A 72,089-nucleotide genomic window follows, 5' to 3' on the forward strand; every position below is an offset into this window, starting at 1 on the left:
TCTTGGAGTGCCGATAACCATGCATCTATATATATATATATATATATATATATATATATATATATACACACATATATACTACATGAAAAGCCTGTATTTGTCCCTCTGCACCTTACGCTGTAGGATACCTCACAGTCCCAGTGCTGCCTCTGATTAAAAACCCTCCCATGACTAGGCTGCTGCTGTTCTCCATGGGCCTGAGAAGCATGTAACGAGCTCCACCAATCAGAGCTCAGCACAAACGTCTCAGCCTCTGCCCTCTGGTGCAAAGTGTCATGGGACTTAGTCAACTCCCAGTAATGCATTGCACACTTGTGCAGTCAGTGTGTCTTGGATCCCAATGCTCAGCACCATTAATCATTGTCACATTGGCAGATAGGTGAAGCTGCAGCACTACCCCACTCCCATGCACAAAACCTTTTGCTAAAAAAAAAAACATGCCAACCACAGGGGGGCCCTAGCTAGAGGGGGGCCCAGGGGTACTGACCCCTTGTGCCCCCATTAAAATCCGGCCCTGCGTGGCCCGTGTTACGCCGCAATGGAGGCAAAGGCGGAAAAGGGGCAGGCCTCGAGTTGGGTGGATGGTGCTTCAGTATCAGGACGTGGCCTCACATCGCGCCCCCAGTTGATCATAATTTGTTTTCCCACGGTTAGATCTAAATTCAAGTGGGCTAAGGGACCTAGGGCCAGATGTATCAAGCTTCAAAAAGTAATACAATGGAGAGTGATAAGCAACCAGCCAATCAGCTCACATCTGTTATATTTCAAATCTAACCTGTAACATGACAGGTAGGAGCTGACTGGCTGGCTGTTTATCACTCTACACTTTATCACTTTTGAAGCTTGATACATCTGGCCCCTAGTGAAGAGACAGGGGAGGAAAGGGGGGGTGATAGAGGAGGAGCAAGGTCAGAACAAGGGATCCAAATGGACCCTTGCGGGCTCGCTTCACTAGTCACGCTTCGGGCTTACTATAGGCAACCAGTGGTGGCGTGTATAGTGAAGGAGCAAGCCCCCCGGCCTTGTTTCTCCCCCTGGGGGTGGAAGGTCCTTTAGCCAGGCTTGCCTACCCTCCCAGAATGGCCGGGAGGCTCCCGAAAATCGGGTCCACCCCCCCGGGAAGGTGGGCAAGTCTCCCACTTGATGGCCAGAGCCCCTGCACCCTCCTTTCCCGCTGATTCTATTACTGGCATTTGCCGCAAATTGCAGGTCCATGGAGAGGAGCGGGACTAAAATGACGCGATAGCGTAATTTCCTGTCATGTAAGCCCCACCCTCTCTGTGGGGTTTGCGGCATAGGGGTGGGGCCAAGTGATGTCACCTTTATCCCCGCCCCCTCTGCCGGGTTGCCGTAAGAAGAAAAGTAGGCAAGTATGCCTTTAGCCCACAAGAGTTTAGCAACTACCATCTCCCCACCCTGCACCAATAGATGCTGTGTGCATGCACAAAGCATCTATTCATCCTTAACCTGCCCCTGCCCCTGTGGCACTGCAACAGTCTCCAATGAGTGCATTCAGGACAGTTGAGAGGTATGGTATCAACAAAGACATATTAACAATGGGTTGAATAGAGCTCCAGTCCTCCACATATAAATAGGCCCATCATTATGACAGCATGGTAATGACCACCCACCAAGATGACCACATGGTCAGCCATAAATTATAGATATTAAAACTGTACTTCTATATTCCCTTACAATTTTTTTTAAATCTACTTTATTTATGTATGGATACATTGGAGCTGATAGTGTAAGGAGGACATGCCACATGACATTGGCCACACCCACACAGCTCTGGTCAGACCTCCTATTCCTACAATAGTCACTTGGTGCCCAAGTGTGTTTTTTTCCAGCACCCTGATGTTGCATGCCATATTGGGTGGTGGAAGAGTTCTGATGGCAGCGGGACTCAGTAGTGGCGGCAGAATAAAATAAAACACTGGGCAGCCCTCTGATTGGCTAAGACAGGCGGACGCAGATTGGCTGATGCCGCCCAGTGTATTAAATTGTTTTCAAATTCTGCCACTGAGCCCCACTGCCGCCAGCGCTCCTTCACAGAGCTGTACTCCACTGCCGCCAGCCCTCCTGCACAGTGCTGCGCTCTGGCCCCTGCTCCCCGAACCCACCGCAAAGCACCGGTCCCCACTACCCAAACCCGCCACCAAAGACTGGCCATCAATTTAGATCCAATTCCGACCGATTGTGTGTAGATTGTATGTTGGGCATGTTTTGTAGTTTTTTAGATCAGATCAGATTGAGATCGTTTCCCACAAAAACACATTTTTAACAAATCGTGAGCTGGGGACTTCCTGGGAGCTCCCTGGAAGTTAATTGTTTCACTATCATCTAACAATCATGGTCATTCTGGTGTGTACCCTAGATTAGTACATAGACCACTTTATTTATTTCCAATATTTTCTATTCTTATGGTGCCCACACACTAAAAAGAGATGTAAAAGATAAGATTTCCCTTAAACTCCCTATCGGTCCTGGACAGAAGATTTCCGGCAAAGAGTACATTTTGATAAAGATTTATGGTAAGACCTCAGAAAAATTGTAACCCCTTCTGTGGTATGCTTGGTAATTAGCTGTGCTGAGCTGCACTGCCAGCCCGGAAGATTTTTTATGTATTCCACTGACATGTAGGTGTGCGCCATCATCACTCCTCACACACACTCACACCCTGTCGACCGCACCCCCAGTCACTGCTCTCCCCACTGATCACCTGGGAGCTTGAACACCCGAGATCCCAAATTCACCAGAACATGCATGAGCATTACCATACAAACTGAGGAAGCCGCCAAGTCGAGCTACAGGCGGAGAAACGCGTTTTTGAGTAGGAGCCTCTATCTATCCGATCCCACATCATTGTTATTAGATGCACTGGTGGATTTACAAATAACATATGGTCTGAGGTGAAACACAACCTATGGTCTGAGGTGAAACACTTCCATCCTAACATCTCTGGAGTGCATTTCTGGTAATGGATTGGAGAGAATGACCCTAAATCTAACACCTAAAGGCGTAATGTTCTGCAGTGATTGGGACTATTAACCAAGTGGGACTGGTAACTATGCCACAGCCTCAGGAAAATTACTAATATGTTCAAAGCCTCACAAAATTGGTCTATGCTTTAAACAAGCCGGATTATAGCCTCTATATAGATATATTCTTAATATATTAGATACACTATTTTTTAACAGAATTAAATGTTTTGTGTTGTGAGTCCTGTTTGTCAATTCATTGTGCACTTTGAAAGTATCGATTCTTTATATGAATTTTTTTAATAAATACAACTATTGTTTTTCATCTAATGTGGCTAATGTGTAAATAATTTACTAAGCAAGACTGCACTTCTTAAAGTGACAGCTACATATTTGTAACTGTCACATTCTCCATTCCCATACATGACTGAGAGCCCCAACTGCAAAATACTAGACCACCTGAGCGCCCGAACACCGGAGCACCCGGAGTTGTCTAATTTGTCTTCCTAATTCTTAGTGGAGTTGTTTCTTTAGATTATTTCTTGCTGTTCCATAAATAATTGAATCCTTTCCCATGTTATACAGTTACATGACATGATATCTCCATTTTACTAGACCTTTTCCCTTTCCCAGGTTCCAGACGGATGACAATGTCTAGTTAGACCAGGGCTGGGCAATTGCGGCCCTCCAGATGTTAATGAACTACACATCCCAGGATGCTTTGCATTAGTTTTGCTATGTGGCCATTCTGAAACTGATGCAAGGCATGCTGGGATGTGTAGTTCATCAACATCTGGAGGGCCGCAATTGCCCAGCCCTGAGTTAGACAGTCAAAAGGTCAACACCAAAAGTTAGACATGCATCAGTTGCACATGCCAACTCATTCAATATCCTGACAACTGACTTTAAACCAACTTGTTCATACTTTACCATCCCAGTGGGCATAGAGTAGTGTGCTGAGCGCAGTGCGGCACAGTGCCCGAAGCATGGCGAGCACAGCAAGGCACCGTGCCTGAAGCATGGTTAGTGCAGTACATTTATACGTTATCCATGTCCACATATTGATTTTCCATGTCCAAGTTTTACTTGTGTTGTTACTTTTGGACTGTCTGACAAGACATTGTTTGTGAGCAATACCACACCCCTTCGCCTAACCATAAAATTATTTTCATTTTAGAACAAAAAACGATACTTGTGTATTATTATCACGGTGCCCACAATGTTGATCGTAGTGCATCGCATGCAATATAGCGGCATGCGATGCATGCAATGCGGTTTTCAATTGTACAAGCACCCTGATGGGTGCTTACAATGTTAAATGCACCCCCATTGTCAACGCCACCCCCACTATCAACGCCAACCCGAATCGTGGCGAGCGCAGCGGTACGCGTCCTCTGACCTTTTCATACCCCCACTATCCACTACAGCGTGGAGTATATTTTAGATAGTGTGGCGAGCCACCGAGCCCAAAGAGTGGCGAGCGCAGGGGACGCAGATTACTTTACATGTATTCCGCGTCCCCTCGCGGGGCTCGCTGCGCTCACCACGCTTCGGCCGCGGTGGCTCGCTGCGCTTGCCACACTATCTGAAAACAACTCCACGCCGACGTGGATAATGGGGCTATGAAAAGGTCGGAGGACGCGTACCGCCGCCCCTCGCGGGCTCGCTGCGCTCGCCACACTATCTAAAAACTGTCTCTCTATCAAATAACCACAGATCAAATGCTACCAGTTCAGGGATAAATGGAATAAACCTTCCAACTGGCCTGTGGACTACTCAGCTGAGTAGGGCGCCATAGTAACCAGGGCCTTCTTCATTGCTGACAGTGCCCTGATTACTAAGACACCTTAATGTGCACTGCCGATCATAGTAATGGGGCCAGCCGCCAGCCGGGCAGAAAGCAGTGACAGCCGGACAGAGAGCGGTAGGCAGGCTGTTTGTATTCAGAGGTGAGAGGGGTGAGATGACTGCACCACAAGCCAGTAATAGTGGTAGTTAGCTGCTGGGTGTGCGGGTACACTACAGATACCCAAAGTGGTGTACAGTAAGGCAAGTGGGGATGTACACCCTGGGCTTCACTTACAATATTCAAATGATATACATACACATTGGTTCAGGTGAAAAAATTATATTGAAATTTTATTTATTAAGGCGGGTTTAATAATAGAATAATGACAGTATTAAAAGTATAGCAATAATAAAACACTGTAAATACGTGTTAAATTACGCTAAGGTATATGCTGTATATATGAAAATAAAATTAGGATGACGGCTACTACCGGTATACACAGGGCCGGCGCCACCACTAGGCAGGGTTAGGCATTTGCCTAGGGTGCAGGCCACTGGAGGGCGGCAGTGAGCTGCAGGCCAGCAGCAGAAGGAAAGCTACCGCAGAGGAGAGCCGGAAGAAGGAGAAGCCGAAGCTGCAGCATTGATCTAACTGCCAAGCAAGCACTCACAGTCACAGCTATTTGGTGATTACCGTGAGTGATTTCCCCCCCTCCTCCACCCTGCCGGAGCCCGCCTGTCACCTGTGTTAAACTTGCTGGCTGGGCCTGGTCATCAGCAGCCAGGCCAGTGTCAGTCTTCGGCGGCAGGCAGGCAGCAGCTACCCCAGCCCCTGCCAGCTAGTCAGCACTCAGCCAGCTGCAATCCGCTGCCTGCCCCCCCCCCCCCGGTGCGCTGGACAGGACACACACCGCAGCAATCCTGTCAATCTCCAGCGGGACACGGAGCTCCCGCCCGCTCAAACCCCTCCCCCCCGCTCGCCCAGCTACTCAGCGGCAATCTTTGCTGCCTCCTGTACAGTAAGCCTGTACACAATTTATAATAAATAAATCATCACTGTTGGCACTGCTGGTGGGGACTAGCTGTGTGTGCCCCCTGCACATAGAAATGAATGGACAGCCAGTGATTGGCTGAGATCTCTCTGACTGAGAGAGCTCTCAGCCAATCACTGACTGTCTATACATTTCTATGTGCGCCCGCTGCTACCCAGCTTCCCCTACGCCAGTGGCGTAACTCCAGTGCGGCAGACCCCAAGGTGGCTTGGAGGCGCAAGCGCCGCGGGATCTACGGGGCGCTTCTGAATTATTTTTTTACGTCAATTGTGAGAACCTATGGGAGGGGGGGGGCAGTAGCCAGTAGATTTGCCTAGGGCACCTAGATGCCTTGCACCGGCCCTGGGTATACATACACAAATGGACAGGGGGTCACAGGACAAACATGAAAAAGTCCAGTGCACAGGCCATGTCGGTGTAGCTTAAGTAGCTGTTTGAAAGTCTTGCAGTGCTCCTGAGAGCGATTTGAAGTAAATACCTGTTCCCAGAGTACAGGGGGTCTGCCGACAGACTTACCCGTCAGGCGGGATCTCCACATACATCGACTAGTTTTGCCAATAAGGCTTCCTCAGGATGGTGCTTGTATTCAGAGCAGTGGCAATTTCAAATCTGCTGCTCCTGGTTGGCTGCTGGACCGTGAGCTCTGTTTGGCTGGAGATCTGGTGCGAGCTTTGAAATAGCCTTGGACCTGCTCTGAATACAGCCAGGCTGCCCACCTCTCCCACCTGGCTTTCCCCACTAACAGAATGAATTCCCTTTTGGCAACAAGCATTTAATATTCATGTGGCAATGAGCATGTAATCCCCCTTGGCAACAAGCATTTCATTCCCCCCTGGCAACAAGCATTTCAATCTCCCTTGGCAACAAGCATTTCAATCCCCTGTGGCAATGAGCATGTAATTCCTCATGGCATTGAGCATTAAACCCCCTTGACAAATAGTATGAAACCCCCTTGGCAACCTGCATGAAGCCCCTGGCATAGAGTATGTAACCCCTGGCATTGAGCAAGAAACCCCTTGCAATGTGTATGTAGGTAAGCAGCACTTATATGGCATAATATGTAATGGGCATCATGGGGTGTGGCATAATATGTTATGGGCATTACGGTGTGTGGTATAATATGTAATGGGAATCAAGGTGTGTGGCATAATGTGTAATGGGCATCACAGTGTGTGGCATAAATGTGCAGGGGCGGATTGGGTTAGAAAATCAGCCCGGGAAATTTTTGGAAGCAGCCCTAATAGGGGGCGGGGTCTGCTGAGAGGCGGGGTCTGCTGATGCTCCCTTCTCAAAAGCAAGAGCTTTATAAAAAACATTAACAAATGTTTTCCTGGAATCTTACGGTATATATATATGGATACCACCATGCAGGGTGCAAATGTGCAGCAAACTCTATCACATATATAATCGACAAACTTTGGCACTTTGGTCTCATTGATGACTCAAATCATGGTGCATCAAAACCATGGCCCTTATTCTGGTTGGTGCGGTCAGAGCCGCACACGGGGCTCCGACCGCACAAACCAAGGGCCGCCCACCAGACGGATCGCCACGGCCGTCCATACACGGACGGCTGGCGATCCGCTCAAAAATGGTGGAGGCTACGCCTCCACCATGGTGGGAGCTGCCCCCTGCCTTCGATGGTCGACGACCATCGAAGGCAGGCCCGCACGCCGCGGCAGCTCCCGCAAGCTAAGACCACACGGACAATCGTCCGTGTGGTAGCTTGTATGGGGGCTGAAAGCTGACATCCGGCGACGTCAGCTTTCCGCCCCCATGTCATGGTAATGAGGGCGTCATGCCCTCATTACCATGCATACGCCCCGCGTTTGCATGGGAACGCCCATGAAACGCGGGGCGTACACATAGGGAAATGAGGGCATGATGCCTCTCACGCCCCTATCCGCCCCCTTTGCGGCGGACGAAATCCGTCTGCGGCGAAGGGGGCTGCACATGCGCAGAATGACCTCTGCGCATGTGCAGACCACAAACATCGGCGGTACGGCCGCACGCGGGCCGTACCGTGCCGATAAGAATAAGGGCCCATGATTTGAGTCTACATTTACACACTTCTATGATAGACTGGTGTGCTGCAGTTGGTGGATAGATAAATAGATATATATATGAAGAAGAAAAGCGTCACTCCAGGACTTGTGAAAAAAGACAAAACTTTACTGTGGTTGGTCTACGCCATTTCAGACATTTTGTCTTTTTTGCACAAGTCCTGGAGTGACGCACTTCTTCTTCATATATGTAAAATGGGGGATTCGTCCTGACAAGCACCCGGGCGTTTACAGCCCACTGACCTGCAGTGGCGTATCTAGAAATGCAGCTCCCCCTGCCAAAAAAATTCTGGCGCCCCGTTCCCCTACAGTATGCAGGATTTGTGCCACTAAAAGTCTGACTCAGCCAGCCCTTGGAGACAGTGCATACTGGGACCTGTAGGGCATCAACTTGCGATCTTCATATTGACGCAGCCCAGGTGTACGATAATTCTGGATAACACATAATGGCATGATGGTGAGACACCCGGGCGTTGTGTCTGTCCTTGGTAACTGCAGCCAACATTATCCCCCGTGGCTCCGGCCGCAACAAAGCACCGCGCGGCGTCCTCCCCGCTCAGGCAGGTGAAAATGGCAGCAGCGAGGGTGAGTAGAGAGCCGTCACAGACAGAGGACCAACGCGCTGCCTGCTGGGGATCACCTCAGAAGGGCCGCGTGAGTTGCTGCGTGCGACCGCGCATGAGCACCAGCTCTCCCGCGGGCATTATCAAGGGATGAGGCTGCCGTGGCCATCTTTGTTTTGGGTAAAAGTGCTGTGGCCACAGCCGCTAACCGCGGAGAAGGCGGTTGGGGCGGTCCGCGGCCCAGCCAGGGGGGGACGAGCAGCCACTACATGGGTGAAATGGGCCGGCCCACTGGGAAATAGCCCGGTTTCCAGGTGGGCCAATCCGCCCCTGTAAATGTGTAATGGACATCATGGTGTGGCATAATATGTAATGGGCATCACGGTGTGTGGCACAATGTGTACTGGGCATCATGGTGTGTGGCACAATGTGTAATGGGTATTACAGTGTGTGGCACAATGTGTAATGGGCATTACGGTGTGTGGCACAACATGTAATGGGCATTATAGTGTGTGGCACAACATGTCATGGGCATTACGGCGTGCATAATCCGAGCACAGTGTGTCTAGGGGGCACTACCAGGCGCACTACTGTGTGGTGTAATGGGAATTGCTACTATTATGTGGCCACACCCTAATTTTTTGCTGTCCCTATTTTTAAGTATTAATTGATACTTCACCCACAATATTCCCAGTGAAGGTGCTAAAATCTATGTTTGCTTACCAAAAAAATTAGGCTCAGGTCGGCCCTGCTTTCCAGTCTCCTGGTCTAAAGCTAAGAAGAGACACATCCGGGCCCTTATTCTGGTTCACTCGCAAAGGAAAATTCTTTATCAAATGGATGAAACCATGTGCACTGCAAATGTAACATGTGCAGAGAGAATTAGATTTGTGTGGGGTTTTACTTCAAAGTGAGATCTATATGGCAGTTTAAAAATAAAGCCGTCAGTATTTTCCCTGCACAGAAACAAAATAACTCATCCAAATCTAATTATCTCTGCACATGTTACATCTGCCCCACCTGCAGTGCACATGGTTGTATTCATTTGAGAAGGAATTTGCCTTTGTGAGTGAACCAGAAGAAGAGCCCCCGTCCATGATTGTGAAAGGGAACTCGGGGGCCGCTCTGAGCAGTATGCCGATGAAGCACAGAGCAGGAAGCATTCAGGTAGTGCTGACTACAGGAGGTGAGCACCCGGGCACTTGGGAGGAGAGGGATCACTTTATACTATACTATATGTAGCCTTTGAGTGATCTAGATAAAGTTTCTTCCGCGCTTGCGCGCACATCCAGGTGGAGGTCTGCTGACCATGTGTGATCACCGGACATGTGCATTCAATTTCACTATTGCCCCGGCGAGTCAGGGCAGAGGGAGGAGGTAGTGACTGGAAGGGACGGCAACGGTGCATGCACTCACCACACTTCAACACAAAATCAACTCCACTCTGACGTGGAGTGGGGGTATGAACAGGTCGGGAGGACGCGTACCGCGTCCCCTCGTGGGGCTCACTGCGCTTCGGGCTGACATGGGGGTGTTTCAGGAACACATTCACACCTGTCATGTCAATGCTGGTGAAAAATTGTCAATGGTTTCCACACAATGTAATAAACAATGACACAACGCTGACTGACTACGCTAACTGCGTAACGCCGACTGATTTCGCTAACTGCGCAAGCTCCAGTTAGGCGCGAACATTGAACACAGTCGCAGAAACAAGCTGACTACGCTGGCCGTGGGAACACAACGTTGATTTTGACAGGGACACTACGCTGACTATGTAACTGCCGCCGTGAAACTACACAAGTACCTTATCATTTTATTTATATAGCGCTCTTTCTCCAGTAGGACTCAAGATGCTCAACAGATAGAATTAATGTAATACAGTACAGGAACACTGAAGTGCAAAAAAAGCTTTTCATAAACAATACTTAAGGCAGGGGTGTCCAAACTTTTTGCGACGAGGGCCAGATTTGGTGAAATGTAAATGTGTGGGGGCCGACCATTCAGCCTGACATTCTTTGAATCATTAATCAAATAAGAATGGTCCCCCACTCTCACTCTATGTCCCCCAGCCTGCCCATTCACTGTATTTCCCCCAGCCTAACCCCATTCACTGTATGTCCCCCAGCCTGCCCCTCCTTCATTGTATGTCCCCCATTCACTGTATGTTCTCCACTCTGCACCCATTCACTCTGTCCCCCAGCCTGCCCCCTTCTCTTAATGTCCATCAATGCCTCCATTCATTGTATGTCCCCAAGCCTGACCCTCCTTCACTGTATGACCCCTTTTCACTATGTACTCCACTCTGCCCCCATTCATGGTATGTCCCCCAGCCTGCCCCTGCTTCCCCTTCTCTGAATGGCCATCACTGCCTCCATTCACTGTATGTCCCCCAGCCTGACCTTTCTTCACTGTATGCTTCCCACTCTGCCCCCTCCTTTCTCTGTATGTTTCCCAGCCCCTTGTGTGAGCCAGAGGAAAGAGAGGCAAAGCAGGCACTGCAAGGACAGGAGATGCTTGGGCTCTCGCTGCTGCCCTCCTCCGCTCTGCATTTTACGGGAGCAAGCTTCCCCCTTGCTGCCCCCTCCCCAAACACTGCTGTCACTGTGATTGTGGAGTAGGGATATATATGATTGCAGCAGCAGTGGTAGGACGCCAAACACATCTGATTGTGGCGGCCGGCACCTCCTCACTGCAGCAGACAGCAAGGTAAAGGCACGCTTGCCGGGGCCCCACCTTTAGTGTGCTGTGCTGCATACCTCCCAACTTTTGAAGTTGGGAGATCGGGACGCACTCCCGAAAAGGGGCGCGGCCTCGAGAAAAGGGGCGTGGCCTCACGGGGTGACACGAACTCCGGCCATGCCCCGTTTTCGCCGCTCGTCTGCGCTGAATAGACGCTGTGCGCATGCGCACAGCATCTATTCTCGGTAAGCTGGGGGGGGCTCCCAACTGTCCCCCCCACCGCGGGACAATGGCGGCCCCGGGCGGGACGCGGGAACGTCCCCGAATATCGGGACGTTCCCGCGGTAAGCGTGACAGTTGGGAGGTATGGTGCTGTGCTTCCCACATCTGATGCTCTGCCCGCTTCCAGCTGGAGGCTGCGGGCCACTTGAAATGACAGCACGGGCCGCAGTTGGCCCCCGGGCCTGACTTTGGACATGCCTGACTTAAGGGAATTAAGGAAATGCTTGAGTAAACAGTAAAGTCTTGAGTCTCTTTTTGAATGATGCTATAAAAATTAATAGAAACCTATAAAGAGGATATTTATATAACCTTTGTAATTTTTATAGTCACAATTCTGGAGTATAACAGGAGAGGCTCTGCCTCACCCCTGCACATCACTGCTCTCCACAGCAGTTTTTTTGGTACTTGTTTCCAAGCACGGCACCCAGATTTTCTACGTACGGCACCGTAGGGAAATCGCATCGCATGGGCCATTATAGCAGAAGGCGATGCGATTTTATAGGGTGTGCAATGCCATGACATTAGTTATACAATAATATAATTGTATGTCCCAAAAATAGATTTAACGCAATCCCCCACTATCCACGCACCACCCCTCGCTGCGCTCGCCACGCTTCAGGGTGGCGTGGATAGTGGGGGGTTTGGTATATACAATCATATAATTGTATACCTAATGTCATGGCATCACACACCCTATAAAATCACATGCGATCACATGCGATTAAAAATCGCATGGGATTTTGCGGCAGATGCGATGGCCCGGGGCCGAGAGAGCAGTGAATAAATTACATAGGAAAATCGCATCGCACATCGCATGACCCTAAATTGGCCCATGCGATGCGATTTCACTACGTAGAATAGTCACTACGCAGAACAGTTCACTAACTAATAGTCCACTAGCTGGGAGCCGTGCTAGGAAACAAGTACCATTTTTTTTATGTTCCTTTGTTTTAGCCAAGTTCATTCAGTTACCATTCTGTGCTGTGTGAGCTAGAACACAGATATATATGTGCAGAATGATGAGAAAGACAGGCTCACTATTTTATTCTTCTATTCTTGTGAATGTAAAAAAAAATTGGCATTTAGAATATAAATATTTAGTTAGAGAATAAGAATGTTAGTCGTAACATTGTTGAGCTGTTTGTAGCGTTAAAGTTTGTTTAAAAAAAAAAAAAGTGGGAGGGGCGAACTTACTGCACACAGAGGAACTCGGCAGCTCTGAGTCTGGCAGTTAGCACAGTGGCATTCGGCGCTGAGAGCAACAGGCAGCGGGGGACAGTGAGGAAGGGGCCGCCGCTAGCAGGACGGACGCAGGTGAGCAGGGTACATGTAGCGCAGGATACGAATAGCGCGGTTACAGTACTGCTGGTAATGAGGCGTGTGCCGGGGGCTGACAGAGAGCACAGGGCGCTTCTGCTGCCGTATAACCCGGACGCCGGTGCCTGCCAGCTCACATTACCAGCCGCCCGCTGCAGTTGTTGCACTTATTTAATTTTAGCTTTAAAAGTTGTTATTTTGTCATAACTTTAATATGCTGTTCCGGATTTATCTTGACATCTACAGTTTTTCGTGGTATGTAATTTGCAGTATGTCTGCATGCATTGTTTAACTCTGTTCTTCATAACTGTACAAACCTTAAGCTGGGTACCACACTATACGATTTGCTAAACCGCTGATCTCAATGATATCAGTGGAGCTACTGGGCAAACACACTAAACTATATCGTTAACAATATCATTAAGTGATGTCACCAAGCCCCTCTGCTGAACATGTTGTCTTTGACAATCTATATAATAAGTTGAAGAGTGTGTCTGTCATATTGCGGAGACACAGTGACACTCGGCCGCCAAATTCAGCAACAACTTACCTCTGGACCTGGTGGTGTGCATCTCAAAGCCGTTTTTGGGAAATTTCATTTAGAAACTTAAAAAAAAACAAAAACAACAAGGTTCAATTTTCCTTGATTGATCTGGAAAAAAGATTGACGATCTGGGAAACATGATGAAGGAACAATGCCGGACCTGATTTCATTGCTCTCATTGGGTGAGATTCACCAATAATCCCCGGTGCACATCGCCGGCATTCGCATAGTTAATAATCGCATATGCAGTAACATATGCGATTATTAACGCAAAAGCGATGTCCGGCGATGTGCACGGGGTCCTCCCCTCCCTGCCGGTACCCTTACACAGTTGTAAGGGCTCCGGTTCCTCCTCCCTGCACTCAGAAGTGGTGCAGGCAGGAGGAAATCACTGGTCCGGGCAGCACAGCAGGAGGCTGCCCGGACACAGGTGAGGGGGGTGCGGCACAGATCGGCGGGGGACACGAAGGGAAGCCCATAGGCTTCTATGGGGTTACGCCAAATAGGAACTGGCGTAACCCCCCCGCAGCGAAGCCCCAGCAATGGAGCTTTGCTGCATATGAAAATGCGGTAAAAACCCAGAAAACTGGGTTTTTACCGCATTTTTAGCTTGCTGAATCTCGCCCAATGAGTATGAATGCGAACACATTCTAACATTATGGTGGAGCCATTTAATAATTGGGAATATACATATATCGCACACACATACCCATTGGGAGTTATTCTGGTTGATTGGCTTGGATGCGAATTTGCATCCCTGCGAATCAACCAGATCCCGCCTTGCGAATGGTTGTACACCGGCCCACCATACGCAAAGGCACGTTCTTTCCCACGGCTTGCAAATGGATGTTTTACATAAACATCCATTTGTAGCCTGTGGCGGAACACCCACATATTTTGATGGTCAACGAATGATGTGGAACATGCACTCATATCTAAGGTTGCTCAGAGCAACCTTAAGGTGCCCATACACGTTCCAATTATTGTATACAATATCGCATCTCGGTTTTGTGATGAGATCTAGTACAAAAAGCAGCACACACTTTTTGTACTAGATCTCATCGCAAAACCGAGATGCGATGAGATGCAATATTGTATACAATAATTGTAACGTATGGGCACCTTTTAGATCTGCGTGCACATTCTGAGGGGACTGGGCGGGCAGCTGACAGAGGCAGCCTCTGGTTGCAAGGATGGATGTGTACACCCATAGAGGGAGAAAGTGTCGGGATTTTGAACGCCGGGGTTGTAACTGTATCCCGTTCAGATGAGGGAGTAAAGCATGAGTGCCCATCGTTAACGATTTAGTACATACACAATAGACGATATGCATGATATATCAACTATATCATGCATATCATTAACGTTATTTGTGTACTCTCTTTAGTTACAAAAAAGGAGCCGATGAAGCAACATATTCTTCATAATTAAGTACTGCTTTTAGTATCCTTGCAGAAATGTAAGCGATATGATGCTCCCGCCAATCAGAACCTAGCTGTCATTGTGCTCCTAGCTGGTACATGTCAGTTAGGAGGCGAGAGGCTGGATTTACCAATCCTAAAGAGTGATAACAAAAATATTGCTTGTAGTTAAATCTGACCCATTATTTTCAGAACCGTAAATCCCAGTGGTTCTTGCAATATTAATGGTTAGGAGTTAACAGTATATGAAATTGCCTTTTCTGAATCCGCCCACTAAAGTGCATGTGATGTGTAATGGCATTTCTTGAGACCACTTTGCTGGCTCTGTCACCCCCTGCACTATTCTTCTACTCACTCTAGTCATTTGCAATAATTGCAGACACTAACATTTTAATAAAATCGCTGCTAAAATGATCATTTAATTTTTATATTATGTTAATTTATTATTACTTTACCCATTCAACCGCTGCCCGTTGATCCTAGACCTACTGTGACTCGCACTGCTCGTGACCAAACTGTGATCAGCACACGATGGCCAAGTGATGAGCAGGATGACTTACAGCTGCGGTAAAATCATTTTGAAAGAGATTGGGATATCGTTGGGCTATCATTTCAATTTGCAGCAATACGAAATTATACATTCCGAGCTAAGGGTGATATCCTATTATCCCTGTATGTTTTCTTTTGCCAGAGAAAATTGGGCTAATATTGCATGGTAAGTGTCAGACTATCCTATTACAGTCACCCCCTCCAACCCATGTACGGACAATGACGAGGGATCTAAATTACATATGGTACTGCAGCTCTGAAGATCTGCGTTTCAGGGATTATGCTTCATGTACCTGAGGCATAGTCCCAAACATCAGAGCTATCCGATAAATTACTGCTGCTAATGGGATATGGCCACAAAAGCCTGATCGGTACTTGTTTAGTTTCACGGCGGCAGCATGTCTGAGTCCCCTTGCGGGGCTCGGTGGCTCGCTATGCTCACCACACTATCTAAAATCAACTCCATGCCAACGTGGATAGTTGGGGTATGAACTATCCATGTTGGCATGGAGTTTTAGTATATTTTAGAAAGTTTGGCGAGCGCCGAACCTGGAAGTAGCGTGCTGCTATGCTGCCGCCATGAAACTAGACAAGTACCAAATCTGATCACTTATATATTAGCCCTAAAGTCACTTTCTGTCCAGAAAAAGTCACTAATCAAATAAAGATCTTTGGCATTGTTCCAGACCTCTCAAAGTATTGTTTACAAAGAGGTTCATTTGCTGCTACAATTACTTACCCATGCCTAACAAGGTTCGGGGTATTGTACCACCAAAAAAACAACTTTTTACTTATTTGAATAGCTGTAGTTTTGTAACCTTTGAAAATCCACAGCAATGTGATCACATTGATAAATAATGGACTGAGAGTTTTACACTGTTCCATTTCTGACCCTGTTCCTGAGTGTAAGGGGGAGGTAAGAAATTATGGGGCCCATTTTCAACAAGTTTTAGCTATTCAAATGTGTTGTGGGGGATACATGGTGCTCCAGCCAATCAACTGCTAACTGTCAGAGTTTTTTGAGATGTCAGGAGCTGATTGACTGGAGAACCATTTATCCCCAACAAGTTTTTTAAATAAAATAAATTCATTGCAAAAAGGGCCCCTAACATTGTAAAATTCCATTTGTAGCCAGTATAGTTATTGACTTTCCCAACCCCAAATGGCTAAAACAGCTAGAAAAAACGTACTCCGGCTTAACAGTATCATAAGTTGAAAAACCCTGGTAACACTGTGCAAGATAATAAGCAATATCTCTAATTTTGGCACTTCTGAGCGATATTGTTCATTGTATCGCCAAGTGTGTAGGCCTCCACTAATTCACAATGCATGTTCATGGCGATCGATAACAACTGCCCCATTGTCTGCATGTACCGACAAGGGAGTGTGTCATTACCAAGCGCAATGCTTGAGTGTGTATGGGCCTTAAGAGTAAGTTATAGAATGTATTTACTCCATGTTAGTGTTCATTCTAGCACCCACTATCTTTGAAAACCCATGCAGTTCCTCTTCCCTGCATGGGGTGTCGCTGTCTGCTGTGGTGTTTTTAGCACTGGTCTGGTTTACGTATTAGTGCTGATATACAGACCACACTGTGCTAGAAGCACTACAGCAGACAGTGACACCCCAAGCAGGGAATATGAACTGCATGGGTTTTTAAAGATAGCCGGTGCTAAAATAAACACTAGTATATGTATTTTCAGTATGTCTTATTTAAAATTAAAGGGACTTCCAGTATTCTGGTAAACATGTGTTGTATCCAATCTAAATAATCAAATTAATAAATAATGGGGTTTTAGTTCATGAATTGATCAATGCATTTAAGCTTGCAGCCCATCGCCAAGGGACCCCATTTCACTGCAAGTCCTACACTAACAATTGGTCTTTTAAGAACCTGGCAACTGCTGACACATCATAGCTAAAATGAACATGTGTTATTTTTCTGGTTTAGAGCTCACCTGCCAACTACTTTATTGCTTTTAAAGGTGAAGCAATCACATAACACAACTGAATTAGTATTAAAGGGGCAGCTGTCACAGGTGTCAGATAAATGAGCTTATCTGGGGTGCATGAGAAAGCTATGATCACATTACAATATAAGTATGAGCTCTACAGTGCTTCTTAATGGATGCACCCCCTTAATCTGATGGAACCAACTTTCCTCCCATATAATTTTGAAAAGCAATACAAAATAGTAAACAGACAATTATCCAGTAAAAAGCAAAGTACATTTAAGGGGCCATTTCAGCAAGTGGAGAGAGATGCTGTTTGCATTGGCAAGGAACGTGCAGCCTGATCTTGTCCTTGACTCGTACAGTATATTTTTGTACAGACCTTTTGGAGTAGCCGACATCAGCAAGTCCAGAGGTACTGTAACTGCAAGCCGACTCACAGCTACCTCTAAATATCATTGTAGACATGATTTTGGAAAATAACAGAAACAGAGGTCTTGATCTACTAGACAAGGGCACCTGAGATAAGAACTGGTTTTCAGAAAAAGCAGCTGCTCAATTATAGGGGTAGTCAATCCCTCACAAAGTAGAACAAGGGAAAAAAAAACACAAATAGCGCAGCGCTTTTACTACAATGTATAACACAAAAACAATTTGGGATAATAAATTATTTATGTATAAAAAAAATTGGCACAATTACACACAGCCATAACATATAATTAAAAACTGATTGAGTTGCTCACTCTCAGGACAGAATGAATATCAATATTAAACAAATTCAGGGTAAGAGCACTTTACAGAGGAATTGAAATGAAGATCACTGTTCACAGATATTTCAATGAAGTAACAAAGGTCCTCTCTATTGGTATGGTATCCTTATATGGTGCCGTTGGAGGTATCTGTGTAGGGATCTGGATGTTGTGGTCCCAAGTAGCCCAAAGGTCCTCTCTGGTGGTACGGTGCCCCCCAAAACCACTGGAGGAAACACAATAGGGCAATATAACAGAAGGTGGAGGAATCCTCTTTTTTGATGGTATTGAATGGTGAATTTCACCTGTGGCATTCCACCCGGGGGGGATCCAAATTGTAGGTGGTAAATGGGGAACCACAGTGAGTCCCGTGGAGGGTTTCCACAATTAGAGCAGTGACCAAATAGATCAGGATGGTAAAGTAGTTGCCTTTGAGCCCAAAATCAAGTCCTGGAGTGAGGAAACACTGACACGTTTCACTACTGGCTGTAGCTTTGTCACCTTTGATACGCAGCACCATAATTCACATATGCGGTAATAGATGTAGAAAAGTACAGTAATTGCTTTAATAAAACATTAATGCATATATATATATATCACATACATACACTTACCCCCCCAGGGTGAAGGAGTTCAGACCAGCACTCAGTAGTGAAGTGAAGAAAACGAAGGTTTATTCCAAGTACATCAGAAACAAAAATACTTGGAATAAACCTTCGTTTTCTTCACTTCACTACTGAGTGCTGGTCTGAACTCCTTCACCCTGGGGGGGGGGGGGGTAAGTGTATTTGCATTTCTCTTATGGACCCTGCACCAGATTAAATTCTCCCTTGGAGTGCCGCCCTGTTGCCCCATCCTCATATATATATATATGTATATATATGTATATATATATGTATATGTATGTATGTAGAGACGGCAGCACTCGCAAAAAATAAAGACCCAAGGCAGGCTAGTTGAACCAACGTTTCGTGGCTGGTGTCGCCACTTTATCAAGGTGCCAAAGAACAAGTGTACAAACAAAAAAACTTACTTAAATAGCCCCGGTGTCGTTCGTGGTGCCCGGTGTCCGTCTCTGCTGCGTCTAATGATGACGTCATGTATCCACGGCAACGCCGTGAGTCACGAAGGAGACCTGTGTCACGTGATCTGTGAGAACAATAATGATAAGATGTTGCAATGCAACATACATAGACATTATAGCAATACATAAAATATAAAAGACATTTAAAATCCAAAACCACAATATATTAGCAGCATAATGCAAAAAGCGCTACGTAAGAGTAGCTGCACAGATACATATAATTTAAATGGAATATGCAGCAACTACTGATACATTAAAGATCATAAAAAGCAGCTTAAGCCCAGATTTTCATTTAAGCCGCGGGGTGCCAGTGTATCCAGAATATAGATCCACCGACACTCCGCACGTAGCAGCATGAGCGATCTGTCACCTCCTCTGGGTAGGGGAGGTATATGATCAATGATTCTGTATCTCAATCAGGTCAGCGAGTGTCTGGCCTCTACAAAGTGCTTGCTGACCGGGTGTTTGCCATGCCCTGCAGCCAGTGCAAGCTTGATGTTTGATCTGTGGGCAGTAGCCCTTTCTTTAAAGGCCCTGTCGGTTTTCCCGACATAGTGTCGGCCGCAGGGACAGCTTAAAAGGTATACTACATACTTAGTATGACAACTGACCCTATGTCTGATGTTGAATTTTCTGCCTGAATATGGGTGATTAAATTTATCACCCGCTACCATATAGCTGCAAGTGGTGCAGCCACAGCACCGAAAGCAGCCAGGCTTGGGGGTTCCTAAGAAAGTAGAAGCACTTTGTAGAGGCCAGACACTCGCTGACCTCATTGAGATACAGAATCATTGATCATATACCTCCCCTGGGTCTTTATTTTTTTGCGAGTGCCGCCGTCTCTACATTTCTACGTTCACCTGGCTCACGGTTGTGAGTTCAAGTTTGGAAGGCACCGCAGCATTTCCATTGCCATTAAGCTATCATCCCTGCTGGGACCCCTTTGCCCATCAGAGTGCCGCTACAGTATAAGTATAATATATACAAAGAGGTACTTCACTGGGAAGGACTGCAGGCGGCACTCGGTGGGCTTGTAGTGAAACAGATGGTGATGTTTATTTAGTCATATCGATGTTTCAAGACATATATGTCTTTTCTTCAGGATAACAAACATGTTTGTTATCCTGAAGGAAAGACATATATGTCTTGACACGTCGATATGACTAAATAAACATCACCATCTGTTTCACTACAAGCCCAACGAGTGCCGCCTGCAGTCCTTCCCAGTGAAGTACCTCTGTGTGTGTGTGTGTGTGTCCTGAATAAAAAAGCGTTGTACCTACTGTGGTGGTGAGTGCCCTCTCTGGCCTAAAAACCGGACTGTTTGCTATATATATATATATATATATATAATTTTTTTTTTTTTTTTTTTATTAATGTGTGTGGTATGTATGTATGTATGTATGTATGTATTCCTCTGGTTTAAGCACAAGTAAGCAGATTTGGTTTTTGAAGTTACCCTGTCCTTAACAATATAAAGCTGTATCAGGTTTATGGATGGTTAGCAATTGCACACTCCTGTTCTACAGTGAACGAGGAGTGACCAGTCATGATCTGATTCTGAAATTTTTCACGCTACACTTTTTTAAATGACTTCTACAAAATAAAATGTAAATGTTTAGCATTCCATGTGATCACATATATTTATTGTTTTAGGTCTACTCTCTTTACTAATTTGAGAAATGAATGAACTGAAGTACAAATTTGAGAGTATAACACCTACAACTTTACATATTGGCGCAGAGATTGCGACCTCCTGCTTCTATTCATCGACTGCAGATGACTTTGATGCCAGGTTCACCAATCTGGTAGAAGTATTTTTATTGGAGATTTACAGGTGCAAATTATGCCAATTTACCAGCAGTTTGAAAAACAAAGTATGCCTTCACGTGTCAAATGTCCACCAGTTAGATCAAACCCCTCTCATTCCAGAAAGCACAGACACAGGAGAAAATGATTCGTATGGCATTGGTGATGAAATTTCTCAGGAAAATAAAATAAATGAGGAAAACTTGGAAAAAATGCCTTTCTTGTATAGAATGCTAAACACTATGAGTCCCAGTTCATGCAGCATGAGCCTGGGGGGCCAAAGCGGCAACACAAATATGGTCAATGTAAGTGAAGTAAATTCATTATTTGAAGAAGAACAATCAGAGTTCCGACTGGATGAACCAGTTCAATGTGACTCCATTCCTCCCATGAGTACAGCTAATTCACCCAAAAGCAAAGCTGAAGATGATGCTCAGTGCGAGCACCTCTTATCTTTGGGTCTTTACCGGATCTCCAGCATTAGACAGGTTCCTTCATCCATGGACACAAAGCTTTCTAAAAGCAGCATTGTACAAGAAACTGCAAGGACAGAAAGTAAGCCTACAAAGGTAAAAACTCTGCCGCCTTCGTTGGGTGACCAGTGCAGAGAGAATGATGATCAGAAACACAGCTATACATGCACCTCTTGTCAGCTTGAGTTTGAAACAAAGGACAATTACAAAATACACGTGCAGTGTCACAAATATGGAGGTGGCTTCACTTGCTTGTATTGTGGTAGCTTCATGAGTGAGTGGAGCCCAATGGAAAAACACCTGAAAAGCCACCGTCTGGTACGAAAGAGCTATCAATGTCAGGTTTGTCAAAAACGGTTCATGACACAGAGTGCATGGAAAAGCCACATGAGGGGTCATGACAAGAAGAGCGATGTGTTCCTGTGCACAAAATGCCCTTTATCATTTGAAAGTGAAAGTGTCCGGAACCTGCATGTGACCTGTCATCACGAAGATGTCTACAAGTGTTGCCAGTGTGGACTAGTGGGTATGCATTAAATTATTTTTCTTTGGGAGTTTATCTTGGCTTTCCATCAATAACGCTCATACACAGGTGTGCAAATGGAAAAAGTAAGCAGAGTACCGTGGCGCTACCTGGGAGGATCTGCCTAGTGGGTCCCTGGAGGTGTATCCCAAATTTCACCTCAATAAGTTACAATAACACAATGGGTTTAGGGATCCACTATTCGGCGCTCCCCTTGGTTTGGACAGAGGGTGATTGAAAGGAAAGGTAGAGGGGAGTATGGTACTTTCCTTTTGTCTCCTGTGTTGTATTCTTTCCTTTCCTCTACTTTCCAGTCCTTTTGTTTCTCAAGTTTGGTCGTCGGTATCTCGAAATGATTGTATGTAAAAAATGAGAAGAATGGAAAGAATCCACAATGTAAAGTATCATACGGATTGTGATGTCGATTATTCTACATCACTGGGAGATTGGTGGCGTACCAAACTCACTTGTATCGACAGAATTCTATGTACATCAAGGTATCTTTAAGTAGTTAGGGTGGCATACCCGTACTCACGTGGTGAGGTGATAACTGAAGCTCATCAAGGTTTCTTTTCATGCGTTTATTTGTACATTAAACATACTTTTGTGGGATAAAAACATATGGGGGAATTAAAAAAGGCTGGGAGTGGAAGAGTGCCTTACCACATGGTATTTGGTGAAGTCAAACCGGATAACACTCGCCAATATACTCACGGGTTAGCTTCGCTCCCCTTGCACACCTCTCTGCCTTGTTAAGTACACGGAGTCTGGGTCAACATGTTTCCAGATTCAAGCTCTTCCGCAGGGTATGCCACCCTAAGAACTTAAAGATACCTTGATGTACATAGAATTCTGTCGATACAAGTGAGTTTGGTACGCCACCAATCTCCCAGTGATATAGAATAATCGACATCACAATCCGTAAGATACTTCACATTGTGGATTCTTTCCATTCTTCTCATTTTTTACATACAATCATTTCGAGATACCGACGACCAAACTTGAGAAACAAAGGACTGGAAATTAGAGGAAAGGAAAGAATACAACACAGGAGACAAAAGGAAAGTACCATACTCCCCTCTACCTTTCCTTTCAATCAACCTCTGTCCAAACCAAGGGGAGCGCCCAATAGTGGATCCCTAAACACATTACATGTGTGCAAATGTTAGAAACCTAATTTTGTAGGACTGTAGTATTTTCAGGAAATTAAAGGCCATATTCACAGCGATGCAAAATGTAATGAACAGGCACTTAGGGGTTGTGCGGATTGGGGTCTTTCATGCATAAATAACTTTTAGGACAATATAATTTTTTTCCTAATCTGTTTCAATAATGATAAAAGGTTACAGCAGATTTTCCCAAACGATGCCATTATAGTGCAGATTTTAGGGACATCCATGCTTGAGCACAGGTGACATTTATTCCCTCAGTCTATTTGAATTAACCACTCAAACATAGAAACACAGATTGGAACCTCTTGGCCCATCTAGTCTGTCATCGAGAATAAGTATCCTATAAGCCTGGTCTGAAGTGGCAGAGTCTAGGAAACTTGTATATATAATTTGGAGACTAGAAACTTAACTTTTTTTAAATACTGTATTAAAGTTTTACACAGTTTATTTGCTATGTTGTGTATTACTATGTTTTTGCTAAATATTATTTTGCATTATAACCAAGCCTTCTAGGTCACAGCTACAACTGCTTTCAATAATAACCGTTATTTTGTTGTAATCAATTTGCAGAACAAGATTGGACTAAGCTCTATGAACATTTGTGTAATCATGATGGCAGTTTGAAACCGTTCACCTGCAGCAGTTGCAGCCAAAGATTCTTAACGGAGTAAGTTTTCCGTAGACCGTCCTAAGCTGGACATTAAGCTTTTGAATTGTAGTTAGAATTTTGTTTATATTCTGGACTATTTACCACATTTTCTATTGGAAAGTGCAAGCTGTTACCTCTCCACACTGCAATCTAGTAGGACATTATATTATTGTTAGAAGGGAATGTTTTACTTTCACTGAGGTTCTGTTGTACAATCATAAAAATATTCCTACGGGGAATACATGTCATAATTCATATCAGACCTGAAGATTAATAGGCCGACAACATCAATTACATCTACAACCTTTGTAAATCTCAGATACTGTTCGGTTTCTCAGTGATGTAAAGTTCTGTATTATTCACTTCAGCTGTCATGGTGTATGTAATAATAAAAAAAAAAATATATATATATATATATATATATATATATATATATATATATATATATATATATATATATATATCTCTCAGAAGAAGGAAGACCAGTCGCTCAGGGCTTAGATAATTTGTCAATGGCTAACTTGCTCTGGTGCCTCCAATAAGAGGGGTTAATAACTCCAATATATACCATAGACAAAAAAAGTAGCACTCAGAGACTTTGGAAGATACAAAAAGTGGGCTAGATTTTTACTCCATCAAATCAGCATTTCAGGGCCCCATCGTCACGATACATTCCATGTATCCTGACGACGGGGCCCTGAAATGCTGATTTGATGGAGTAAAAATCTAGCCCACTTTTTGTATCTTCCAAAGTCTCTGAGTGCCACTTTTGTCTATGGTATATCTAGCTATCTAATCCCCAATAGTGGTATATCGCCTATAACTTATCCAGCATGTTCATATATGTTCATCCAATTTTCAATGAAGGAGAAATTCTTCCAAGATAAAAGTTTTTATTAAATTCTTCAATGAGTGGTCATAGATATTACAGCAGTACAATAATGTCCCAACGCGTTTCTTCTTTAAACAGACTTCATCAGGGGAACAAATGACATCTACAAATGTAAACATTGTTTCAGTATACAAATAATGACATATAGACTTTACACAATTTCAAAAATCAATTAATTAGAATCGGAAAGTACACGGAATCAGTGAAAGAAGAAAGTGGGGGTAACCCCAGTCAGAAAAATCGATGAGGAAGAAAAAACATTTGAGAGGGTTGAAAAAGATAAAATAGTGCACATTTTGAGGCTAAGAATACCTTTTTGTATATTTTCATGGTTTTATAGGTGAAGGAAATTGGTAGAGATCCTTTTCTTTAAAGGAAATAAAATTTCTCCTATTCCTATTAGATCAGGACATCGTTAAATAATTAGGTTTTGTCAAAGTATATTTTGTGATAAATTACATGAAAGGTACATACCTAAATCCTAACTAGAGACCAATCAATATTCCCGGTATATAATGTACCAATTAAAAAAATTATAATAATTAAAAACCTATGCGTGGAAATTTTGTTTAAAAATATAAGTATAGATGGTCTGACTCTCCTATACAATGTGCTTTTCAAAAATTATTCTATAAATCTACATGCCAAATATGCTCATAGTGTGTCTCCTATGTCTCTATTGTTGGTCCTATACCAAGATCTGCGCATAGAAGAGGTGTACTTTAGTGCTTAACTGCACAATTATAATATTAATATAAATGTGACCGAGCCGTATACATATAGCTCACTCACTCCACTCCGAGTCGAAATGATGCACTAAGCAATAAATACACAAACTCAGGATTTATGTCAGCGTTTCAGAACACTTGGTTCTTTTATCAAGACTTAAACATGTTAAAGTAAAAGAACCATGTTCTGAAAATGTTGACTTAAATCCAGACTTTGCGTATTTATTGCTTATTGCCTTTCCTTTATAAAGCGATATCTACATACCTACCACGGAGGAGCTTCAGGGCACTGCTGAGTGACAGATTTTTCTATATATATTAGCAGTGGTCTTGGCTTTGTAACTCTGGAATCTTTTTTTACTTCATTACTGTATGTTGGAATCTTGAATGCTAACATTAACTATTAATTTAATTAGAGTGTACGAGACCTGCCTCCTTAGATGTTCATCTGAGTTCTTTTGTCACTTCCTGGATGAGTTGTCAGTCAGGTTGTCTATCTTGTATTCAGTTTTACTTGAAGATTTGAAAGAATTAAGTGAAAAAAAACAACTTTAATGCCTATGTGTATGTATGTGTATATGTGTGTATATATATATATATATATATATATATGCTTAGTACTGTATAATACATATGATATTTCTACAAAAAGTTGTCTCTGTAGGTGTTGTACAGTATAAACTTGTTTGTCACAAAAGATATTTCAGTCACTGACCGAGAACCCGGTGTGTGTTCTAGAGAATACAAACAATAATTAGATCTATTATAGATCCTTTGGGGGCACTGGCATAGATTAGTCAAGAGAAAAGCATCTGAATACTAACCCTTTGAGTACCAAGTGAATTCGTCGAAATTGGTGGGAAAATTGCCACGCAAACATTATTATTCATCATAATTCCTGTAACTTTTTCCTTATATCGGAAATATAATCTTTATTTTTACCAAACATTTTTTTTACATTATATCAAAAATCTGACTGGCATTTTTAGCTGATATTTTTCTCATCTCTCACAGATGTTGGCACTCAAAATTTGTTTTCGAATAAAATGTTTTTCATTAGCAATTTAAAATTATGGTTCATTTCACTGTATTATTTCTTCAATCTGTTAAATGTTTACCCATGGCAATAATATTTCAAACCTGATCCCACTGCCAGAAGACATCTGAGATATGTTCGAATTATTCTAATGCTTAGTTCCACATATTTATCATTCTCTTTAAATGCCCCTTCCCCCTCCCGTGCTAATTCTTTACATCTGTTTTATTCTGCCCAGCTCTGTAAGCTTATTGTTTTGGTAAACTTTTTTTTTTTTTTTTCTGTAGCTTTTTTTTTTTTTTTTTTTTTTTAAATATGTCTGAAAGTTCTTCTGAAGATGAGGGTGAATTAAATAAAATACAGGTCATGCACTAATATTCAAATTGAAAAATATAGCATTTACACATGGAGTAAAGATTTTTAAAAACTATTGGAGTAAGTATGGAGATCTGGTTTTAGGTGTCTTGTTACAGTTGATATTTATGTCTAAAGGGCCCCATACACTATGCAGTTTGGGCCTGATTTCACCCGATTCCGGCGGATCGGGCCAAGAAATCGGTTGAAATCAGCCCAAATAGCATGTGTATGACATCCAATGCATGGTCCTATGTACATCCGACTGGAGTCGGACGGACTGCACATAAGAAGTCGTACGTGCAGGCACATTGTGGGTGCTTTTTAGCACCCGCAATGTATCGCATTCGATACTAGGTGTGTGCCAGCAGTGCGACACCATTAGCACACACCTATCTGCAGAGTGGGGAAGCACCAGGCAGGAGAGGCACTCTCCACACTCTGCATCCCTGTCGAGTGGCGGGCAGGAGCATTAATGTGATAAATCGCATGTAAAACTGTCACATCATGTGCCAAATTGTAAGTGAGCTCTCCCGGGGAGCTCAATGGAAAGTGTGTGCCAGATGTCTTCATGTATACTCATTAGATTTGTCCTATGTACTCAAAAAAACAATAGTGTTTTTTTCTAGCACCCTACATCTTTCAAAACCCATGCAGGTTCTCTTCCCTGTCTGGGGTGTCGCTTTCTAGCATCGGTCTGGTTTTCATATCAGTGCTGAAATACAGACAACACTGTGCTAGAAGCACCACAGCAGATAGTGACACCCGAGGAAGGGAAGAGGAACTGCAAGGGTTTTGAAAGGTGCAGGGTGCTAGAAAAAAACACGGTATTGCAGTGGTTCCCAAACTATGTGCCGTGGGATGCTTGCAAGGGTGCCTCCTACCTGGTGACGGTTTACTCACTGCAAGAGATGTGTGGACCTGTTTCTGACTGAATGTGACCAAATGTGGGTGGAGGGAGAAGAGCAGAAAGGGCTGACTCAACTCACAAACTGTTCCATAGGGCCACATTTCACTTTTTTTCATCGTGATAAAGGACCACAAAAATATGCGTTCGGGCAGATGCTTTACATCTGCTGTAGTAGCATTCTATTACATTTGGTGCCTTTTTAAACTTGAAAAAATTGTGCAAGTTTTCTATTAAATATCCCCCTTAGTCCAAAAATACAAAGCTAGAAAAGAAGTTGGGGATATTTATGGGCCATTGTGCACTGGCTGTTTTAATACTTTTAATATAGTACACCTGAAGTTGAGGTGCTTGGGTGCTATAAAAGGGACACTTGGTGACATGTTACTCAGACTTCGGGACTTTTATAAAATGACATCTTTTCTTGTGTTTAGATGTAGAAGGTATAACTTATGTATTACATTAGTTTCACTATCTCTACTGTTTTATACAATATGCCTGCCATATTACTAGCCTTTACAGAGAACTTTTTGTTCTAGGATGCAGATGAAAGCCCACTCTTCGAAGCACAAAAAGCGCAGACTCACTACATGTCAGCTATGTGATCAGAGATTCAGGAACATCAACCAAATGAATAAACACCATAAGCGCTTCCATCGCAAGATGAATAATAAAACTGGAAAGCAGAAAGTAGACAACAACCACAGTGTCTTTGTGATAGGTGATTCCACCAGCCCGCAATCTGTTCCGAAGAGAGAATTCACATGTGACACCTGCAGTAGGTAAGCTTCTTTTCTGTCCTGTGTAATCTTATTTTAAAGTGGCATTTTACCAAAAACCAACAGTACATGTTATTTTGTGTTTAAGAGAGCTTGTACTATAGATGAATGCCTAATATTGATAAGTAGCTTGTGAGCATCTAATCAAATGGCTTCATGAGGAAACCTGTAAATAAGTTCTTCGAAGATGCACCATAACAGCATCTCTTGTAAAAAGTTCACAACTTAGGGGCTGATTTTGACCCTTGTACAGGTCCGAATTTGGCCCCGTCTCTGATGATGGGGATGTGCGTATGCGCATAGTCGCACATGCGCAAAACTCCAAAACTAATGTCTTTGGCAAGTTTTAAACTCACCGGGGCGTTCGCATATTAAGTAACAGGCAGGGGGCAGTCGCTGGGGTCCCACCCAGCATTTCATTGGTGCGCCAACAGAAACGGTTGCAAGTGCAAATGCTGGGCGGACACCGGCAAATGTATGTGTGTGTCTGCCTGCTAGGGGTGGGTGGTTGATGTCACATGACTACAGTGCCTGCTCCCTATTTGCACGAGAAAGTCCAGTAGAGGAGAAATCATTCGATGGTGGGTGACCATTCACTCTCTTGTCATCTCCCGCCTTGACTACTGCAACATCCTTCTCTCTGGGCTACCTCTCACCCGCCTCGCACCTCTCCAATCCATTCTTAACGCTGCTGCTAGGCTCATCTTCCTCTCCCGCCGCTCTACCTCCGCCTCCCCCCTCTGTCTATCTCTTCACTGGCTCCCCATTCCTTTCCGAGTTCTCTTTAAACTCCTCACCACCACCTACAAGGCTCTCTCCTCCTCCACCGCTCCTTACCTCTCCACTGATCTCTATCCACACTCCCTCCCGTCCTCTTCGCTCCATCACTGACCGCCGACTGACCTCTCACCTAATCACCTCCTCCCACTCCCGTGTCCAAGACTTCTCTCGCGCTGCCCCCCTGCACTGGAACAACCTCCCGCCACCCATCAGGATTTCTGATTCCCTTACCTCCTTCAAGCGCTCCCTTAAAACCCACTTTTTTCGACTAGCCTATCCCTCCTCCTAACCTCTTTTGATCCTCCTATCCTGCCTCCATTCCCCTCCGTTCCTACTTATCCTGTTGTTTTTCGTTCGTCCACCCACCTATTTTTAGTATGTTAACTCTTATGAGTAGGGCCCTCCTTCCTCACGTACTCACCCTACCTCTTTACCTCACCTGTGCTCCCGTCCTGTTCTTCCCTTCCTCTACTTCATCTTCAGTCTCCTCGACAATTTTGACACCTACTTCTGAACTGATGCTATTTTAGTTCTACCAGCTATACCCCTATTTATACTGTATTTTTCAACACACCCTGTACGTTACCTCGTAATTTTTTTGTTTGCTATGTACGGCGCTGCGGACACTTTGCGGCGCCTTATAAATAAACGTACTACTACTACTACCATCGAATGAGTGCTCCTCTGTGCAGACGCATGCGATCGGGTGTGTACACACTTGTACAATTTAGACTATCTGCATACAATTTAGACTATATAGTGCAGATCTGCACTATATAGGGCAGTATTCAATGAGAAAAATTCTCCATGTTTTATGGAGAATTTTTGCTTTTTTCGCCTTGGACGGAGCATTTTGCTCTCCAAAAGTAAACCACCCGATTCAATGTGAAATATTCGCCGTCTTTCTAAGGGCAGTATTCAATGAGAAAAATTCGCTGTGAATTCTGGAGAGTTTGTGCTTTTCACGCGGTGGAGAGAGGTTTTTTTTCTCCAAAGGCGAGCCACCCTATTCAATGTGAAATATTCTCCGTCTTTCTAAGTGATTCTCGCCGTCTCTCTCCGTGTAGAAATTCTCCATCTTTTGATGGAGAGCAGGAATGTGAACTTTTAAACTAAAAGGGTGTTTTTTTTAATTTTGGTGTCAAAAAATCAGGTTTTTTTTTCTGTGAAGGGCCATGTTATTTTTATTCATGTGCCTATAGCACATGAATATATATTTAATTTTTAAAAAAATATTTTTTTACATTTTTTTTTTTTTTTTTTTTTTTTACACAGTGCAGCCAGCAGGGGGCCGGAGCGCTCGAGCCGCTCATTAGATATTCATATATTCACTGCACCCGATGCACGTTCGGGTACAGTGAATACTGGGTCCCCCGCTGGCTATAGGGGGGGCAGCCTGTGCTGCCTGGGTCCAGGGGAGCCCTGCTCCCCACCCCATATCCCCTGCAGCAGCCAAGAGAGACTTTAATCTCTCTTGGCTGCTACGTCCCCCGGCTCCCTGACAGCTCCCTGCCGCGGACGCTCGTCCGCTGCAGGGGTTAAGACTCGCCGCGAGTGGCGGCGAGTCTTTAACACGTTGAATAGGGGGAGCAGGAGGCTCCGGAACACGGAGAGTGCATGGCGAGAGAAAAAATCTCTCGCCATGCACAGAGAATATTTGACATTGAATACTGCCCTAAGTGATTTTCGCCGTCTCTCTCCGTGTAGAAATTCTCCATCTTTTGATGGAGAGCTGGAATGTGAACTTTTAAACTAAAAGGTTTTTTTTTTTTAATTTTGGTGTAAAAAAATCAGGTTTTTTTTCCTGTGAAGGGGCATGTTGTTTTTATTCATGTACTTATAGCATATGAATATATATTAAATTTAAAAAAAAATATATATATTTTTTTTTTACACAGTGCAGCCAGCAGGGGGCCGGAGCGCTCAAGCCGCTCATTAGATATTCATATATTCACTGCACCCGATCGTTAATATGCACGATCGGGTGCAGTGAATACTGGGTCCCCCGCTGGCTATGGGGGGGGCAGCTTGTGCTGCCTGGGTCCCGGGGAGCCATCCTCGCTGTCCAAGCCCCTCGCCTAATTCAATATTTTGACTGAATATTCGCCATGAGAGGACGGTGAGGATCCCCTTAAATGGCAAGGTTTGCTGCAAATGTAGTGAGTCCCACCGTTTTGATGGCCACACACTTATTTAATTGTCTCCCCTTCACTCGCCATTTCCACCTCGCTGGTTCCTTCCAGCGAGGTGGAAACGGCGAGTGAAGGGGAGACCATTAAATAATCTGACCGCGAGTTATCGACACTGCTCGCCATCATAGCATTGCATACACCTCACTTCAGTTTAACATATGGTACTTGTGTACAATCACGGCTCCCACGATGTCCATCGCATAGTAAAAAATCGCATTGCATGCGATGCGATTACATGCGATTTTTAACAGAAATGCATCCAAATGCATTGAAATTAGTATCAAACATGTTCAATGGCCCCCAAATGTCATTTTTGAGGCTGTACCACCCCCACTATCAACGCGAACCCGAAGCGTGGCGAGTGCAGCAGTACGCGTCCTACAACCTTTTCATACCCCCACTATCCACGTCGGCGTGGAGTTGAGAATAGTAAGTGTGGCGAGCGCAGCGGGCCACCGAGCCCGAAGCGTGGCAAGCGGACACGGATACCTTCACAGGTATACGCGTCCCCTCGCGGGCTTCACAGGTGTCCGCGTCCCCTCGCGGGGCTCGCTGCGCTCGCCACGCTTTCTATTCTCAACTCCACGCCGACGTGGATAGTGGGGGTATGAAAAGGTCGTAGGACGCGTACCGCTGCACTCGCCACGCTTCGGGTTCGCGTTGATAGTGGGGGTGGTACAGCCTCAAAATGACATTTGGGGGCCATTGAACATGTTTGATACTAATTTCAATGCATTTGGATGCATTTCTGTTAAAAATCGCATGCGATCGTATCGCATGCGATTTTAAAAAGAAATGCTTAAAAACTGCAAAAATCGCATGCCACTACATTTGGCATGCGATGGGAGCCGTGAAAGTACACAAGTACCTAATATACCGTATATACTCGAGTATAAGTCGACCCGAATATAAGCCGAGGCACCTAATTTTACAACAAAAAATGGGAAAACGTATTGACTCAAGTGGGACCCTCACTCGAGTATAAGCCAAAGGGGGCTTTTTCAGCATAAAAAATGTTCTGAAAAAGTAGGCTTATACTCGAGTATATATGGTATATTGCAGTATGGGAACTAGCTTTCCACATTGTTTATATGTAGTACAACTTGACATGTTACAGGTTTTTTATGGGCAGTACGGATTATCTTCTTCTTTATACACGCAATGTGACCACTTTTCCCCTGTACCTTAACTATGATAAATCTATTATTTAGGTTCTGCTTGACCACAGAATAGCTCTGTTGGATTCACTTATTTATGATAAAAATATTTACTGTTTTTATATACTATGTTTTAATATATATATCATTGTACCTGTGATAGTTATATTAAGAGAACAAAAGTAAAAAAATATATCTATTAAGTGTTATACATATTTTCCAAGAGGTGTCAGTAAAGAACAAGTTAAGTGCAATGTCTTGTGTTGATGTATTTTATATCTTCATTGCTATGTTTGTTTTCTGCAAAACTGTCTGCTGTCTTCTTTCACATGCTTATAGGGTGTGGTTCAGACTGGGGATTTTTTTTTTTTTTAATATACAGTTTTGTTGTTGTTTTTTTAAGTAAATCTAGTGTGATCCCGATCCTATTAACAGTACAATATACTGTAGTGGAGCTACACTAACTTTGTCAATCTTTCAGGAGTCATAATATGCAAAACACTAACCAGAATGATCCAACTAATGGGCAGGTTAGGGGACTGTAATTGTTTGTGTACTCCGACACTCTGTCATTCTCTATGGAGGCCATGCTCAGAAAGTGACTCTCTACCTTCTATAGGACTGATGCAAGTTAAGATGGTTGTATCACAAGATGCACCAGCCAATATTACAGGGTGTACAGATGCTGAAGCTGGGCGTCTCAGTCCTTGCACATAACATGGATGTACAACAGGTAAGGGCTTCATAGCGGCATTTGAATCAAGTCACAGATGGACATTTGCCAAAAGACTTGCCCACATTTGCCTCCATCTTTGAGTTGGGCCCCTATGGGTGGAGATGGGGAAAAAGTATTGGTGGACTGAGCACCATCTTTTGGGCCTGCACAACTTGCTTTCATTGATGGAAAAGTGAATGCCAAAGTTTCTAAAGATATTTTGCAGAGGAATATAACCCTAGCTGTCCAACAGCTGAATTGGGGTTATCCAATTGATTAGCGGTTCAAAACCCAGGAGTATATCAACAACTTACTGTCTTCAACAGAACAAGCAATTACCTTCTGGAGTGGGGACATGACATAGCAGCTGTGCGAAAGCATGCAAAAGCCGCAAGAGGCTTTTTGTGTAAAAAGACTTTGGATCAACTGCGTGAACACCACCAGGCCCTCTGACATCCCAGTAAACCTTTTGGATACTCGGGGTATACAGCAAAGTTAAGATGCCAGGGCCAGTTAAACTGCATCAAAGGACAGAGCCACTGGAACTGGCGCACCCCTTCCCCACAGTGTACCAACACGCCCCTTTAATTGGAATGCTATATCATGTGGCATCTTTCAGGACCAAATCTTCACTTATGCAGTGCGTTCCTGCACAAGCCCATCAAAGAAAAGCACCATAACTGAATTTTGTGCCTCTGTGAGTTAGCCCCAGGGGTTTGTCCTCTACCTGGTCCTGAAGAAAGCCAGTCACAACAGACTTTCCAAACTTTATTGCTAAAATTAACATATTGCTGAGGGTCGATTTGGTAATTTCCGGGCTTCAAATACTTTTTACAGCATGCACTGTGAATGTTTACACAATGCATTCAAAATGTATGTTTGTTTGTGTAATAAAATGTTTGTCTTTCATTTTAGCCAGTTACACTCTATCAAATGATCTGATCAATCAGCTGGTACTTGGCTGATCGACCTGATATTTCTTTAGTCTGTATGCTGTTGAACTGCTTAAAGTTCTCCTGTCAGCGGTCCGATCAGGAGGCCGGGATCTGATGTGCTTCACATCTCATTCCTGCCCTCCCAATCCTGAGGAAGAGCTCTGTAGGAAGTACATAGAACAAGACCTTCATCAGTGTGTACAGGTGTGCATCAATCCACAGTCCAATCGGAGTGTTTATCTGATCGGTCAAATCGATCTGCTAGTGCAGGGATGGGGGAATCTTTTGGTACTTCAGCTATTGTTGAACTACACATTCCAGCATGCCCTGCTGCAATTTTGATATTTAGCTATTCTAATACCATTGCAGGGCATGCTGGGATGTGTAGTTCAACAATAGCTGAAGTGCCAAAGGTTCCCTATCCATATGCTAGTGTTTACCCAGCATTAGTTGAACATCAGCGTTTGTTACAAATGTATCCAGAAATCCATGTTATTCCAAGCGGTTCACATACATTTTCGTCCACTGTATTTACTAGGCTTTCCCAAGTACACTAAATCACGCAATTATATTTAACACTCAGTTTCATCTGCTCAATTAAATGAAAATAAATAAAAGTAGATTAATGCCTGATTGGGTTAGTAAATTAGGCTGAAGCTTTAATTCTTGTCTGAGAGAACAGTCACTGCGCTGAGTCAGATTACATGGATAGCCATCTCCAATGAGATCATGTTTGGCTCATTCTACCCCTATTTCTCTTGTGTAGCCACGAGTACAGCTTTCATAGATAGAGGGGAAATGCCAGCAGGGGAAAGTACTGACACTGACATCATGTACTGTTTGCAGAGTTACCACAACTGCAGTGCACTAGATAATGTATTCTGGTCGGATACAAGGATGCTTTCATTCACTAGACAAACGTGTATTCACGGCCATGGGAAACCTTGTCACTGATGACCTGTTTGTGTTTCTCAGATTTGAGAAATATTTAACCTTTTATCCCCTTTGTTTTTTTTTGTTTTATGTCCCTGTGATAAGTACAGGTTGAGTATCCCGTATCCAAAATGCTCGGGACCAGGAGAATTTTGGATAACGGATTATTCCGTATTTCGGAATATTTTAATATTTCAATTATGTATTTTGAAGTATCTTGCATGTATGCTGTATAAACACATAAAATACACACACATATATTTTATTACCACATAAAATACACACAAATATATTTTATTTGTTCAAAAAACAAGGTTTCAAAACATGAAACATCATCTCAGATATTGAATTTGAATGCCAAGCAATCATTTTCTTGCACATATATAGTGCCAGTTACATATCATTCCCTCAGTAGTGCTGTTACAAATGTCCCCAGTGAGTTTTTAGTAAAAAAACATTTTTTTTTTTCACTTTCTGAAATGTATGGTTTTCGGAATAATTCGGATAACGGATACTCTGATACGGGATACTCAACCTGTATTTAAAATATGAACCCTTGCAGAAATACATGCTTTCAATTGCATGACTTTTTCTTTTATTTTTACCTGGGCATATAAACATTTATAAACATTTGTCATCTCTGCTTGAAAGCTGCTAATGAGCTATGTAATTGAGAAATGCATATTGTGAATTTGGTTGTAATTACACTTCAGTGGTTTTAATAGTTGCAATTTTTTTTTAAAGACAAACAAATATCAGTTATTCGTGATTATATTTTTTACTTTGCAAACTGATTTCTGAATTAAGCAATTATTAGCCAGCAGACCGTGGAAGGAGTAGCACATTCTAGTAGGAGATAATATAATTGGATTGGTTAGTCATTGCTCGTGTGATGATTTTCCAACTAGAATGTTGCTTAACAATCCATACCAATAGCCAGTAGCTATATATAGATAGCATTACAGGTACCAATCCCTTTTAAGTAACATTATATGCCTCTAATGCGCTTTTTACGGAGAATTTGACTAGGGTCTATTCATCTTTTTGGATTTAATTTTCAACTCCTAATACAGATTACCTCCATTTTCAGGTTGACTGTAACCAATCAGATTTGATTGGTCATAGTAGCACAAATGATTGAAGATGAATGGTTAATTTGTCTGATTGTGTGACAGTAGGTGTCATGTTTGAAGAAAAAAGTGAGCCATTAAGATTTGGACTGTCAACCAGTTTCCAATAGGTGTGTAAACCCTAAAATTACAAAGATCGTGTGTCAACATTTGTAAACTGCCATGTCCTTGTCAACATGCTGAATATATACAGTTTCTTTCAGTATGCTTATGGGAGAATACGTATATATTAAACACTATTCATGCGTTCAACTTGTTAAATACTATCTGGAAGCTTTGTGAATAGTAGGTAGCATCCTAGTTGTTTAACCGTAACCCTGCTGTACTACTTGGGTTTACTATACTTATGTACTGTTTGGGTCAATATTACCCGTATCTTAAAACTACCCTTTTTCATTCATATTAAAACAAGGGATATTCTCCAAACTTATTATTTGTTTTTTATTTTTGGATGGACAAAATTTCAAGTGGCATGTTTGATTGCTGGAACATTCCCCACTGAAGTTTCTGGTTGAGGATAATGAACAGTTGATTGTATGTTCTTCACAATTGTACATGACTCTACTTCCTTGTCTGAAGGAAATGTGAGACTTGATGTTTTTCCAAGGTCTTCCAAATATATTCCCTTCTTTGTAAGTCTCTTATTGTTCCAGTTTGGGTATAAAGAAGTCCATAGGACAAAGGCATTGTATGCACTGATATCACTGTTAAAACATACCTTCCAACTGTCCTGCTCATCACGGGAACATCCCTGGTTTTTGGAACGTTTCCACGACCCTCCTGCGGCCAGCAGTGTCCCAGGGGGCAGGGCAGTTGGGAGTCATCCCCCACTCCTGTCATCAATAAATAGACGCTGTGGGGGCATGCCCACAGAGCTGCTGGGCATGCCCCCACAGCGGGGAAAACAGGGCGTGGCATTGTGGCAGCGCCACGACTATAGGCCACCCCCGTCTCCAGAGGCCGCACCCCCACAATTTCATAGGTATGGTTAAAATATTATCAGTGGCCATCGGTTTATTTTTGTGTACAAGTTCACAAGTTGAACTAAGGTATCCACTGCACCTTCTGACACATTATATTCCAATATTATGTTTGGTTTCTTGCCTGGACTATCACTTACTTTTTTGGTATTTTTATGTGTGAAAAGATAACATAATCCAAATGTGAGATGATCAGGGGTCTTGGTAAGTAATGGAGTACACAACACAGCCTTGTAATGTCTATATCTGTGATGACATTTTTGCTGAACTTTGTCAGAGATGGTGGATAAGCTCTGCTATTAGTGGTTTATAGTGTACACAATAAAGAATAGTAGAAGAACAGCAGTATAATAAAATAATAATATATAAAAATATAAGATACCATTATGTAACCCTCCTTTATAGGAATGTAGATTACTCTAATGTCTGACTGTGCCTCCACCCCAAGCTTTGGTGGTATATAGATATTTTTATATTTCAATAGGGCGGGCTTGGGGAAAACGCCCTTTGAATTATCCAGTAACCAATAAATTTAGTTACCTAACAATAATATTATGAATGTGTACATAGGCAATTCCACAAAGCACAAATAGGTGAAACAATGGCATAAATAACCCAAACACAGTTTTATTTGACTGGAACTGAAGAATGATAGTCAAGCTCTGTCAGACTTCTTGGATGCCTCCTTTAAATACCAAGATTATACACTCCTACCTTAGTTGGCTACAACCAATAATACATTGTATTACATGCACAAGAGAAATGATACTTCAAACGTTTGCACACATTTTATATCAACAATGAAGCCTTATACAGTAGTAATGAACTATAAATTATTATTGCGCAATAATATGGGTTTTTTCCTGTGTACACTAGTTAGTCAAAGAGAAAAAAAAACCTAAGCTTTGGTTTATTTTGTAGAGTTCCAAAGGGAGTAGGTCCTGAAGTTCCTTAGATGATACAGTTCCCACCTGAGTCCTGTAAGGTGAGGTGTTAGCTAATAAAAAGTTGAAACTTCAACAAAATAATTTTTGTAATCCTCACAGGGAATAATCGGACAATTAAATACTGAAGGATTATAGAAATCTGTTCCCTCCGGTAACTTTAATAACCATCCATAGGTAGCTTCCTTCCTTGAATGGCGCTTGTATTTAAATTATACCGCCCTTCTTCTCCCAGCGATGTGATATATCAGGTATTTATATTATAATAATAGCAATATTTACATCCAAGCTCCCATATTCTCTTATTTCTTTGGATGTAACCAAGGTAAACTTGAATAAATCTCTATGATGCGTACTTTGACAGTCTGCATTTAAATCTGCACTGTCCTTTTTTTAGGATAAAGCTGCGGCTCAATATAGCATAGTCCAGGTTTTCTATAGTAAGTGATACTCAGTCTCTATAGAGTCTATGTAAAAGTATACTGTAAAGTACTTAGTATATATGACAGATGAAATCTCTCAGCAGGGATGTCCTTTCTCTCTTGCTCTCTACAGCTCACCCCAATTAGGTGTCATAGAACAGGTATGTACTGCTAGAATACAACAATCAGCTTGTAACTTCTCCTCAGCAATCCCTTAATAACTGTAACCAGGTATGACAGGGATCATTTATCCACTTTTACTCAGTAGTCTTTACCAAGTATCGGGGACTTGTATTTATTGCCACTTATACAGATACAACGTCTCTTTTTAGCTTGTAACTTTGCTCAAGAAGTAAATACATTCAACTGCAACCTAATTTAATTGAAGGTCCTAATCCCCATATGTGCAGCATCAAGTAGATTATTTAATAAAGTATTTTCCACCAACTGATAGTGATAGGATCTGGTCACTTTGGATACAGCAGAAATACTTGGGGCAGCAAGCTGTGTAATATAAGGCTCTGTCTCCTCAGCTCAGCTCCTGACAGGCAGCCACTCCCCCAGACTCTCTGACAGGCTGCTGTTGTGGCTATTCCTTACTGTACTAGGCTCCGCAGCACAACCCACTCCTGCAGTAAGGGCTTTCAGTAAGTCTATATTAATGACACTTAGTGCTCAGTTGTGAAGTACACATATATGTAGGGGTGATGTGTGCTGAACTCTATCACAACCCAGCAGGCTCACCACTCAAGACAATTCCTCCCCTCCTGGGTTTATCTCTGTTCTGCTCCTCTGTCACTTTTTCTCCTCCTACCTCAGGCCTGACACTGCTTAATCATGAACAGGCCTCTACTATCACTACGGCAACTGCTCCTGCTCCTGCTTCCCCTTCTGAAAACTGGCTCACCAAGACACTGCCAGCAGATCAGGAGGATCTCTCCATTCACTTGCTCCTTCACTTCCACTGTCCCCCGCCGCTGCTGCTGTTTACAGCCAGCTACTTTGCAAGCAGCAGCGGGGACAGATAAGGTGTACAACTCTGGCCAGGGGATCAGCAGTCTCCTAGACTCTCTGTCAACTGCTCTATCTATACCCCTCTCCTCAGCTGGCCACACCCACAACTCTTTCCCGCCTTCTGCCTCCCTCTCACTGCAGCTGACTGGATGATTGACAGCCTCACAGTCAGCTGTGCAAATGAAGTATCTAGTACTTTCTCTCACTGTCATCAATGTACATAGTAATTAATTTAACCCTAAAATAACTGCCTCTAATGTATATAGGTATTTATACACTACGGCCTCTCCCTATACCACATATATACATGTTGTATAATACATGTTCATAAATATAAATATACATGAAATACATACTGTTAACTCATATATTTACTCATGGATTATTATTTAACCCCTTCATTGGGTTACAGTTCTGCTCATGTCCATTTAACCCTTTATCAGGGTTACATACTCCCCCTGATGCATTGACACTGTTTTTCCATCTTTGTGTGAATGCATCATCTACCTTTCTCACTTTTGCTACTATATTTTATATGCATTTACATCCATTAGCAAACCATCTCATCTTAATTATTCAGACAGTTGACAAACATGGGAGGTATTGAACTACATAGCCTTCAAGTCTACCCATAATGGAGCTTTCCTTTTCTGCTTGTTCCCCCTTGCTCTTCACTAGATCTATTCTCTGTTGCAATTACTTTACTTTCGTCTGAAGCTGACTTTCTCTCTATCTTGGTCCGAAATACCAACGACCTTCTCCATCCCCTCTTCCTCTTTGCTGATAACAATATCTGCATACTCCTCTCCAGTATGGAGCAAATCTACTCCCTTTAACTGATACTCCACATAAGCCAGTCACGTTTGCTGCATACGCACCTTTTACCCCTTTCAATATTTCAAATTCTACAGTCTCTCCATCTCCTACACTGCACAAAAGTTTCATGGGGTTATTCTTCTCTATGGATGTCCAATGAATAAATATGTCTTCTCCAGTGTCATGTCTTTTTACAAAGCCATAGCCTTTCTTGACATGGAACCATTTTACTGTACCTGTTATCCTTGGGGAAGTATACTGGGTCTCCTTACTATCCACTTTAATTAATGAAGATGGTATTGGCAATATATCATCCATTGCCTCTGTTTGTAATGCAATATCTCTAATATCCTTTTGCACAGAAAACTGACGAAGACTATCTTTAGAGCAGGTGCCCACAAAGTTGGTATCTTTTAGTATTTTATTCTCAGATTCTAGCTGAGATAGTCTTTCTTTCATTTCATTTATACAGATCTGATCCTTCTGTTCAGTTTCTCTGCCCGCTTCCAACAATTCAGATATTTCTGTTATTTTTGATTCAAGAGCACGAATATTATATTCCTGCTGCTGGTACCTTAACAACTTTTGTTGCTCCAGCTCTCCATTAGTTTGCCTGTCTTCTGATGTCAGGGTTTCCACCCCTCTCTGTAACCACCAAAGTTCTCTTTCAAGCTCCTGATTCCTTTCATCAATCTTGGAGTTAAACAACTGTTCTTCTTTTAGCTTCCATCTGATTTCATCTAGAACCTCCAACAGCCGACAAATATGTTTGAACCGGTCCTTTGCTATATGTTTTATCACCTCCATTTGGGTCTGTAGATTATCTCTTCCCATTGGTTCCTCTACAGAAGTATGAAACAGGGAAAGCAGGTCCTTCTGTTGATCAGTTGGAAGAGCTAATACTAGTTGTCCATGTTCCTTAGAATCCTCAGCTATCTGTTTTATTACATTTTCTATTTCCTTATTTTTTTTCTTTACTATTATCTTCTTCTTTCTCATCAACTACTGTTACATCATCTACTGCCCCTGGTAAACTCTCTTTCAATGAAACAAATGTATTATCTTCTGTTGCTTCATAATCATCATTAGTGACCAAAATTTGAGCTAGGTTGCCGCTAACATCTCCATCACTACCTTCTTGGTTAGGATCAAATCTCACTTTCTTACTCTTTGATCTTTTCTTTCTTTTCTCCAACTCTATAGATGCATCTAAAGTTCTTTCATCGATCACTTCTTGAGTGTTATCCACAAACTTACACAACACCTCTTTCTTTATTTCTGGTTTCTGCTTGTACTCTTGTTTATCTATACATGTAAATTCTTTATAGGCTTCAATTCTCCCAACTGACACAGTAAGGGCATTAAGGCCAACTTTATCTCTGTTCCTTTGCTTCTTACCCATATTTTTTATTTTATTTTTAGATATGTAAATGTCTCTCACAAAAATAAACAATGGCCGCTGAGGCCTATGGGTAACAACAGACTCTGAGTAGTGGATCTCAGCAGTGCCTCCATAATGTAACCCTCCTTTATAGGAATGTAGATTACTCTAATGTCTGACTGTGCCTCCACCCCAAGCTTTGGTGGTATATAGATATTTTTATATTTCAATAGGGCGGGCTTGGGGAAAACGCCCTTTGAATTATCCAGTAACCAATAAATTTAGTTACCTAACAATAATATTATGAATGTGTACATAGGCAATTCCACAAAGCACAAATAGGTGAAACAATGGCATAAATAACCCAAACACAGTTTTATTTGACTGGAACTGAAGAATGATAGTCAAGCTCTGTCAGACTTCTTGGATGCCTCCTTTAAATACCAAGATTATACACTCCTACCTTAGTTGGCTACAACCAATAATACATTGTATTACATGCACAAGAGAAATGATACTTCAAACGTTTGCACACATTTTATATCAACAATGAAGCCTTATACAGTAGTAATGAACTATAAATTATTATTGCGCAATAATATGGGTTTTTTCCTGTGTACACTAGTTAGTCAAAGAGAAAAAAAAACCTAAGCTTTGGTTTATTTTGTAGAGTTCCAAAGGGAGTAGGTCCTGAAGTTCCTTAGATGATACAGTTCCCACCTGAGTCCTGTAAGGTGAGGTGTTAGCTAATAAAAAGTTGAAACTTCAACAAAATAATTTTTGTAATTCTCACAGGGAATAATCGGACAATTAAATACTGAAGGATTATAGAAATCTGTTCCCTCCGGTAACTTTAATAACCATCCATAGGTAGCTTCCTTCCTTGAATGGCGCTTGTATTTAAATTATACCGCCCTTCTTCTCCCAGCGATGTGATATATCAGGTATTTATATTATAATAGCAATATTTACATCCAAGCTCCCATATTCTCTTATTTCTTTGGATGTAACCAAGGTAAACTTGAATAAATCTCTATGATGCGTACTTTGACAGTCTGCATTTGAATCTGCACTGTCCTTTTTTTAGGATAAAGCTGCGGCTCAATATAGCATAGAGTCCAGGTTTTCTATAGTAAGTGATACTCAGTCTCTATAGAGTCTATGTAAAAGTATACTGTAAAGTACTTAGTATATATGACAGATGAAATCTCTCAGCAGGGATGTCCTTTCTCTCTTGCTCTCTACAGCTCACCCCAATTAGGTGTCATAGAACAGGTATGTACTGCTAGAATACAACAATCAGCTTGTAACTTCTCCTCAGCAATCCCTTAATAACTGTAACCAGGTATGACAGGGATCATTTATCCACTTTTACTCAGTAGTCTTTACCAAGTATCGGGGACTTGTATTTATTGCCACTTATAAAGATACAACGTCTCTTTTTAGCTTGTAACTTTGCTCAAGAAGTAAATACATTCAACTGCAACCTAATTTAATTGAAGGTCCTAATCCCCATATGTGCAGCATCAAGTAGATTATTTAATAAAGTATTTTCCACCAACTGATAGTGATAGGATCTGGTCACTTTGGATACAGCAGAAATACTTGGGGCAGCAAGCTGTGTAATATAAGGCTCTGTCTCCTCAGCTCAGCTCCTGACAGGCAGCCACTCCCCCAGACTCTCTGACAGGCTGCTGTTGTGGCTATTCCTTACTGTACTAGGCTCCGCAGCACAACCCACTCCTGCAGTAAGGGCTTTCAGTAAGTCTATATTAATGACACTTAGTGCTCAGTTGTGAAGTACACATATATGTAGGGGTGATGTGTGCTGAACTCTATCACAACCCAGCAGGCTCACCACTCCAGACAATTCCTCCCCTCCTGGGTTTATCTCTGTTCTGCTCCTCTGTCACTTTTTCTCCTCCTACCTCAGGCCTGACACTGCTTAATCATGAACAGGCCTCTACTATCACTACGGCAACTGCTCCTGCTCCTGCTTCCCCTTCTGAAAACTGGCTCACCAAGACACTGCCAGCAGATCAGGAGGATCTCTCCATTCACTTGCTCCTTCACTTCCACTGTCCCCCGCCGCTGCTGCTGTTTACAGCCAGCTACTTTGCAAGCAGCAGCGGGGACAGATAAGGTGTACAACTCTGGCCAGGGGATCAGCAGTCTCCCAGACTCTCTGTCAACTGCTCTATCTATACCCCTCTCCTCAGCTGGCCACACCCACAACTCTTTCCCGCCTTCTGCCTCCCTCTCACTGCAGCTGACTGGATGATTGACAGCCTCACAGTCAGCTGTGCAAATGAAGTATCTAGTACTTTCTCTCACTGTCATCAATGTACATAGTAATTAATTTAACCCTAAAATAACTGCCTCTAATGTATATAGGTATTTATACACTATGGCCTCTCCCTATACCACATATATACATGTTGTATAATACATGTTCATAAATATAAATATACATGAAATACATACTGTTAACTCATATATTTACTCATGGATTATTATTTAACCCCTTCATTGGGTTACAGTTCTGCTCATGTCCATTTAACCCTTTATCAGGGTTACATACCATTATGAAAAGGAACAAAAGTATAGGGGGATAGCATAGCTCTGATATTTGAGATGTCAAGAATAGACCAATTTTAAACTCAGAAGCTGAAGGAGGAGAAACAAATTTACAATGCAGAGACCGATGTAGACCAGTTGTAAAGGACAATTAGAAATCAAAGACATAGAGCATGATACATTTATATTTGTTTCTGCATTAATACTTTAACTAGATGGCTTTTAAACTGCTATTCCTATAATGTGTGGAGTTTCTTTACTATGTGGTGGCATGATTAAGCTGCCACTCCCCAGAATATAGTAATAATTTAAAAGGGTACTGCTTTTAAAGGCCAAATGCTTCATTTTTCAAAAGCATTGCCCTTTTAAATGTTGGGATTTGACATGCCAGGAAGTGCCTTTAAAAAAAAAAAAAGCTGCTTTTTAGTAAATAAAGCACTGACACCAACTGCCTAACATGGATAGTGATAAGCCGCCCATACACGTTGCGTTCCCCGGCGGTGCGATGTGTGCTTTGAGGTGCGCGCTCCCGCGGCACCTCATCGCACAGTACAAAAAGTATGTGCTGCACATACTATTTGTACTTGCTTTTCATTGCATAGCATTGCATGCACAAGGCATGCAATGCGATGTGATGGATGCTATTTAAGCCCACAACGCACGCCGGGATCGCAGCGTGTATTGGCAGCTTTAGTCTACATGCATCGCCATGCAATACGAAGCATCGTTCTTTGAGGGGGGTCATCATACAGCAAGATAATGACTCCAAACCTTCCTCCATGTAATACAAGAACTACCTTTGACACCTGGTAAAGTTTTATAGAATCCGGTCTACTGCAACCAGGGTTTAGATTCCTAAATGTTTACAAACACAATGGTTTGCGACCCGGATAGTCTTACAGGATGATCCAATTCCTCTTTGTAGCTGAGGTCCTTATTCTAGTTGACTCTTTCTGACAAAATCCTTCTTAGATGGCCAAAACCATTTCCACTGCAGGGGGGCAGATGTAAAATGTGCAGAGAGAATTCGATTTGGGTTTCCATCGTAGTGCATCGCATGCAATATAGTGGCATGTGATGCATGCCATGCGATGCATGTGAAGCGATTTGATTTGTAATTGTACAATCACCCTGATGGGTGCTTACAATGTTAAATGCACCCCCACTATCAACGCCAACCCGAAGTGTGGGGAGCGCAGCGAGCCCTCGAGGGGCGGCGGTACGCGTCCTTTCGACCTTTTCATACCCCCACTATCCACGTCGGCGTGGAGTTTCTTAGATAGTGTGGCGAGCGCAGCGAGCCACCGGAATACATGTAAAGTAATCCTAAATGTTTACAAACACAATGGTTTGCGACCCGGATAGTCTTACAGGATGATCCAATTCCTCTTTGTAGCTGAGGGCCTTATTCTAGTTTACTCTTTCTGACAAAATCCTTCTTAGATGGCCAAAACCATTTCCACTGCAGGGGGGGCAGATGTAAAATGTGCAGAGAGAATTCGATTTGGGTGAGTTATTTTGTTTCTGTGCAGGGTAAATACTGGCTGCTTTATTTTTACACTGCAATATAGATCTCATTTTGAAGTAAAACCCCACCCAAACCTAATTCTCTCTGCACAAGTTACATCTGCCCCAACTGCAGTGCACATGGTTTTATCCATCTAAGAAGGATTTTGTCAAAGTGAACTAGAATAAGGCCCTGAGTCTTGCTTACTGTAATTGGGGGTTGTTGCCCATTGGTCCTGTTTACACATTTTTTTGTGCTCAGAGTGTAGTAACTGTTATTTGTTTGTAACAATTATAAAAATGTGATATTTTACTGATACTTGCAATCAATACTGGTCATTGTCACCGTAATCGCGCTCAGTTAACAAATATGTAGGTCCCAGGGACCCCTCACTTTATGCATTATAAAGTGGGTCCTACTCCACTGTTTATTGGTCCTCCACATATTATGTTTTTGAACTTTACCAACTATTGTCACTACAATTCCTCTTAGGGGGCAGATGAAAGAGTGAGTGGAGTTAAAGACAAAGAGGGTGTCTGGGAAAGAGACCGCGAAAAATGGAGTGGAGCAAGAAAAGGTAAAAAGAGCGAGAGAGGTTGCGAAAGCTCACGGAATAAGAGGGAAAATGTGAGAGCGTGTCAGACCAAGCTGGAAAAAGCAAGCAAAAGAGGGGCATGCGAAGAGGAAGGGGGAAAATAGTGTTTGTTTTTCAGGTAGAGATGGAGAAAGGGAGAAAAGCGGGTAGACATGTGGAGCAGAGAGAGAGGGGAAAGACTAAGGGCAGAGAAAGAGGTGGAATAGAGGGGGAGTGGGAGGGCTTAGAGAAAAAGGGTACGGGGGAAGAGAACAAGGGAGAGAGAAAGAGGAGAGGCATGGCAAAGGAAAGAAGATATGGAAAAGGGAGGCTTTAGCAGGGGAAAGAGAGAGGTTGACAGACTGGGTGGAGAGAAAGGGCATTGGAGAGAGAGAAAAATAAAAAAGCGGGACGTGTAAAGAGTAAAAAGAGGAAAGGGTGTGCGGGTGAGCAGAGGAAGCAGCTCTTGTACCAGCATCTGCCTTCCGTGCACCGGCCTATACGGTTCCGCAATGGTGCCGGTCAACATGCTCCTCCTGTAAGAGCACCAGCAGCCAGAGAGCAGGAGAGCTCTGGCGGCAGCCATCCACAACAGGTGGTGCCAGGAGCAGGAGAGCTCCAGCAGCCGGCCCCGGGGAGCAGCGGAGTTGTCCAGCTCTGCCATACTGTAGATCAGGCATGTCCAACGTTGGCCCTCCAGATGTTTTAAAACTAGACATCCCAGCATGCTTTGCAATAGTTTTAGCATTCTCTAATAGCAAAACTGTGGCAAAGCATGCTAGGATGTGTAGTTTCACAACATCTGGAGGGCCATTGTTGGACATGCCTGCTGTAGATCATGACACAACACAGTACGGCGGCTGCTGCACTAAAAGGAAAACTGTTATATCCCTTTTCTCTCTACACCCAGTGTCCGAGTATCCGAAACAGCTTTGAGCGGGCTTACTAGTCTATATATAGCGGGCTTACTAGTCTATATATAAAAGGCTAAGTACTCCTCACCTCTATGAGGTGAAGTACCTCTAGTGACCACTCAACTGGCCATATTACCACTTTGTGTGCTAAAAGATGTCATAACAGAAAGTGAAAGCAATATTTGCAGTGACACTGATCTGTTTCAAACTTTCTGGATATGGAGAGAGGGAGCTGTGAAGACCGAGACTGGGGGTGGGTGGAGAGTTTGTGGGCTAGAAACAGTCACAACTCAAAGTGAAAGTACATTGCAGAAGCTGTCATTTTGATGGGCTTTAAACTAATTATTTATATAGTTTGTACCAATGCTTCAAATAAAACACCATCTTCGAGGAAAAGCAAAAGACAGTAGGCTTGTAAACATGGAAAGGCCAGCACAGTCTCCAGACTTAAACCCCATGAACTGGCTGGGAGGGTTAAAGTAAAGCAATAAACACCATTGCCACAAGTGTGTTTAGTAGTTGTGCTTGCAAAAGGTTACTTTAGTAAGTAACTAAATTTGAGTAAAAAATTTAAGTATATTGAAATGTATATGGTGTTTTTTTTTTTGTTTAAGCTCCAATTGTTTTTTCTTCTGTGCTTTAATTTGAGTTCATGGATTTATAGATTTTGATTTACAGACTGGAATACTGGAGACATTCTAAAACGGTACTTGTGTATTATCACGGCGCCCACGAAATCGGCCGCAAATTGCATGCAAAAATCTGATGCAAATTTTTTTTTTCGGCCGATTTTTCATTTTTTTTCGGCCGATTTGCATGCTGTTCCATCATTGCACACCCCCGATTTCCATCGTAGTGCATCGCATGCAATATAGTGGCATGTGATGCATGCCATGCGATGCATATGAAGCGATTCGATTTGTAATTGTACAATCACCCTGATGGGTGCTTACAATGTTAAATGCACCCCCATTGTCAACACCACCCCCACTATCAACGCCAACCCGAAGCGTGGGGAGCACAGCGAGCCCGCGAGGGGCGGTGGTACGCGTCCTTTCGACCTTTTCATACCCCCACTATCCACATCGGCGTGGAGTTTCTTGGATAGTGTGGCGAGCGCAGCGACCCACCGGAATACATGTAAAGTAATCCGCGTCCCCTCGCGGGGCTCGCTGCGCTCGCCACACTACATCTAAAATCGACTACACGCCGACGTGGATAGTGGGGGTATGAAATGGTCGGAGGGCGCGTACCGCCGCCCCTCGCGGGCTTGCTGCGCTCGCCACGCTTCGGGTTGGCGTTGATAGTTGGGGTGGCGTTAACAATGGGGGTGCATTTAACATTGCGAATCACATCGCATGCCACTTGCTGGCATGCAATGCTATGCGATATTTAATTGTACAATCAGGGGCATTTTCCCGAAAATCACATTGCATATCATCGCATAGTACCTGGGGGTGTGCAAGGATGGAATAACATGCAAATCGGCAGGAAATGGCCGATAATCTGCAAAAAATCGGCCGCAAAATCGCATCGCAGATCGAATCGGGCAAAAAAATCGGCCGATAAATCTGATGCGATATCGTATGAGATTTAGATGAAATCGGGCGACGTGATAATACACAAGTACCTCTAAAACTTTTGACCACTACATGTGGACTCATTTGTTGGTTCCTTAACAGCTTATTGATACAATGCTTTGTTACTCTTGAAGTTATGAAATTAAAAACCGTGATTGTGTGTGTGTGTGTGTATGTATGTATGTATGTATGTATGTGTGTGTGTGTATATATATATATATATATATATATATATATATATATATATATATATATATATATATATATATATATATATATATTCCTTTTACTCGATGTATGTGAGCTTTTACTTTTTAGTAAAGTGTTACTTTTAAAGTACTCACTAATGCGTTATTCTCCTTCTTTTGCGCATATGTGTGTGTGTGTGTGTGTGTGTGTGTGTGTGTGTATGTATGTATGTATATGTATATATATATATATGTGCCTTTGCTATGTCACAAAATAAAACAAAGATACTGAAAGCAGATGCATTTATTGCTTATTCTCAAAAGATATTCTAAAATAACCTGGACAAATTTGTTGGTACCCAAGAAGAAAATATAATCGGATTATAGTAATTTTTAAAATGAATTACTTTCATTAAATAATTGTAATATATTTAATCTTTTAATCAGTCATAAACAATTTTTAAAATAGAAAAATACACATACGCTGTTTAGTATCTTACTTAAACAGAAGGATACTGAAAATGTAAAATATTAACTTCAATATCACGGTATGTCTATGCCTGATCACACCATCTGATGCTTTTGAGTGCTATTTGGCTCTGTGGAGGGACCAGGAGGAATCCTATAAGTTTTCTAACGTTCTGAAAGAATGCCCTTCGTTCAGAGGCGGAACTACCATTGGTGCAGCAGGTGCATTGCACCGGGGCCCATAAGGACAAAGGGGCCCACTGATGCCAACCACTGCTGTGTGGTGTATTGTGAACTTGGGTTGGACTGGAGGTAGGAGTCCTAAATTATAATTTTGCACCTGGGCCAACCACTCACAAGTTCCACCACTGCCTTCGTTGGAGTAAAAATTTTAGCTTTTTGGTAAGTTCCATTTCTATGTTCACAGAAGAAAACAAGCTGTGGAACATGAGGGAGGCTTGGTTATTCCCTGCTTTACTATCAAGGTGTTTTGGAGGGAAACATGCTGCCTGGTGTTGGATGTGCAGGTCGTCGGTCCTACAATGGAATAATGAGCCGATGCACACATCCAAGAATGTAGAAGAGCATTGTTCTGAATCCTGTTAAACTTCTATGGAAAGAGCAGAAACAGTCTGGAGAAGGCACCTGCATCACACCAGCAACAACTGGGGCAGTGTGCTAAGCAAGATTCGCTCAGGCTACCTGTTGATTGGTAAAGAAGTTGCTTGATTGCAGTGCTTACATATTAAGCTTGTGCACCAGAATATTCTGTTCAGTGTCCCATCATGTTTGTTCATGCCATTTGTTTTATTTAAAATATTCCGTGAAATAAAAAATCTGATCTAATGCCTTTTTCTTATTTTTTTTAAACATAGTTTGTGAGGTTGAAAAAAAGACGCAAATCCATCAAGTTCAACCTATATTTAAAATTGTATCAAAATGTCTCTTAGAAGAAAAACTCCTACGTACCCAAAACAATATTTGGTCATTATCCCTGTATTCTATGATTGTTAATTGCCTTACTGGACCTCCCAATAACATTGCAATTAACGGTCGTATCCCTGGATATATTTCTATGCCAAAAATGTGTCTAGCCCTTTCTTGAATGTATTGAATCGGCCATAACAACCTTTTCTGGCAGAAAATTCAAATCTTGACTGCTCTGACTGTGAAGAATCACTTTCAAGTTGTTATTTTAGAAAGGCATTGGAAACAAATGTGTAACTATGCTTACTATTTAGTGATACAATTGAGTGAATTTTCAATATGGTAAGTCTACAGTCTTCAAAGACATGAGGTCATTATCCCTTTAGAGCAGGAAGGTAATAATTTTATGACATCTGAGAAGTTCTATGGCCGCTCTTGGACCAATAAATAGAAATTTGTATAACCTTAAGAATACAAAATACCATCTGTCCATATGTTGTGGTGTAAAGAGAAATAAGATGGGGGGAAAAAAAAAAATATATATATATATATATATATATATATATATATATATATATATATATATACCGTATATACTCGAGTATACCGTAAGTCGACCCGAATATAAGCCGAGGCACCTAATTTTACAACAAAAAAATGGAAAAACTTATTGACTCAAGGGGGCCCTCACTCGAGTATAAGCCGAGGGGGGCTTTTTCAGCATAAAAAATGTTCTGAAAAAGTAGGCTTATACTCGAGTATATATGGTGTGTGTATATATAGGTGTGTGTACGATTGAGATGAAAGTGTGAGTTACATTTATTGATGACCTATTTGTCTCTAGTGTAATGAGCTTTTTGTTTTCAGTTATGACAGTTCGTTTTCTCTCCTGTAGGAAATGTTCATCGAAATTGGCACTGCAGAGGCACATGGGAGTGCATGCTGGAGAAAAGCCCTTTCATTGCCAACATTGCGAGTATAAAACCAGACTGAAAGCTTCACTGAAACAGCACATGAGAGTTCATACTGGTGAGATTAAAGTGAACAAATATTTGTACTGACTCATATAGTGATACATCTACTATGCTTCCTTTTTTTTTTTATTTACTTGCCAAATAGTGTTGTGGTTAGGGATGCCAATCCCAGGGCACATTAACATACTTGCGGGTGTGATGCCGAAGGTACTTGTGTGCCGCTGGGAGTGGTTGGGTTGCGGAAGTGCAGCATGACCTGTGACCAAATCACACTGCACAGGCCGCAAGCCGGGGTCAGTATCTGAGTGGGCGCTCAGACGCTGCCCAACATTAGACTGTGCATGCGCAATCTAATTCCGAAATTGAATTCCCGGACATTTTGGGAACAAATCTTCGGAACCAGCCGATCCTGTGGTTGGCCATCATAGTTGTGGTACATTGGCCTTTATTCAGATCTGATCGCAGTACAAATTTGTTCTCAAAATGGGCAAAACCATGTGCACTGCAGGTGGGGCAGACGTAATCTGTGCAGAGAGAGTTAGATTTGTGTGAGTTATATTGTTTCTGTGTAGGGTAAATACTGACGGCATTATTTTTACACTGCAATTTAGATTTCAGTTTCAACACCCAAATTTAACACTCTCTATACATTTACGTCTGCCCCACCTGCAGTGCTCATGGTTTTGCCCATTTTGAGAACAAATTTGTACTGCGATCAAATCTGAATAAGGGCCAGTGTGTGCACTTTGTACACATGTTTAATGTCACGTTATCCTTTTATATAGGGGCATAGACACATCCTCAAGTACCCCCAACAGTGCACGTTTGCCAGGTCTCCACACAGAATCACAAGCGACATAATTAGCTCCACCTGTGGATTTTTTTTAAATGTGTCTAAATGAGTGCACCTGCTAGGAGACCGTGAAAACGTGCACTGTTGGGGGTACTTGAGGACCAGGGTTTGGAACCACTGTGCTAAGCGGTTTAGGGTCGGTGATTTCCCTTGAACTTCCAGTTGTCTACATCACCTATACACACATAGTAATGTCTGCTAAACAATTTATGCTAACCAAAAAAATAATAAAAAGGTAGATCGCTATCACTGTTTCTGTACACATGTAGCGACTTCGACTGCGCCGTGAATAGTGATGCACGAGACAGTAGAAAATAGGCTAAAATAACAATGTGTGTATGCCCCTTAAGTGCTTCCTTCATTCGTTTGTTTTCCTCCATGAAAGGTGCTTCTAATCTGTACACTGAAAGTGTACTGCATAGGGAGATGCAGACTGAATTTTGTTTTTCATGTTTGATCCATGTAAACTGAAGAACTGTGCCCTTAGGTATAAAACGCCGGGAAACTTAGCATGACTCTTTTTATAGATACATTAATGGGACACATTTAAAGGTCTATTTAAACAAGTTTTCATGCACACTTTTAACAGCACAGTGTTGATTCTGGAAATGAGGTGTACTGTATTATATATGCTCAAAGAACATCGCTGCTCTGATACTAATCTAACTAGGTCCCAGAGTTTTAAGGTTATAGAAAAGCTTTGCAAGAATAGAGTTGGGAAACACCTCTTACATACAGGGCTATATAATTTTCATGGTGTACTGTTCTAGATTTTGGTTCCCAGAAACTGGTAAAGGTTAGTATTCTGGGACTACTAATAAATTAAGTGTGTAGTTATTTTTTTACTGCCATACAATGTATTTTAGTAAAACTTCTATGGTTTACATAAAAGTAGCATGGGGCCAATAAGTGTGATGCATTTATTGACGGGTTATGCAAAGATCATAGGTTTAGTTTACCGACCGACTCCAGCGCTACCGTTTCGTCATCCCTGCCAACATCCATCACCTCCTGTCACCTTCAGGGGTGTACACAGGCAGAGTAGACGGAAGATGAGCATAGCGCACCACCGCTGGGCGCCGCTGACTTCCAGTACAGCGTGGCCGGGTTGTGGGAAGATAAGCGCTCTCTCTGAGAGCACATAATCGCTGTGTACACTGGGGAGCAGGTCACAGCGCTGGCGTGGACACTGCTTCCTGTAGCAGGTATTCCATTAGCCCACCAGGGTGAGGGAGCACAGGCTACAGACAGTTCCCATGGCAGGGAAACTGATCTCCATTTTACACAGACTCCATTATAACGGTGGGGTTAGTCCAGCTTATGGGGAGGGTGTGCTGGCCTGCAGCACCTCCCCTCAGCTTTAGGCGCCAGTTCACTCTAGTTCTGCCTGCCTACTAGGTGCAGATTTGCACCTTCAGCTCACCTCAGAAATACTGGCAGCAATCTTCACATCACTGTTAAGGCTTCAGGAACACTGGGCTGCTCCCCCTGTAAAAAAAAAAAATCGCCTGCTGACCGGTTTTTACAGCACTCGCTGTCCTACCCTGCCTTGGGCTCATGGTTTAGTTGACACCGTGTCATTTATAGTAGTTTGTGCTGTATATTCTACTGTATGTGTGACTGCTGCATTGGTAAATGTTTTTTTTTTTTTTTTTATATGGTTTCGAAATGTTCTGAAATAAAGCATTCATTATGGAGCCATATTCTAGTTGTCTAAACTTATGATATTTTTGTAAATATCAAGGAGTCATGTATTCTTTGGTTGTATAGGAGATTAATCAAACCTAAGCCTACTGTGATGGCAATCTGAAATGCGTGGATAGTGTCAAGTGGCATCTTCAGTTGGGTTTAGCTGTTTTAAGCTGCTACACCCATTGCGTTTTGGTGCATCAGAAGTAATGGGTGCGCAACTGGAGCAACGATTGCTTTGGTCTGACAGACGCCCATTGCTTTTTGCACCCAAAAAAACCCAATTGAATTGTCCCCCATTAAAGCTGGTTTAACTGGTTGAGTAATGCAAAACAAGAGTAGAGAACCTGCGCTCTAAACAAAGGGTGCAGCCCTATCACAAGAGATAGTCACAACACTATCCAGACAATAGTCTGGACTTTATTAACTGGTTGAGTGCCAAGTGAGTTTGTCAAAGTAGGTGTGAGAATTGCTAAGCAAAGTTTTACGATGTCACTACATCTGTTTATTCTAACATCATATACTCCTATCAAATATAGTGCTATATAATATTTAAAATGGTTTAAAAATACAAGTTGGAAACCATGGCTATTTATGCTTTCTGTTTATAATGCCAACTGTTCTGATATCCATATTTCAAACGTATAGATAGATAGATCTCCAGATGAATAAGAGCGCACTCACCAGACTTGTAAAGAGATAAAACTCTAGATCCCTGAGGCAGATATGTGCAGAATATTCTGCTCATATCAGGGATGCTCAGGGATCTGTTTGATGCATGTCTTGTAAAAGAGTCATGTTTGGACCCGAAACGTCGACTTTGCTGAAAAAATCTTTTAAAATGGATTAAATAAAGTCTTGGAGTTTTATCTCTTTACAAGTCTGTATTGGTACAGCTTGTTCGGAGAAATAGACCAAGGGCGATGAAACGTTGTAGACGCAGCTATCCGGTGATCTCAGAGGGTGAGAGTACTCCTAATTTGACTATGGATACCGCTTATAAATACATTGAGAGTGGATCATGGGGTCGACATGTGAAAGGTCAACGCGGAAAAACATTGACATGGTTTTCACAATTGTGTTAATGTTGACACCCAAGCACGTGGAACCCCAATTAGTGTACTGCATTTGCTTGCCATGCTTCCGGCCACTTTACCCCCACATGGAGGCGTATTCAATGCCCCTGAAGGCAAGAAGTGCCAAAAGCTCGCCTTCCGTGTACTCAACTCCATCCCCTTTGGTGAGGTGGAAATGGCGAGCGTGGTCATTAAAATGGCGGGGCTTGCCACAAATTACAGTGTACTTGCTGCATTTGTGGCGAACCACGCCGTTTAAGGGGATCCTCGCCGTCGAAGACTCTCCCTTACATTGAATGTGGTGAGGATGGCATGTTTTCGGTGAGGAAAAGCCATTCTCTCCGTTCAAACCCCCATGCCGGTTCGCATTAAATAACGCCTATGGACTCCAGTTGGCAATGCTAAGGTATGAAAGTCCAAAAGAAGAAAATATTTTGAGATATTCATGTTGACCTTTTTGCTTTTTCTACATCAACCTTGTGCATGTCCACCATAGGGTGTCATCCTATTGACTGTCATCTGTATCACGAATACATTGCCTTGATCTCCTATAGCACTGATAGGCAACCTGTGGTCCTCCAGCTGTTGTGAAACTACACATCCCAGCATGCATTGCTACAGTTTTAGCATTTCCTAATTGCAATACACTGGCAAGGCATGCTGGGATGTGTAGTTTCACAACAGCTGGAGGTCTGCAGGTTGCCTATGCCTGTCCTATAGCCGGGATGCAGTTACAATCCCGGCGGTCGGGATCCCGGCGTTCAGAATCCCGACCGCCGAAATGCCGACACATTCTCCCTCCGTGGGTGTCCACGACACCCCTGGAGGGAGAATAAATTAGTGTGCCGAGCGTAGCGAGGGGGGGGGGGGGGGGGGCGATCCACGTCCCCCCCCTTGTCGGCATTTCGGCTGTCGGGATTCCGGCGTCGGGATCCCGACCGCCGGGATTCAATACTGAATCCCTATAGCCACCAGGTGCAGTTGTGGTAAGAGCAGCAAACAGCTGGGACAGTACTGGGTATAGGGGAAGGCTGGGCCATGCTTGGTAAGGGCAGATGAAAGTGGATCTGCTGGGGCAGTACAGGGAGAAAGGAGGGGATTAGGGGCATGCAGTACTGGGGGCAGTAGACATCTCCTTGATCCTGCTGTCTGCCCGAGCTGGGCCTGCTATTCTCCATGTGGAGTAATCTCTGACTGTTGTAACAACCTAAAGAATAATGTAATTTTTTTCTTTTTTCTTTTTTTCTTTTTTTGTAGGTGAGAAGCCTTTTAAATGTGAATTATGTTCTTACGCCTCAATAGATGGAAGTTCTCTACGGCGACATGTGAGAACTCACACCAGCGAGAAGCCTTACAAATGTCAGCACTGTTCTTACAGTTGGTGAGTTTATAAGAACATTACTTTTATCTTTCTACACCATAACAAAGGCATGAACTCCTAATCCCTGACCTGAATAGTGCCATTTTACATTGCTTGCTACAAGTCCAATTTTATACGTATATTCAGGTTCTTCGCTCATAAAGCAACTCCTTGCATATAGTAATTCCCACTCTAATGTTTTTTGGCATGTTCATTTGTTATTGGATAGTAGTTTCCATGTTCAGTGAACTTAAAATACATTACTTTTTGCTTGCAGTATTCAGAAGAAAAGTCTTGACCTACACATACGTCGCCACCACACTGGGGAGATGTTCAAATGCACCATTTGCCAGTATTCGTCTCCTGACAAGCAGTTACTACATAAGCATATAAAGAAGCATCATGTCAATAAAGACACTCAATTGAGCAGCTGTATTCTTCCTACCAGTTAACAAATATCTGTCCCAGTGACAACATGAACATTTTGTTTTATATAATACAAATGGCAGAAAATGCTGTTACTGTTGATTGCTGTTTTAATTATGTAGACTGAGGCCTGCTAGTCTTGACTGTACTTCTACAACCCAGTATGCTATGCTAAGGTGGAGCCACTGCACTTTGTAGCTCTAAAAAATAGAACCTTATTCTGGTCCACATGCAACGCATTGCCTGTGGATGGAATGCCGCCTGCACGGCTGCCCACCCCCCCCTGCTCACCGAGCAAATATGCAGGCGCTCAACGTACACGGAGGGGAGTGTGTCAATTAGACCGGTATCCGGTCGATTGGTTGACTTAGACTTTGTCTAAGTTGACAGTCAATAGGTTGACACTATATGTTTGATTTGCACAAGGTCAATATAGACAAAACTGGTGAGCAAAGCAGTACAGTAATTGGTAGTCCACTTGCTCAGGTGTCAACATTTACACCAAAAAAAAGGAAAAACTGTTGTCAATCTTTTCATAAATCAATCTTTTCCATGTCGGTCGTTTGTCTATGCTGACCTGGTGCGGGTCGACCTTTTGGAGCTAACCTAATTCTTTTATTTAACAGTTTTTCTAATATAGCACACACATATTCCGCAGCGCTTTACAGAGAATTGTCCACATTTTATACACAGCGGTTAGCCTGTGTTTAGGTAATCACAACAAAATAAAGCAAGCAAGCCTGTATCTACAAACAGCAGCTTACTCAAATGTCAGTGTGTCTGTTTTATGCCCCTTTCCCACTGCAGCCTTAAAACGGTATATTGCCGATTTTTGAGGGCAGAATACAGTTTAAGGCTGCAGTGGGAAAGCGCCAGAGTTGAAATACCGTTTAAAGTTAAACGGTATTTCAACCCGTTTTCAAAGCAGTGTTTTAAACGGTAATCTACCGTTTAAGAGGCAATGGGAATGCATCTTAAACTGTATTCTTAATGTAAACAGGCTACAATTCAAGCGATTGGTTGTTGCCTGTGTTGTGACACTCCCCACAACCCTGAAAAGCCCATTAAAGTCACAGGCACTCATTTGTGCTGTAAAAACGTTTTGAAGAGCTAAAACGTTTTACCTGCAATGGGAATGGTACTTAAATGGCATTTAAAACTGTAATCTGCTGCAGTGGGAATGCTAAATACCGTTTAAGATTACCTGTAACTTAAAACGGGTCTGCAGTGGGAAAGCAGCATAAGTGTCATCCTATTTGCAACCTTGTAACAAATGAACTTTACTGAAACGCAGTAATGGATGTTTAACAACAAAACTTCCCAAACGTAAACCCATTTAGCCAAATGCCAATAATAGTGTGAGTTCTTACTGATAGATAAGTTAATTTTAAGTAAATCCCAAGGTTTAATAAAAATTAAACACCAGCAATATTATTGACACTGATTTAGTAATTTCTAATAAGTTTATCGTTTAACAAGAGAGACCACTGAAGCATCATCTTGGTGTATTTTTAATATGTTATTTTATTTTTTATATGCATCTATGAGTAATTCATTTTCTATGATTTATTTATGTGTAAATTTCATTATTAATTATTGAAAACATTTTATATCTATAAGTTTGTTTTTGTACTTTCTGTTTGGTGTGCATTGCTGATTTATGATCTTCTAGTTAATATTTAGGGCTGCATCAAATGATTGATAACAGGCCCTGGAATGGAATTCAGTGATGGTGTTATTGATTGGCCTGCCAGAAATGTAGGTGCTGTATGAGGCAGAAATCCCCAGATACTAGTTTGGGATCTACACCAAATGTGGACAGCACCAGCTACTGCAAATGAGCATTGGGAAAGGGCCCAACCATGCACCCCAAATTATCCTCCTTCAGTGCTGCCTCAAATACCTTACGAGCTTTAGGAGATACTTCCACATATATGGCCCTCATAATACGGACCCTCAGGTGCAGTTGCAAACATCCCAGCAGTGTTGTATTGGTGAAGTGCACAACTATGAGAGGACTAGCTGATTTGCAGTCACTGATGTTGCCCCCAAGACAACAGCTGCCGTGCCACAAACTAAAAATCCTTTACATCTTGTGAAGCTGATCATGTTGCAGACTGTCATTAGTCAAGGAAGACAAGGTGACCCTCCCCATGTACCAAACCACACTTCACCTGATCTTTTGGATATACATAAGACCATAAAAGAGGCAGCTGGAACCTCAGTGTCAAACTCACTGAGTTATCTGCTGTTAATGAACTGGACAGATGAGAGAGAGAGAGAGAAGCAAGAACCATCAGAGTGGTCGCAGTTGAAGAATGTTGCAAGGACATGGAAACTGTTAAAGAGGGCTAGTTAACATAAAGGGAAGAGGCGGGAAAAGGCCATAAAAGAACTGCTGTACCTGACAAAAAGATACAGTTGGCGGGTATGTATCTGGGGTATGCTCATGCACAGTTCAGAGGCCGATACTGCACATGCACTGGTCCCAGTGCCTGTCATCTACAGTGTACAGGCACTGGGACCATGATTTAGCTTGAAATGGGCTGTTGCCAGAGCAGCCCATGAAAGCTAAGGGCATGCATGTATGCTGGTCCCGGGACCGCAGAGGTGACCGGCGATGGCGGGGATCAGTGGCCGCAATGGAGGGGGCGGCATCACACTCTTACACCGAGGTTGGAGCTGCCGCTGCTGCAGGGAAAAGTGATAAGGCGAAGATTAGAGAAAGACAAAATAACTAAGCAAAGAAAAAAACTGACCTTAAAATGTAAAAAAAAAAACAGCAAGACCCTTCCCTCTTGCCAGAACATCAACAAAAGAGGCAGAGCCCTGCCTCAAGCACTACCCAATGGCAAAAATCTCCGCTCAACCATCCCCATACTGAGTAGAAAAGACCATGCAGTCTATCTTAAACCCTTTTTCCCTGCTAAATTAAATGTAATCTTACACTCCCTAGGAGTTTAAGTTCCCTCCTGCTCAAGACGAGCACTCACTTCTTACAAGCTATTGAGCACTTATCGTACATCTTATATCATTTTGATCTTGGGTGACACCCACCAGAACCATCCCAAACTGATTTTCAGTTGTGTAAACATTAACAAAATATGTGTTAAAACTTCGAACATTAAAGCTAAAGCTATACCTATACAAACTGGAAACAGCAGTAGCAACTAAAGACACCATATTTTTGCACGTATGGGCTAGCAGCCATTAGCGGATACATGCATCAAAACGGGCAAGGCATGGTTGCACTTTCAAAGCCATAGAAACTCCATTAACACTTCCCAAATGGTCCCTTCCTGTGGTTTTACCTTGAAATCTTCATTGTGAGCAAGATTGCAGTGCATGCATTTTGCGCATACGATCACCGCACATGCATGCCTTCAGTATATGGCCTGCTCTTCTTGAGACAGAAAGTGTTCACCTAAACGTACAATTATAGCATTGTTTTTCTTATTGACCCTTAAAAAATATATGTAATGCTGAACATAGATGATAGTATTGTCTTCATTACATGGCCTGTTCTTAGTTTAAGTAAACGTAGAAGAAAATGAGCAAGATAATGACTATTGTTGAGGGGGAAAAAAACAAAATACAGACAGTACTTTTGTCTGATTTTGTGCTTCAAGGGTGTAGTCTTCACACTTCTATAAAATGCATCATTTCTAAAAATGTTTGAAACCGTTGAGGTCATTAGTTGGTTCATATTTTATTCTGATTTAGTTCTAGTTTAAGTTAAATATTTGCTTTTAAAAATAATGGATTTTTCCAAGCTTTGTTTCATTTTAACCATTTCTCAATGTTTTACTGTTTTCAATTTTTGGGCAGAATTTTTAGAACTATTGCAAGATATTGTAGTGTAGTAAATCTTTCCATATGACTGGCCTGCAGCATTAGACAATAGTTTCAGCTGCAGGAAAATTCATTGTGAATACTTCCCACAGACCAATGTACAAAAGAGGCAAATACATCCTTTTTTTTTTTTTTTAAACTGTATTTTCTCACAATCAACCTACTGACTTCTCCAAAATAAATTTTAGCCACGAAGTAGTTCATGTAGGGTTGTATAAACTGCGACTGAAAATTGCACACCGAAACAAATCTAGATTTGCTAAAATGAATTGTTCTTAATTCATACAGAATGTGCCTGCTTTATACCTGGAAAATGTACGAAAACAGGTGCTCTTTGTTTACTCCAGGAGGTGGGGTGTCACAGTGGCAGTAGAAAATGTTAAAATACAGTACATGGATGGACAATGTTATTAACAAAGTTTAATTTACCATGTCAAAGTAAAGGTGGCCATAATACTGCAATTATTTAAGTAATTAACCAGTTATTATCTGATCTGGCCAATAATTGTACACTGTATGGCTTTGACCAATCATCAGTTATCAGTTGGTCTGGCATGCAAAATTTTCCAGCATGCATGACAGGTGCTAAAATTGCTACTCAGGTTGGACCGTGGATATACTGCAGTGGTCAGGGAACTCGGTCCTCATTACCCCACGCAGTGCATGTTTTGCAGGTCTCCTCACAGAATCACAAGTGAAATAATTAACTCCACCTGCGGACCTTATAAAATGTGTCTGTGAGTAATTAGTACACCTGTGCACCTGCTGGGTTACCAGCAAAACATGCACTGTGTGGGGTAATGAGGTAATGAGGACCGAGTTCCCTGACCACTGATATGCTGTAATTGTCATCAGACTGACTGACCAATACTATAACGTTTATGGCAAGGTCAGTCTGTTTGTTTGATATGACCGTATATGGCCATTATATTTTAGTTAACATCAATACTCCCATTTATTGCCTTTATCTTATAATGATAAAGTGGAAATATGTTTTATTACTGTAGAACTGATTGTAGATATCACTGTAATAATACATTACAGGGTTCGCAAATACTCGCTATAGCGAGTATTTTACCCACTTTGGAGCACCAGGGACTCATTTTTTATGAATGGCTGGGTCCCCTGGGACCCGCTCCGCCCATTTCGGCATGCACACAATATGTGTGACAAGGACGGAGGGATCTATTTCCCCCTCAGTTGTGATGCGACCGTGGAGAAGACACAGCGTGACTTACGGCCGCTTCACACATCTGCTGGGTGCGAAAATGAAAGGGTCCCTGTCACCGTAGAGTCATAGGCAGCAGTGTACGGAAGCCGCGTAAGCTGGCTCCTGCACTGTGCCTCATCAACAGACGGCTGGAGCCAATACCAGAAGCAGCTGCTCAGCAGGGGAACAGCTGCGGCTGGTGTGAGGACAGAGCACGAGGAACTGAAACCAGCATTGGGGGCCAGAACCAGGGAGGTGTGACAGTGAGGACGGAGCAGACCTTGGCAGGATGTAGAAGAGGGGTGCGTGGTCCATTTAGCAGGCTGCTTGGCTGTGTCATGTAAGGGGATTTATTGCTAGAAGGACTCGGGCTGCAGACTTCCCTCCTCCTCTCCTACCTCGCGGTGCTGCTCTCGTGTGTCACTGTCACCTCCTCCAGGCTCTGAGTGCTGGCTGTTATTGGCCCACTTGTCCCCTCCTCCCCTCACTGCACGGCTGGCAGAGAGGCTGCAGCTCACCAATTAACTCTGAACAGGCAGAGCTGCCTGTAGGAGAGGAGCCTATAGACTCTGCTGGGATTTCACTAACCCTATCCCTCCTGTTCCTGCTGCCATTACTTTTACAATCCTGATCGGTGCAGTACAGGTGTCCCTATTCCGACAGTATGCCTTTTTCTAGTATATGTGTATCTTGCTTTATGTGAGTGGTCAAATTGCCAATTGATCTCCCCCCCCCCAACCCACAATAGCCACAGTTTGGGGGGGTGCCCAAATTTATGTTTGCTTACCCCCCCCCCCCCCCCCCAAAAAAAAAAAATAGGCTCAGGCTGGCCCTTGGCTCAGGGTATATGCCATATGGAAGAGAGGAGCAGGCTTCTGTATGTGCCATGCTGGGGAAGGGGAGAGGAGGATTCATTCCGTTGGGACTCAGAAAAGGTCAAGTAGGACCACGATTTTTGTAAGTGAGGGGTCCCAGGGACCCATAGTTTTTGAGGGTTTTTGCAATCACTGCATTATTAGTAAATCTCACACCCACTACCCATAGTGTGTGGAAAGTAAATGCAGTGCTATGAGGGTAGGGTTGGTTGGTACTATGGGGGAGGGGGACACGACTTATATCCTAAGGTATTCCTGCTCTTTTCGGGCCATCTAAGTACTGATTAGTAGTTGAGGTGCTGCCAGTGGCACTATAATTTCTCCATAGTAGCAGAATGACAATCTGCTGCCTAGGGAGCCATCCTTTCTGGCTTTAAAAGCCTTGTCCATTCATCATGATATTGATGCACAAAAATGGCAAGTTGCTCAAATCAATTTATTGGTCCATTGCCTGCAAGGGAATATTTGATATGATATCACCGGTTCAGGAGCAGGTCATCATGGTGCCCGAACATTTTCTTTGTCGGCCTGGTTTTTCCAATACCAGCCATGGCTAAAGTGCTAGGGCTGGTTATGCATGATGGGACAGTCCTATGCCTAAGTTTAGCATACCGTCCCTTTAAATCTGGAAGCTCAGCCACAGAACTTTAGTTCATATTTGTGCCAGTTTAAAGGGATATTATGGTAAGCCTACCCATGCCATATTGGATAATTTGTTGTTCTTTTGTATATTACATTAAATTAATTTCTCTTTCGTCCATCCTGGTGACACAGCTAACCTTGGGATGTAGGAGAGTCCGCAGGAGCAAGGCACTTATGCTGACTTCTTTTGAGAGCAGGCTCCTCCGTTCTGCATCCCAGGATACTTCAGTTCATTTTAGGTGCCCACAGGAGTGGGTGGTGTGCCTACAGGCTCAAGCCATTTCTTTTGGATTTTTTTTTCTGGAATAGTGTTGCTAGGGTTTTTTATTTTCACTAGTTAGTGCAGGTTTTTCCAGTGTGTTACTTATTTTAGAAGTTCACACACACTGAGAGCGCAGCAGAGGCTGACAGAAGCGCATCCTGTCAGCGATCTGTGTGCGGAGGGAAGCTGTCTGCTCCCTCTGCACAGCGCTTAACCTCTGCACAAGAGAGGTTTTCCTGGGCTCTGGGGGTGTCCAGAACTGGCTCCGTGCGTAGGGGGGATAGTAGGGGACGGACCCCCCTGCGATGTCAGCCGCCATCTTGGAAGAGTTTATAGGCTGAAATCCCTATGGGGAGGTGAAGCCTATTACAGGAAGTCCAGTGCTGCTGGATGACTCCAAGTGATCCCATGAAGAAGGAGAGGTGCTGGAGGTAGAAGAAACACTAGTGGGAGCGGCTGAAGGGTGAAAAGGTGCCTTTTTGGCTTCCTTCCCCGCTGAAGCAGAGACTTGGTCTCTGTGCTGGCGCCATTTCTCTTCTATCTGCGGAGCTGAAGCAAGGCTTTAATTGAAGTGCAGAGATCATTTTGATTGCACCGGACTGGCCCAGGAGGTTGTGGTATTCAGACATACTGCGGTTGTCGACATACTCATCGAGTCTTCCTCTTCGGCCGGACCTACTAAAATAAGGACCATTTCTACACCTGGACGGCCTGGCTTATGAAACTTCCCTATTAAAGAAGGGGTTTTCAGAAGCAGTTATCCAGACTGTGCTCAGGGCTCACAAGCCTGTGTCAGCTGTAAATTACCATCGGGTATGGAAGATTTATATCAGGTGGTGTGAGCGTCAGAGGGTACACACCTCTAGGTTCAAGGTGTCAAGACTGTTGGAATTTCTCCAGGATGGATTCTCTGCAGGGCTCAGTCTGCAGTCCTTAAAGGTGCAACTCTCAGCTTTATCCATTTTCTTTCAGAAGAGGGTAGCCCTGTTACCTGAGGTTCAGACTTTTTTACAGGGCATCATGAGGCTTAAACCCCCCGTATAAGCAGCCGGGGGTGCCTTGGAATTTGTCTTTGGTTTTGTCTGTGTTACAGAATCCTCCATTTGAACCGTTAAGGTCGGCCGACCTTAAGTTTGTTTCTTGGAAACGTACCTTTTTGTTGCCCATTGCTTCGGCTAGGCATGTTTCGGGATTGGGGGCCTTGTCGTGAAAGTCTCCATTTTTTTTTTTTCATGAAGATAGGGCTGTGCTGCGAATAGTGCCTAATTTCTACCTAAGGAAGTATCTTCTTTTCATTTGAACCAGGAGATTGTACTCCCGGTGTAGGGGCAAAAAATAGGGCTAAGTTGATGATATTGGACGGTGTTCGCGCCTTCCGAATATATACGTGGAAAGAGTAAAGGATATCTGCAAAACTGATTCGCTTTTGGTGTCATATGACGTACATAAGAGAGGGTGGCCGCCTTCTAAGCAGTCCATTTCCAGATGGTTAATGTCCGTAATTGCCTTTGCCTACACCAAGGTAGGTAGACCTGTTCCTTCACGGATTAATACCCATACCACCAGGTCAGTTGCTTCCCCTTGGGCTGTGCATCATGGGGCTACAGCGGAACAGTTGTGTAGGGCTGCCGCCTAGTCCTCTGTTCATACCTTTACTAAATTCTATAGGTTCCATGATTTCGTGTCAGAGGACGCTTTATTTGGACAAGCAGTGATGAGAACTGTAAGTCTGAGCGTACCCTCCGAAAGGACCGGCTCGTGAATGTCCCAAGGTTAGCTGTGTCACCAGGAAGGACGAAAGAGAAAAGGGGATTTTTGTAAGAACTTACCGTTCAAACCCCTTTATCTGAGTCCATCCTGGTGCCACAGTGATCCCACCTTTACACTCAGAAAGTTAGAACATTCATGGATTGTCATGTTATTGGTTATGTTGATTTTGCATATATGAGATGTTCAGGTGTTGTACTGAGTAATTTATCCTAGTGTGCTTTAGAAGTTGAAATGAAGTATCCTGGCATGCAGAAGGGAGGAGCCTGCTCTCAAAAGAAGTCAGCGTAGGACCCTCCTACATCCCAAGGTTAGCTGTGTCACCAGGATGGACTCAGAGAAAGGGGTTCGAACGGTAAGTTCTTACAAAAATCCCCTTTTGTGCAGCACTTTAACCAAAACATTGGAGGCATGTAATTTCTTGGAGCATCTTTATTGGTTGGTTACAACCTGCTACATCACACAACAAAGCAGGGGGTTTCAATACTTTTTTATGGTACAATATTGGGCCTGCAAATCCTTTTTGACAGCTAGGATTGCAGTGGAATTTAGTAAACACTACAAAATCTCACTAAGATCAAAAGTCCACTCCGGCCAATTAAGTACAGTGCTTAAAGAAATCATTTTTATTTGACCAGACCATTTGAATTGTTAATGTTCATTTTTCTAACTGTCTGTTATAAAAATTGCTTTATACGCGTTACAGAATATATTTATGAACCTAGTTCATAATCTAATATAGCTCTGATATATTAATAAGATCTTTGCAGAGAATATTTATCGTACAATCTGGGGTGACCAGACTAATTTTTTTTAAGGGGCAGTCCATTACAAGGCATATGGTTTTGCCTTGTAAGTGATTGCCTTTTTTTTTAAAAAAAAAACGTCTGAATTTGGCTGTTTTTCTGACCACCCTTCCTACCTGACCGACCTCATCATTTCTGCCCAGTGAGGTCTCAGTACATGCCAGTTTCTGCTCTATACAATCTGCTTAAACCACCTCTGGACATTTTATTGCTCTACGACCTCTATCTTCATCATCCAATGTCAATATAAAACTACCTATCCTCTGCAACCCAAAAATTGTCTCTCTTTAGAGCTGAGTCTGTACATCTCCTGGCTGCCTCTCTCAACTCTTTGATTCAGTCCCATGACAGGAGGTAAAGGAGTGGATTCTGGTAGGTGATTGTCATCACTGGTATAGCTTTTTGGAACTTAAACATTTTTCCACTACTGGATTACCTGGCCTAATGTGTACTATATTTCCTTGCATTATTTTATCTCTGTTATAGATTTTAATTTTCCCTCTCCTACCATGCTACCCTATTCCCTTTCCCCACCTTCATGCAGCCATTTAATATTTTGCTCTCCAAACTCATCAGTGATTTTCAACCTTTTTACCTTTTGGCACACTAAATAAGATTTTAAGATTGCCAAAGCACACCATGAGATCCCCACAGGGCAAAACACATTGGCCCCCGCAGGAAAACAACAAACCTATTGGCCCCCATATATAAATTAAACAATCACATGAAAAGAAGAGACCAGTAAATAACAGTTGAACTGGTGGTGGCTGTAAACTGGTTTGGACATCTCTAGATCTGGAGACACACTTGAGAACAGCTCAAGGCACTTTAGTGTACCACGGCACAGTGGTTGAAAAACACTATCCTACATCTATCTCACTGCCCTTCATTATTCTGCCCATATACTACTGGTACTTCCTTCTCTTCCATTTTACTAAATACCCCCTCTAGTATTATTCATTCCCAAATTTCCTCCCACACTCTTCCTGCTCCTCCTCCCCTTTCTCAATCATCCCCTAATTTTGCCTCCTGGCACTGACCCTGCCTCCTGTCTTATATACACTTTCTCCCTTTCATTCACACTACTATTTCCCTAAATCATCTCCCGTGTACCATCAATCTGCCAATGTAATTCCCATTTGTACTAGCCTCTTAGCCTTTTACCTGTGCCTTTGTTGAATGTCAACAAACAAACTAGCATTCATCCATGACTCTTATTTGTCTGAATGTAGTAATCTTTATGCCATTACGGAAACTTGGCTCCTAACACCTGAAATTATTTTTCTAGACTGCCTACTTCTGTGTCCTACCCCCTGAACCCTACATTTACTTTTCCTCCTTTTGAGGTTCACGCAGTCATTTTCTATTTTTACTTTAGTATCAGTCATCTACTGCCCTCCAGAACCTCCTACCACTTAAAAGAGAACTGTGCTACGTGGCTTTCACATTTCCTCTCCACCAACTTTCCCTCTCTTATCTTGGTTTATTTCAGTATTCTTCTGTATAATCCAATATATGTTACTATTCCAAGCTGCTCTCTAACATCCCTGTGTGACCCCACCAAATGGACCTCCTCCCACTCCAGAAATCACTCACTCGACCCAATCTTTTACCATCCCTCCTTTTTTATCCTTTTCCTTTAACCTTTATCTTCCCCCTCAAAGCTTTTGTTGCTCTTGACATTCCCTTCCCCCACACATTTTTATATTTTAGTGTCCTGATCAAGCGGTCTCACTTTCTAACTTACCAAGCTCTGAATTCTCTTGCTCCAGCCATCACTTAAGTGTCAAATTTAGAAATGCTCCCCCACAGCTGAACAGTACTGGAGGAATCCATGCTGACCACGTCCATTTTATATTTGTTCGTAACGCTTTATCTCTTACTATAAAAAAATAAAAATCAAATCTCCTCTCCCAATCCTATCAGCCCCTGCTGCCTCCTTGGTGCTTCCAACTTTGTCTTCTGCTTAATCCCCACTCCTTCATTATCTTTATCCTGCCGTTCCTTTATTTTTGGCACTGACTTATTTACCATAATGAAAGATGCAATGCTATCTCTTATCTTCTGCCTCATCCCACCACTTTCTGCATTCTTCCCAATAATCTGAGATGAAGTCCGCAGCTTCTGTCATTCTCTTCAACCCTACACACTCCCGCCTCTTCAACTCTCTTCTGATGTTTCTTTCCACCTCACCAATCTTTTCAGCTTGTCCCTTGTCTTTTCAACTCTGTTCCCTCTACATTAAGAAACCCTCACTTCATCTCAACTACCTCCCTATCTCTCTTCTTCCACATGCCTTCAAGTTCCATGATGGGATTGTCCTTTTTTACTCACTTTTGTTCCATTCCAGCGACTTTGTTTACCATCTCGATCTGACTTCTATCCCCTCCAATACACTGAAACTGTCTTTATCATGGCCACAATAACTTTTTCATAGCCAAATCATAGTGTCGCTCCTCTAACCACAAACTCCTTGATCTGTCTACTTTGTGACACTGATGGAGTGGAGAGATTGGAGGAGATGGAAATCAATAGTGTGTGCAATAAAGTACTATCATGGTTTGACTTCTATCTCCATAAAGCACCCCTTTACTTTGTCTAAAGCCCCCCCCCCTCACTTTCTCTTCCTGTCAATGTCTCCCGAGTGTAAATTTTTGGCCTTTTCTCTTCCTCTCTGCCTTGTCCCTTGCATTTAATATATTATACCATCTATACATTGACACCCAAAGCTACCCTTTCTCCTTTGACCTTTCTCATTCATCCTCTCTGGTGTCCCCTTCACTGCCTGTCTGCCATTTTTCTAAATCTTAGCATGCCCAAGATCAAACCTATAATTTTCCTCCTTCTGGGGTCCCTCCACCTTCTCCCATCCCCGCTTCCTCTCTTCCTGTTGATTTAATATCAGCCTCTCTTATGAATGCAAGTCTGCGGTCCTGTTATCCACAACTCTTTCCACACCACTTCTGACTGACACATCTCCTCCACTCTGGTCACTTCCGCTCAATTAACCTTCCACTATGGTATTTTGTTCTGTGGCAGGAAGGCAGAACATCTAGCTGAAAAAAATGTACACAAATGAGTGAACATAGAAATACCTCACCGATTGAATGCGTTTGCCATAACCGTTACTCTGTGGGTTGACAATGCATTCAGTGTTGCAATAGTTTTAGTGACCCCTACCATTGCAATTCCGAAGTGGGACATATTCATTACACACTTGAACTTATGTTGATAAATAAAATTAATATTACTCCTATTTTCTGATGGTATGTAAAGAATATGCAGTTTACTCTTTATAATGCAAGTTTGTTACTTCATAATCGGTTTACAAAAATCTAGAACTACAAAACCCCATTTGTGCATTGAGGGATCATGGCGCCCCTAGGAACAACAGTAATGGCTGCCTCCCTCTGAAAAATTTTAAAGTTTTTACAGGTTATAGGTTATATGCCTATCATTTGATGATTGGCAAATTTAATATAATAGTAGCCCTTTCTTTAACTATGCATATTTACTAAGTAGGACAGCTTACAGACTAAGTACCAACTAAGTATTAACTATTTACACTCCACAAGATTTTGCATGGTATAGTAGAATGGATATATATTGCAGTTACTGGTAAATTTTAGGCTAACCGTACCAACAAAAGCATCCCAGTGCTGCCTCACTTGTGCTGCATGTGCCTAATGGGAAATTCCCCAGTCCATAACCCCGGCCTAAAACCACTTGGTCCAAGAATAGAAAAAAAGAGTTTTTCTAGTATACATTGTTTGTGTTTTGAAGTTTAATAGAGACCATCATTAAGCTGAACTCTTCACTCCTTAATCCCTAGATACATCTTATTTGGCTGATCTAGAGAAATAACTAAACCCTTTGAGTGCCAAGTGAATTTGTCAAAATTGGTGTGAAAATTGCCAAGCAAACCTTTTTATTCATTATATTGACCTGTCATGTTTACCTTTTATGGGAATAATATAATTTTTTGTTTTTTGTAACGCAAACATTTTATTTGAAATCATATAACAAATGTGAGCGAAGCTGGCATTTTTAGATGATATTTTGCAAATTTCTCACAGATGCTGGTATTTTGAGTGGATATTTTTGAGCATCGCTCACAGATGTTGGCACCCAAAGGGTTAAACATAGTCTGGTTTGTTTTAAGGGGATTCTGGCAATGTAAATAATCCTTGGATCATCACATTACATATATAGATGCATAAATACTAATGCGGATTGCAAATTGTCAAATCTGTTTAATTTCTGAGGTACTAGGAAGACCCTTTAATCCATCAATATCTCCTTTAGTACTTTCTTAATATGAGAATATATTGTATGGGTCATCGGGCCTGATTGAGAGATGGCCGCTAATGCAGCTGCAAGTGTGATTTTCTCTGCAACACAACTAAAGATATATGCAAGTGAAGCTGCCTTCCAGATATTTACAAATGAAGCTGCCCCTTGGAACAATCGAAACTCCTCTGCAATTGCATACACAATGTTAATTTAAGTTACCTGGCCAGCTGCTCCTCTGTGCAACTGCTGGGTGGGGGAGTCCTGCCATGCTGACTTGATAGCAGTGAATGGCAGCCCAGTAGACACTCAGGGAAGGGGCAAAGGGGAGTGGGGGTGCACAAAAGCCAATTGTGGGCTTGCTGCGCTCTGCACAGTTTCTAATCTTCCTCTATGGAATGGAAGGAGAATAGTCCCTGTTGGTTAGGCAGTTGGACAGTCAGGATTTAAGTGTCGGGATCCCGACTGTCGGCGAGTCATCTGGCACCCACTATGATTGAGCTGTAACATAAACGTCACAGATTGCAACAATTGTTTACTTTGTGTTGCAGGGGTCATCATTTTTCTATCATCTGTCTATACCACCGGCCACCACTTCGGGATATATGTAGAGCATGGTTGCCTACCTAACCCTCTCCTTAACGGAGAAAATGCTCTGTTCCTGGACTTCCCTGGTACTTTATAATTGCCATCACCTGTGGTGGAACAACTTTCTTATCAATTAACCTAGCTCCCCACAGGTGATGGTAATCATACATTACCAGAGAAGTCCTGGAACACAGCATTTTCTCCCTGAAGGAGATGGTCAGGTAGGCAACCCTGATGTAGAGCTGTTCTTTTCTACTCTGCTGATTGATAGCAGCATTTGATAATTCCATGGCAGCAGTGTGTAACAAATGATCTGTGATGGGGGAGCCAGGTGTGTTTGTGACTCATTTGAGTTCCAGGTTCCTCCACTCTGTTACACTGCTGGATGCTTGCAATGCTATGCATATGTCTGCATGTTGCAATCTGCGGGAAGGCAGCAAACCAGTCACCATTGCTTTGTGGGCAGCACTTTGTTAACCACTGACCAAATGGCACAAAAAAAAAAAAGTGTGTTATACAAAGATAAACTGCACATGAAGAATAGTCTGGTCTTCTGTAACTGATTACAACTTCTTTATGACTTAGAAAGTTGCTGGCTTCACACACTGCAGGTGTGATCAGTGGATAAAACTTTTGGCAATATGATATGAAGGAATCTTGGAATATAAATATTTTACAGATTTACTGTTTTTATTCCAAATCTGGCTCACAGAAGGAGTTGGAGATGCAAAAATGTGTGTCCTTATTTGGCCGGCTGAAACATGTTGTTGTTCTTTGAATTAATAGTCCTTTATATAATGACTTCAATGCTGAATGGGACCAGTCATTACTTCACATTACAGCTTAGGGAACAAATGCACTAAGCTTCAAAAGTGATCAAATGGAGAGGGATATACAACCAACCAATCAGCTCCTGCCTGACATTTTTCAAACCCA

At 42.8% G+C, this 72,089-nt stretch overlaps 1 protein-coding gene across 3 annotated transcripts; it reads left to right on the top strand.

The window, feature by feature from the left end:
* The first annotated feature begins 12,605 nt into the window (after positions 1–12,605).
* LOC146080568 (uncharacterized) lies at positions 12,606–58,461 on the top strand. 3 transcript variants are annotated; one of them, XM_083188007.1, is made up of 7 exons: positions 12,606–12,725; positions 20,684–21,835; positions 23,575–23,671; positions 28,110–28,352; positions 51,379–51,512; positions 56,333–56,456; positions 56,713–58,460. In XM_083188007.1, the coding sequence occupies exons 2-7, from the start codon at positions 20,710–20,712 to the stop codon at positions 56,885–56,887; spliced, it is 1,899 nt and encodes a 632-aa protein (XP_083044133.1). In that variant the 5' UTR covers positions 12,606–12,725; positions 20,684–20,709; the 3' UTR covers positions 56,888–58,460. The 3 variants fall into 3 exon arrangements, with proteins under 3 accessions (XP_083044133.1, XP_083044135.1, XP_083044134.1); XM_083188008.1 differs by lacking the exon at positions 12,606–12,725 and adding an exon at positions 12,795–12,983 and having other exon boundaries at positions 56,713–58,461; XM_083188009.1 differs by lacking the exons at positions 51,379–51,512; positions 56,333–56,456; positions 56,713–58,460 and adding an exon at positions 33,520–34,100.
* The last annotated feature ends 13,628 nt before the right edge of the window (positions 58,462–72,089 follow it).

Source organism: Crinia signifera, chromosome 5 (assembly GCF_055691185.1).
Source record: "Crinia signifera chromosome 5, ASM5569118v1, whole genome shotgun sequence".
NCBI lineage: Eukaryota > Metazoa > Chordata > Amphibia > Anura > Myobatrachidae > Crinia > Crinia signifera.

Excerpts from the sequence above, each read along its gene's own strand:
- LOC146080568 (XM_083188007.1), top strand. The coding sequence starts at position 20,710 with ATGAATGAACTGAAGTACAAATTTGAGAGTATAACACCTACAACTTTA. Across the intron at positions 23,672-28,109 it reads AGCCAAAGATTCTTAACGGA|GATGCAGATGAAAGCCCACT; the intron begins GTAAGTTTTCCG and ends TTTTTGTTCTAG. Across the intron at positions 28,353-51,378 it reads ACATGTGACACCTGCAGTAG|GAAATGTTCATCGAAATTGG; the intron begins GTAAGCTTCTTT and ends TCTCTCCTGTAG.